General features: G+C 47.4%; 1 pseudogene; it reads right to left on the bottom strand.

Moving 5' to 3' along the window:
• Window positions 1-1877: 1877 nt before the first annotated feature.
• On the bottom strand, window positions 1878-25482 carry LOC131401782 (tubby-related protein 4-like; annotated as a pseudogene).
• Between the last annotated feature and the right edge of the window lie 35466 nt (window positions 25483-60948).

The raw sequence follows: 60948 nt of genomic DNA, 5'->3' as shown, positions 1-60948 counted from the left end.
GCTACAGAAACTCATAAAATAATTATATAATTCTGAATACACTGCTAAATTCTTTCTGGCAGAATTTACCCACCAAAGAATCAGGTTCAATATTTTAAAATATAAAATGGGAAACTCTGGTATTAGCTGGAAGATGGTCTTCACCGTATTTAAAACCTCATCTGTTTCTTGGCAGTCTGGAGAGAAGGGTGAGCGGATACCATCTTGCTCTGGGAAAGGAACAGGCCAGTGTCTTTTAAACCCAAACAGGGAATTAAAAAAAAAATTATTTTGAAAATACTTTTCTGCAGTATCTTCCACTTGTCTGTTTCCAAACAAAATCCAAATTTAGAACCCTAAGCTAGTAGACAGTTCTTGGGCTCCTGCCCTACCTAAACAACATTACAGATGTGAATAACTGAAAAAGAGGAACTGGAGCTTGTTCTCAGAGCTGAATGCCGCCCAAGGCGTCCCCCGAGGAGGGGGAGGTGGCAGAAGATCATCTCAGTGGACTTTTTTTTGGCGCAATTAACAAAGAGTAGTCAACCAACTACCTAAAGTCCCATAATTTAACCACGTTCTCCCAGTGGTTTATTTCCTCAGTAAATGGTGTGTACAGTTACTAAACAACTTTTTTTTTTCCCTAGAGAAGATTGTGAGACTTTTGTCAAAGAGCTGACTGTAACTCTCTCCCTTAATACCCTGGCAAATGCTTAAAATTTTTTTGTGACATTTCTAATCTAGTGGAAACCATTTCTAGTCAATTGCATTTCAATGCGACCAAGAAGAGGAAAGGAGGGCTTTCAATTGGTATCGTCAGCCTTCTCAGAAAGGGTAGAACAGTGTCATCTCACGGGAGAGAAAATGTCCACTGCTGCATTTTCCAGATTAAACAATAAAAGGGGTGGGGGAATAAAGGCTGCTTCTCAGCTGGTGGGCATCCAGAGACTAGCCACCGCGGTAGCTGAGAAAATCGCTACCCCACCACACGCCAGGATCTCTCCACTTCTGTCTCCTACCTTCTCCCGAAGTCAATCATACTGAGTCAGTGAGCCTACGGAATTGTGACATATTATGAAACTAGTGGAGTCTTCAACGTAAACATCCTCCGAAGAGGAGCGCAGCCCTTGTACGATTTCAAGTCACGCTGCGTGAACCGCCCGTGCGTACATGTGCAGGAGTTCCCTCCTCACCTGCCGTCCCTTCCCCTACATCCTCATGAGCGAGGCCTATTTATACCGGGTAATAGCACCCCCATACAAAGCCTACTTTTATTAGTCAAACACAGTGCATTTGCCAAAACACCCTTCATTAATCAAGTCACCTCTGGGGGAGTAACAGAATATGTGTGAACTAAATGTTGTTCCCCCAAGAGAAGCTGTACCTTCAGGATTTTTGGTTGTGTCTTTTAAAAAAGTTTTTTGTTTTTACACTGGTGGTGATGTTGGAGGAGTAATAAAAGCTAGACATTGTGGAGAATGAAAAGCATGCATACTCCTTAGTCTAAAAGAATAGCAGGCCAGAAGGCAGTCCATGTTTCTGCTGAAGGGCCCCTCGTCCCGCAGCTCACACAGGCACACCAGGAGTACATTCCCACAGCAACCACGTTTCCTGAAAGAACACCAGGTGCCTTGCACCCTTTGCTTCCAAATACCACTCTCCTGTGTTTTGTTTTTGTTTAAAAAGAAAGAAGAAAGAAAGACAATAAAGGAGAATAAAAGCCCAAACAAACGACAGCAACTGAAGGTCAGTGCCTTTCCCGGGCCTGACAGACGTTTCCAGTTCTGCTCCTGTCTTCTGGTCCCCAGCCCCTGGGGCCCGGGCGGGCTCCTCGAGCATCTCCATCAGGCCCCTCTGGAAAGGCTCCTCTCCCTCTCCTCCTCCGCACAGCAGTCTCTTCATTTCAGGCGCTGAGTCACGGTGGCCAGGGCGACGGCGAAGGCCTGCACAGCGGAGAAGGGGTACTGGAAGTCCAGGATGTACGCATTGCCGTCGATCCTTCCCAACTGCATCACCTGGGGGGCGAGGGAGGGAAGCAAAGACATTAAAGCACAAACAAGGCGGGACACAGGGCAGCCGGGTCTGGGCAGCACCTGTTGGAGGCAGATAGCACAGCCTGCGAGATGCCAACAAAAGTGACTCTGATCAAGCTTCTCGATCTAACTACAAGTTTGGTGGAAATAAAGGAGTGGAGGAACATGTTAAACAACGCAGTGGGGAGACAATGAGCAGACTTCAGGGCATGGAAAGCTCCACAGGTCAAATGAAGGGGCTTCCCCATCCAGGAAACGGAAAAAGGAAGAACAAGTAGGAAGAAGAATCTACAGGCTAAAAGGGGCTGACGAGAAATATCAACTGCAACTGTCAATGTCACTACTCAGAGAGGGACAGAACGCCACCGCCTCTTTCCCGAGCCTGCTTGCCCTTGTCATTTCAGTACTCATGGGGACCACGTGACACTGTATTATTATACAACATGTTATGTACACTTATTTATTGTCTTTCTTCCATTTTTGTAAACTCCATCAGGATAGGGATTTTCTGTTTTCCTCATCGATCTAATTTCAGCACTTAGAGTAAGGGCTGGCAAACTCTCTGTAAAGGGCCAATAATATTTTAGCCTTTGTAGGTCATACGGTCTTTGTCACAACTGCTTAACTCTGCTGCTGTAGGGCGAAAGCAGCCATAAACTATACTTAAGTGGACGGGCGTGGCTGTGTCCCAATAAAACTTTATTTATAAAAAGCAGCAGCAGCCGGACTGGCCTGTGGGCCACACTCCTGGCTCAGAGGATTGCCAGGCACACAGCAGCTGCTCAGTCAACATTTGTTGAGTGAATTAATGAAAATGAGATTTAAATAGGAGAAGTGAAGGGAATTCCAGGATGGTGGAGGAGGGTAGTTCCAGAACAGTAGCTACACAGCAGGGCTGGGGCAACCATTCCAGGTTGGAGCAGGAAGAACCGACAAATTACCCAATGTGTTTGCACCAAGAGGGGATTTGCATTCTGCCAGGGAATCAGCGAATGACTTAATAATAAATACACAGAGAAATTAGCAAATAAGCAAGCAAACGAAAACTGGGTAATTATTATGTCTGGGGGACAAAAACCACTATCCAATAAAAAAAGAAATGTGATGAAACCATATCACATGGCTCAGCTCTGAACGGTACTTACTGGCATAAGGAGGTGACCAGTGACTACTGATTCAACTGGGAAGGGGGCAGGGAAAGTTCACGTGTGTGTAGTCAGAGAGTGGGGGTGAAGAAAACAAACCCTCACGTTCCTCAGGAAGAAGTCAATACACGATGCTGAAAACTGAAAAATCACCAAATAGTAGACACCCTGCTCTTTACAAATATGGTGGCAAATACCAGAAAAAAGCCAACAGAGGTGGAAGCACGCCCTCTGGGGGAGGCTGAGGTTTGGGAGCGCGCAGGGGCCTGTTAGGGGTCCTCTCGGGTCTTGTAGAAGCATTTGACTTTAAAAAATCAGTGCATGTGTTACTCTGATGAGAAATAAAGACAAGACAGCAAGGGGTACACTGAAAATCACAACTCCACTTGGCCCCGAGAGACACCAGCTGTTTTCCACATTTCCCGTGCGGCCTTTTGAGAAACGCCCCCCCAAGGCCAAGGCACTGATATCCTGCCCCCCCCCCTTAAAGGTCCCCAGAGGCCCATCAGGATGAGACAGCCGCGCCGTGGCCCCGGGCCAGGCTCTCACCTGCCGCCCGTCCAGCTCCATCTGGAAGTTCTTGGCCGACTCCTGGGTCACCCGCCCCCCGAAGTCCAGCTGGCGCCCCTGCGTGGCCTCGTCCACAGCCGCTGCTTGTTGGCCATGACGTGCATGAAGCCCTGGCTGCGCGGCCGGCCGTCCTCCCGCTCGCTGGCCCTGCGGCCCTTGGCCTCCTCCGGCTCGCCGGCCGCGCGCAGGCTGCGCTTGCCCTTCCAGCCCGTCTGGCCGCCCTGGCTCCGGGTCACCAGCTCGTCCCCGCTGACGCCCAGCCCAGGCTGGCTCTCCCAGCTGTCCTGGAACCCGTTCCTCTTGTTCAACTTCTTCCACTTCAGCTGGTCTTTCTGACTCTTCTCTTTCTTCTTCTCCCTCCCCAGGCGGGGGCTGGAGATCAGGGAATTCAAGTCAATCAGAGTCCGAGCGTCCTTCTTCATCTCGCCCTCTGTGGTGGCCTGAACGTTTCCCTCCTCGGCTCGGCTGTCCAGGCGCTTCCGGCTCTTCTTCCCGAATGTCTCCGGCCGCTGGGGGACTGGACTTTCCATCAGGGAGAGGACTTCCTGGAAGTTGTCAGCGGTCTCTACCATCACCTCTGTGCCCAGGTGGCTCTGGAGGTCGGCGGGCGGTGGGGACACGAGGGGCTTCTCCACCACCAAGTGTGCCTTGGGGGGAGCATGCCCTGGGGGTTGTGCACGGGCGGGCACGCGCTGTAGGAACTCCAGGGGTGCAAGGCGATAGGTGGCGGCTGTAAACTCGAGCACGTGAGCTTCCTGGATACATGGGGGGCAGGGGGCAGTAGGAGAGGGGGGGCGGGTAGGCGGGCTGCAGGATCAGGGCGGGCTCCTGTTGTGCAAACTGTGTCTGGGACAGGGTGTCTTTCGGGGAGCAGGGAGCCTGCACTCCCGGCAAAGGGGGGGTGTTATAGCTTCCTGGGTAGGGCACTCCCATCAGATAGCCCGTCTGGAAAGTGGCAGTCGGGCTGGCGGGCGACTTGGGGGAGACGAAGGGCACTCGGGACACGTCCAGGTGCTGGCTCTGACCTGCCATCAGAGGGGACAGTTTCAGGGGGTTGGGCACTGCAGTCTGTGCTGTCCTGTCCTGGGGAACCCAGATGTCCTCCCCCAGCACGGGGTCCCACTGGTAAGGGGGCGGCCGCTTCCCGGCCACCGCAGCCTCGGGCAGCGCGGGGTGCCGCAGGGGCTTCTCGACGGACAGTGCTGGCCCAGCGCCTCGTCCTCGGGGAAGGCCGAGTTGACATAGTGGGCGCGCTCGCGGGCGCCGTCGGGCGGGCTCAGGAGGCTGTAGGAGGACTGCGGGGACAGCGGGGACGTGCCGGCCGCATGCGCCCCCGCCCCCGCGCCCTGCTCGGCGCGCCCGGCCGCGCCCCCGCTGCACTGGCTGCAGCTGTAGAGGGCGGGCGGCGGCCGCGCGGGGAAAGGCGCCGCGCCCTTGGGCTTGGCCGGCGGCTGCGGCGGGGCGCGCGGGGGCTCGGCCAGCTGCGCCGCCCGCAGCGCCGCCTCGCGGTTGTTCCTGCGCAGCGTGGCGTGGATGAGGCTGCTGTCCGGCCTCTGCGCCGCGGCCCGGCCGGGCCCAGCGTCCCGGCGAGGGCGGGATACGGGGGCGGGGCCCCCGGTGGAATGGAGTAGCGCGGCCCCGTCAGGCGGTTCAGGGTCGCGCTGGTGCAGGGCTGGGGGACCTTCTTCTCGGTGGCCGTGAGCCTCAGGGTGGCCGAGCTGCCTGGGCCGGGGAGGGTGTAGGTGTTCCCGGCGCAGAGCATTGGCGTCCGGGCCGGCACACCTCCTCCACGCTGCCGCTGCTGTGGAAGGTGGTGATCCTCTCGTAGCCCAGGGGCGGCTGATGGTGCGCCGCCGTGGGGTACAGCGAGAAGTCGCCCTTCTTCAAGCACACGTCCACCGGGGGCTGTGGGGGCGGCAGCGGGGGCGGCGGCGCTGCCGTGGTGGGGGCGGCGGGGATGGTTCCTGGGTAGGGCGGTGGGGGGCTCATCTTCGCCACCTGGACCTCCTGGAGGGCACTGAACACCACGGCGTCCCCCTCGGCGGCCAGCTGCGGCACCGGCCGCAGGGCCTTGGCTGGCTTCTGCAGGTGCTCGGGGTCTTGGTCTCCGTGGTCCACCACCGACAGCTGGATGGCCCCCTGTGCTGGCGGCGGCAGGGACAGCTGAGGGGGCTTCGGAATGATGCGGCGCATCTCCACGCCTCCGAAGATCACCTGTCCGGGGTTGGAGTAGCGGTCGGAGATTGCGTATGGGTTGGCACTGTCACTTGCGTGCTCAGCTGCCCCCACGGCCGTGGTCTGGTTGGTCAGGACGTCCAGCTGCACGTTCTGATTGGCCAGCAGGGACTGCACCAGTCCTGTGCTCTGCGTGGGGGCCGTAGCTTGAGCTGACCTGTGGATGGGCGCGATGGGGATGTTCACGGTACACGGTGGGTTGTTCTCAGGCACGCCAGATGCTCCCGTCACTGGAAGATTAGAAAAACCAACTGCTTACAAAACAGTGCCATGAAACTGGGTCAGAATAAGCAACTCATCTAGGCCTTTTACGTATAAACTGTAATTCCTACACACAGATGCCTTTGCGTGGGGAAAGCTGGACCCTTCCTTCAAGTTACACAAAGCTTTTCCATGTTTCTGGAAGGACACTGGCAATCGGTGGGCTCTGGAGCTAAGGGCATTGTCAGAGCATTTCAATGAATACTTCTGAACCTTCTGAGTGTGGTGCCACGTGTCTGAATGGTACCATGGCAAATAAATGTTTAAGGACACTTTTTACTCATGATGGTCATAAAACGGCCCATTCTTATGCGAGAGGAGGGCAGTGGTACAGTATGAAACTCCACTGAGGACTCAATGCCTAGGCTTCTGAGTAGGCTTATCCAGGGTTTTGGATTGGTTAGTGTGGGAAGTGTCGTGGGGCAGATGTGTATCTGAAATTTGTACGTAAATTAATTTTCTGTAAATAGAACCATGTCAAATGCAGTAGAGAAACCAATGATAAGAATCCTTTGGCAGATCTGCATATGAGGGGAAGGATCATTTCCTAACTTAACTGCTTTTTAGCATTTCAAACAGTATATAAGTTAGAGCCACACTGATTAAAACCCTGTAAATCCACCCTATTTGCACACAGGAGGAGTTTAATGGAGTGTGCGTTTGAGCAATCATCTGCAGACCACACGCAGGGCCTCAGCGCCACTGTTCAGTACTGCCCTTTCTAAAGAGCCCACAGAGCGCTGGAGGTCTGCTCATCTGGGCCTAAGTGCCACGTGACTATGAGCACGTGCGCAGAAAACAGGCATTAACAGGAAATTGCACAGGCTGGCTGACCTTTCACCAGAACTACAGAGGGAAGCCAGTAGTCCATCAAAAGCTAAGCCCACCCTTCGTGCCTGTGACAGACTCATCCCCCTTCCCTGGGGTCCTCCACTGAAATGTGACTGTCCCCTAGCTGCAAGAATCTAGGTCCTGTCTCAAGTTCTCTATGATTCCTGTTCAGATCCCTCTTCCAGATGCTCTCTCCTCTGTATGGAGTACTGAGGGAAGGCATCTTCCCCGCCAAAGGAGAGTCTCTCTGTTGCGTCACCAGCAGTATGTGTAAGCCCTGAGACAAATCATTCCTCCTTTCTCTGGGAAGCACAAACAGTGACGACAACAGCAGCAACAGCTGAGCACGAGAGAGCTAGATTAGCCACATTCCGGGAGAACGGAGGGCGCTAAGGGGAAAGTGTGAAAGCCACTTCTAAATCCAAGGTTCTGAAATAGCAGGAGAGCTGCTATAAAGCTCATGTGTGAGGTTTCACCAAACTGCAGGTTTATGGGGTTGCAAAACCTCGCCCATTAGTCCAGAACATCTGCTCCACCCATGAGGAGAAAGTATACCTATCAGAGAACCAAAGACGGCTACTGTCAGAAAGTACAGTAGAATAATTTTACACGCAGAAATCTGGCTGAAGGAAGATCAACAACGCCCCCAAGTTCAGAGCCCGAGTTGGGACACGTGTCCCTCCCCATCCCACGGTGAGGTCCAGAGCCCCTCGTTTGAGAATGACAAGATACAGTGGCCGTGTACGGTTCCTCTGGCTCAGAAGCTAGAGGCTTTCAGAACCTTGCTTGGTTCTAAGTAGAGGAGCCTCTATATTTATAAAATTGCAGGTGGACTTTTTTGAGAATAGTTACATATAAATAATTGGTGGACTACTTAGAAATCATTCTAATAATCAAAATAGGATCCCCCCCAGCAGAAAAGACTTAAATTAAGATGCTATGGATCTGAACGTTTGTAAGTTGAGATTTTAAAAACTTATACCAGCTTTGACCTTGAACTCAGACCTGGCCTCTATGCACTGAGACACGCTCTGCACATTAGGAGAGAGACGTTCCGCCCCGGAGGTGGGGCAGGTTTGAGAAACTGGGCTCTGTGGCACCACAGGGAGATGCCATTCTCTAAGCAGGGATTGAGAGGATGAGGGCTAGCCTGGGGTCAGTGAGACTGGGTTTCAGTCCTGACTTGACTGAGTCCTGATGAGTCCTGTTAACTTCCCTATCTGGGCATATGACTAAGAGGACTACCGAGAGGATAAAGTGAGATGGTAGAAGTGCTCTAGGATCATGAGCCATCACGGCCACCTCATCGTCCTTGCTCTGGTAGCTCCCCTCCTCCCCAAACCAGTGACAGTAGGTGACCTTTCTCCAGTGACACGCCACCACACCCACCAACCTTACTGAGGAAGTTGTACCTTTTCCAAACCGAGGCAGCAGGCACGGACTGACATGTTGGCATTCTTGACTACTTACCACTCTGTCCCCGTCACGACCCACTAACAGAGGGCTCGTGACAAACCAGTTGATGTGTGAACACACCTGGTAAATCATCCTCATCTTCACTGAAAACATTCGGGTTGAAGACAGGTAAATTAACATACTCCATGGAAATCTTCTGGACCTCTGGGAGATAGATGGTCATCTGCCGCGGCTGGAGATGCAGGAGGCTGGTTTTATAGATTACTGGTGGGAGGAGGAAAGCACGGTTAATAGAGACAAGCCAGAGGAGAGCCAAGGCATCAACAGTCACGGGAAGAGACGTGGGGTGACCTGTGTGGGCAAAGCCGGAGACTCTGAGAGCAGCTCTCCACCTCCCCTGGTGCACGACTGGCCACCCCGGCCACGGACTGGATTCGGGAACAACAGATTCTCAGTCTAGCCCAGACTATCTTAGTCTGGCTATCTTAGACAAATTCTTTTTTAGAATGAGCTGGGTTATGACAAATGTATTTTTTAAAAATCCCATTTGCAATCACCAGGAGAACTTGGTGGAAACAGTTGTGATAACCAGAGAGCCAAGCGCAGGGGGCAGTCAAGCAGCTACTGGAGGGCAGCTACGCGGTGAGCAGCAATGACACTCGGGCTGTATTCGGGACTGGATTCTGGGCTTCCTGACTTCCAGTTTCATGCTCAGGATAGAGAATCACGGAGAACTTCCACACAGTTTCTTTAAATGCTAAGATTTAATTTCATTAACAGGGACATTTAAGAGAAGGCCTAGACTACAACTAAAATATTTAGAGAAGACAAAACAAGTTAAAAAATAATGAATCTGAATTTAAGTTTCACAATAGGTTAAAATCAGGATGAAACTGTCCCGTCAACTTTCTCTTATGTTTAATACTCTTTGCTGTGAGATATGTAGAGGTTCTTTAATTATTCCTATTCTTATTTTTTATTAAGATGAGCCAAGTTCTACCTGCGAGGCTGTCACCTCACAGCCTGGTGGCTGAGTGGCCAGCATTCCCACAGCTCCAGGCCTTCTGCTCTGAAGCACCGTCGTAAGGCTGCTCCTTGGGCTTGAGTGGGCTGAGACGCCTTTTCCACGCCAGGGGTCGTTACAGGTCTTATTCATGTTTTCCTCTCTCTTGCCCACAAAAGAGAGTTTGAATTTTCTCTCAAAAATTCTGGATGGTTCCATATAGCTTAAGAATTAATGCATTAAAGTGCTATTCTTTGTCGTTCAGATTGACAAAAGGATGCAAAATTAAAAATCTCAGGAGGGATTTAAAAAATAATATCAGTTGCCTCCAGGGAAAAAAACTAGGTGGTTGGGGGTGAGGATAAGAAAGATTTTTACTGTATATTCTTTTAAATCTTTTGAATTTTGAATTTATTCCACATTTTTAAAATTAAGAAATGCAAAAGATTAAAAACACAAAAATTTCATGAGCCTGATCATTCTAATTGAAGGAAACAAATTATTCAATGTAATTATCCAATTATTCAATATAAAATATCCAACAGCACTCACTTTTTGAATCTAACAGAGTGTCAAAGATTATTTAATAGGGTGCCATATGTAACAAACCCTCTAGAATCCCAGAGTTAATTTCTTCTCTCTAGTAGAATCACGTGGAAAATTCTTTTAGCTTGACAAATGAAAACGCTCTTTTTAAAAAGGTCAACGATTAGGACAATGATTTCACCGCAGTCACACACCAAGCTTTTGTCTTGGGCACTGAGATTCCTAATACAGGCCCTCCCATCTTAAGGTCCTCCTTGACTTCTTTATGGATCTACTCAACATCCAAGAACTAAGGGCAGAATGAGAAGACCCATTGAGCAAATGCGCACGTCCATTCCTTTTTTCAACATTTGCTGTAGGCAGATGGCTAAATTCTCAGATTACAGGTGTGGGGTAACCATGCCTCTCACACAGTGGTTATTAGAATCACCATACATATCATGAGGGTGCTGCTGAATTACTGAAGGGCAGGCTTTTGTGGTCATGAGAGGGTTTCCCGGCTGTTGAAAACATAAGAGATTTCTTTCCGTTACGTGAATGGATTGTCTATTGTTATTTCCTAAGTCAGTTTTATGTTTTACTTTTATTCTTTTTTTCCTTTGAGCTGAGAAACCTCAAAATGAAAAATCCAAATGCAGCACCATTTAATGTCTCTGAAGATGCATACACAGCAACAGGTCTTTTTAACATCTGCTTTGCAAGAATTATTTGTTTTAAAGGATCTAACTGTGTCTGAAACAACTCTAATGGGCAGATCCAGAATTTTTCAAAAACTATTTTTGGTAGGTTACACAGACCACATTCAAGATGGGGCCACCAGCCATCGGTGAACCCCACTGGCTAAGCTGGCCTTCTAGAGAGACGTGTGCGTGTTAGATGATCAGGCAACGTAGCAAGGTGGGGGACAACACAGGCCCTTAGCCCACACAGGGATGTGGCCATTAGGATGAAGCTGCTTTGAAAAGGACCTTCTGTCATTTCACTCCTTCACGGTCCCCTAGTAAATACGACACGTCAGTCATTCAAGCAGATACAGAAGAGAAGGCAAATTCTGGGTTCTGCCCAGCCTGGTTCTCCCTGGGTTCCATTTTCCTCGATGTCTCAAACTTCTCATGGAGAGGATATTTATCTGGTACTTAGAAATGAAATCCAAAAAGATTTACCACTAAGAACTGTACAGTCAGCCAACTTCTTCTTAAGGTCTTGAACACTTTCTTCTTGACTCAAACTTCTCATGGAGGGAATATTTATCTGGTACTTAGAAATGAAATCAAAAAAGATTTACCACTAAGGCTGCACAGTCAGCCAACTTCTTCTTAAGGTCTTGAACACTTTCTTCTTGACTTTCTTCAGGAGTTTCTTCTGACTCAAGAACCTAAAGACACTGGTACCAAAATCTGTCCACAGTAAAAGGCCAGAAATCAAAGTAACCAGAAGCCTATAAGAGCTTTGATAGAGATTTCGGCTATTTTGTCATTTTTGTAAGTCAGGGCTTGTATTAAAAAACGAAAACACCACTGGCAAAAAAACAATTTGAGTGATAATTCTAATTTTTGTGAAATCAGAGTGGCTAGAGTCAAACTTTGGAAGTAAAATACATGCTCATCTTTTGGTGTCATAAGAGCTCATTTTCTACATTAGGCCACCAAAGGTTGAAAATGCTTATTCAGCCTGAGTTCCAACCGGGACAGTGGGCAGAGAACAGGATGCAGTTTTTACCTGCACCGAGGTTGGTTGGCAGGAAAGCAGCCAAGCCCATAATCTTAAATTTGGTTCCCCAGATATTAGACGTGACCTGAGCAAGATAGTTGTGCTGTGGGAAAAAAAAGGAGAAAAATCACAATCTATTTCCATATTTTCTATTGATCACTCAAGAAGTAAGGATGTTAACACTTTTTGCTTAAAAAGCCACACGTGGGCACTGCCAGAAATATTCGCTTTCTGTCATTCCACTGTTTTTAAGACCAGAAGCTGCCTACAGCATGTCAGGCGCCCATTTGCAAGTGGTGGCTCAGCGAGGTGTCATTCTCAGGTTGGGAGTGGGGGCGGGTGTGTCCCGGTGTGTCCACATGTGTGTAGGTTAAAAAGGCACAAAAGTGATTTGGGCACTTTTTTCTTTACCTCTCCTTCCTCCCAGTCACTGAACCAGAGAGAGCACCTGGCTCTGAACCCATTTTCATCCTTGATATTTCTCCTGGAAACATCAGCTGCACTGATACCAGTATATCCCAAAACTACCCAATTATCTGTTTCTTATTCAATCAAATTTTTAAAAATTTAAGAATTTATCACTATGCCGAAACCATGCATGAGTGTGTGTGTGTGTGTGTGTGTGTGTGTGTGTGCAAGGGCAATAATAAAGATGAATAAAATACAGCTCCTCAAAGAGCTTAGAACCTAATGGAGGAGAGAAGGCCTGTAATTATTTATATACAAGGAAGTGACTGAGAAATGTCCTGAGGGAGTTACAAACAAGATGCTCTGGGATTACTGTGGCTGAGCCAGGGGAGGAAGCCTTCACGACAGAGGGGAAGTTCTATCTGGAAGCACGTGCGCAGAAAGGAGGGTGAGGAGATGGAGCGGGTTACCCAGGCAGGGCAAAGGCACAAAGGCGGGAAGAGGTGAGTCAACAGTGTGGCTCTGGCACCTGGAGAGGAGGGGGCGTCGAGGAGGACAGGAGGGAAAGACAGGCCAGGCCAGGCAGTGGGGCTGTCACCAGGGATTGGCTCCTGCCGACACTGGAGTCACTGAAGGGTCAGAAGCGGCTTGAGGGAGCAGAGGTGAGAAGTGTGGCTGTGTCTCAACCAGAGCTACCTGTGAGGAGATTCCTGTGGCAACAGGGGGATGCCCGAGGTGGGAAGAAGGCCCCTCGGGATGTGGAGGTGACGGAGCATGGAGGAGGGCAGACAGTCTCTAGTTCTCTACGCCCGTGTCTGCAACTGCGGTGACAGGCACGGAGAGAGGGGACCGAGGGTTCAGCGGCCATCAAGCACACACTGAGGAGGGGAGAGGAGCATTGGATCAGGGGACCACCCGAAAGCCGACACTACCTGAGTGATGTCTTCAAAGGGAAACTCTCTTTGCGTCAGGCTGGGGAAGCCAATGGAGGGCTTGCGCATCGGCAACCGTGGAGACCTGGAGATCTCCTGCACCGCCCAGGACAGCTTGGGGGACTTCCAAGACTCAATGTTGATCCTGCGGAGGCAAGGCCCCGAGGGTCAGGCGCCCCGGTGGGGACGGCGCCTGCACTCCTGGCACTCCCTTCACTGTCCACCAGTCACCGTGGATGTGCCACTCCCAGGGGCAAGGTCCCTTAATTTACCCAGGCCCCGCCCGCCTGCTTCTGCCTTATGAACACGAGGAAAGAAGGACAGAACTGCATATCGAATAATATATATTCAACAATATAGTGAGGTTCAATTGAGTGATTCATTTTTAAAGAACCTCAGAGAATTAACTTTCTACTGAAAACTTTCTACTGACTAATAGTAAGTTTGGAATCGTCCACATGTCTTCTGCCAGGGGTCTGCAAAATTCGTCCTGAGGAAAGTGGCGGGTGGAAGAGGCGTTTCTCACCTAAGTCCAGAATGGCTTTATAGTTCCTAACACAGTGCTGGGATTTCAACAGACTTACCTAGCATCTCCCCCCTGCAATATTGACATCAAATCAGTGGATCTAAGTTTTTCTGTTGCCTTTTGATCCTATGTTATATGTCTGGCCCTCAGTTCCTTTGTTTATAACATGGGGACACACGTGTTTAATGGCAGTCTACCCCAAAGAGAGCGTTATAAAAGTGAATATGGTAAGGTTGATGACATTCCCTGAAAGAAAAGCATTAAGCCTCACAGATACTGCTTGAGAGCTTGATAAGACACCTAGGGCTCCCAAAGTGTGGGAGGACAGGGGGACCGAGCTGGTTAAAGCTCTGAGCGAGGACAACTGGCCTGGCTGCTGCGTAGGGGCACTCAACACTGAGAAAGACGGAAGGAAAGAGGACCAGCTCCAGAGACCGCAACATCCGGGAGCTTTCCAGGGACATTTACAGGTGAAAGATTTGGTTGCTTATGTATTAAATGTCCTCTTCTCCTTAACCAATGGGAAAAGCCAAAACACTGTAGAAGTGTAGAAAAGTTCATAATTTTATTTGCAATTTTAACAAGCCTAGAATAAAGATGAAAAAAATAAATCGAACAGATTGCTGGATATCTGGATATTTATATGGGAAAAAAATGAATGTTTACCCCTAACTCAGACTATACACAAAAATTAATCTGAGGTGTAAAATTAATCCGAGATTTAAGTGTGAAGGCTAAAACTATAAAGCTTGTAGAAGAGAACAGAAGAATGTCTCATGATCTTAGGGTAGACAAAACAGGACAAAAGCATTTCCTAAACAGCACACGAAAAGTGCTAATCATAAAAGAAGAAATTCACATTAGACTATACAGCAATCCATATATCTGCTAAAGGACTCATAGCCAGAATACATGAAAACTCCTACAACTCTAAATAAGAGAAAAACAACTCAATAAAAAATGGGCAAGGGGCTGGTCCAGTGGTGTAGTGGTTAAGTTCACGTGCTCCGCTTTGGTGGCCCGGGGTTCAAAGGTTTGGATCCCAGGTGTGGACCGACACATTGCTTATCAAGCCATGCTGTGGTGGTGTCCCATATGAAGTAGAGGAAGATGGGCATGGATGTTAGCCCAGGGCCAATCTTCCTTAGCAAAAAGAGGAAGATTGGCATCGGATGTTAGCTCAGGGCTGGTCTTCCTCATACACAAAAAAAGGTGCAAAAGACTTGAACAGACACTTCACAAAAGAAGATATCCAAATGGCCAATAAACATAAAAAGCTGCTTAGCATCATCAATCATTGAAGATATTAGGATTAAACTACCATGAGATACCACTATACACCTACCAGAATGGATAAAATTATTTTCAAAAAATGACAATACTCTGTAGGTGAGGATGGAAGCAGCTAGAACTCTCATATACTGCTGGTGGGAATTTAAAATGGTACAACAGGCACCTTGGAATACTGTTTGGCAGTTTCCAATAAAGTTGAACATACGTCTACCCCGTGGCCCTACAACGCACTCCTAAGCATATACCTGAGATAAACGAGTGCATACGTCCATAGAAAGTCTTGTAGAAGAATGTCTACAATGGTTTTATTCATGATAGCCCCAAACTGGAAACTACCAAACATTCAACTGGTAAACGGAATAAACAAATTGTAGTATATTCATTACAATGGAATTCCACAGAGCAAAAAAGAAAAACTGCTGATACACGCAACAACATGAATGAGTCTCACAGTCATTATGTTGATTAAAAAAAGCCAAATAAGAAAATAGGACATGTGGTTTGACACCATTTATATGAAGCTCAAGAGGAAGCAAAACTCATCTATGCTGACAGAAGTTAGAACAGTGATTACTCTAGGGAGTGGGTGTCGAATGGGAAAAAGTACAAGGGAACTTTCCAGGATGATGGAAATATTCTTTATCTTCAACTGGGTGGTGAATACACTGGTTTACCAACTGCACAATGTATTATGTGTTTACAATCTGGGCAGGTACGTATCTGCACGTACATTAGACCTTCATTTCACACAGCATCAAGAATTTTAGAGCTAGAAGGATCTTAGTGAAAATCTGCTCCACCCTTTAACTTCATAGACAAGGAAACTGGTCTCCAGGTCATGGATCAACGTTACATTCTGAGGTTACAGAGCCCTCGGTGGCAGGGTCAGGACGAGCAAGGCAGAGTTTTTTATCTATGACACTGCAGGCCCTTCCATCTGCTTTTAGCTTTTTGCCACTCTTTAGGACAAACCCTTAGGATAGAAATTTTTTGTGTGTGTGAAGAAGATCAGCCCTGAGCTAACATCTGATGCCAATCCTCTTCTTTATTTTTTTGCTGAGGAAGATACCCTGGGCTAACATCTGTGCCCATCTTCCTCTACTTTATATGGGACGCCACCACAGCATGGCTTGACAAGCAGCACATTGGTCTGTGCCCGGGATCCGAACCTGTGAACCCCGGGCTGCCAAAGCAGAGCACATGAACTTAACTGCTATGCCACTGGGCTGGCCCCCCCAAACATTTTTTTTAGAATACTATTTTTTCCAATTACAGCATCAAAGGCATTTAATTCGGCATTCCTTTCAACACACTACATACACTGTAAAACCTCTGTCTTACTGTTCTCAGACCAGAAATAAAAACAAGTAAGCCAGAAAGCTACGGCCGCTCCTGCCACCCACCACCAGTGCTGACCCCTAGAAGTTCTGAGGGTTCAGCAAACTTCTTCCTGGGGATCTTTTGCTGTCCTGAAGGGAAGAGTAAAGGAAAGCTATAATTATCACAGGCAGATCTTCCAGACGACAGACTTGGACTGCCTCTTGCTATGCTCCTCTGGTGTGGGTTAATGGGATTCTGCTGCAGACACAACACAGACACACCTCCAGAGGCTCAAAAAGGGAGGACGCCCCTACAGACCAAGATTACCTTGGGAGTTTGGGTGATTTGCTAGCTCGGGAGATTTCTTGGCAGCCCAGTCGTCACTCAGTTCAATGTCACTGGAGTCTGAGCAGCTGCAGCTGTCGATCATGGTAGAAATCAAGCTGTTTCCATAGATTTCATCTGGTAAGATACCAAGCAGTAGATTTTAGGGAAGTGACATCAGTTAGAACCTCACGACGATCATTACTAGGAACTAAGGACAGCCTGACTCTATAGGCCGCCGTTTGAAGTCTACAGGTTGAAACAGAAAGGAGCAGAGCATTGTCTTCCTTTTACATTTTTATGCCATTATATTTTCTAAGCAAAAGTAGCCCATTACTTCTACGGTTAGCAAATGGGCGTGGAATTTTAATGCCTCTGGAATGTACAACAGTCTGGCACTGCTTACTGTGCCAAACCTGGCAACAAAACGGCGCACTATTGTGCCTCACCACACACCAGGCTCCATCTGGGTTCACACGGGCAGCCTGGGAACCCAGGCCGGGCAAGGGGCTTGCTGACTCACTGACTCCCCCAGAACCTGCTTCTGCCCTGGGACCGGGGAAGGCCCTTGTTGGTTCTGGGCCTGCTCTGGACTCAAGACCTGGCAGAGTCGGGTCCATTTCAGGGACCCCGAGAAGTTAATGTCTGGCGTGTCAGAACCGTCTCCTGGAACCGCCACAAAGATGCTTGTGGGGGGGTAGGGGGTGGCTATCCCACCTGCTAGAGGTGCCTGCCTGCTTCGAGCAACGGCTGGAAGAAGACCTGTGTGGCAGGACTTTCAGTGGGAGCTTTGGGTACTCCTGAGGGTGCCTGCGTGGAAGCCACTCAAAACAACCTTGTCAATTGGCCATTATGTAGAAGATTAGAGGCCCCAAGGCAGAAGACGACAGATACAGCAACGGGGCCATCACAAAACTGCAGAGTAGATGAAGTCCATGTTTAACATCCTCCTCAAAACCCCTTCTCCTTTGCTGCCTTCCTCACACGGCCTCACACCCCCTCACATCCCTTCACCACCCAAACCCTGCTCTGCCCCACCCCAGGTCTGCCCTCACTGGAAGTACCTCATTCTTCAAAATCACTTTGTTTTGCTGACAAAAGCCTCATTCCCTCAAGGCTCCAAGAGCCTTGCCAGGCAATAAAAAAGCTGCATCATTCAATCACAATGAAATAATTTATAGACTATGAGCGATTTTACCATTCAGAAGGGCTGTTTACATTTGAAAGAATGAGTTTGTAATCCAAACTAATCTCTGTTTCTGAACACGTGGAGGCGACATCTGTGTGGAGGTGACATCTGTGAACAGGGCCTCTCTGAGGGCCCTGGAGGCAGAGCAGAACAACTTGGCGTGCTACTTGGAAGGAGACTAGCTGATGCCCGATCGGTGTTACTACATCAGCCTCTTCTTCAGCTACTTCCTGAATCAGAAGGCACGACTCGTGAATCCAGCAAGTTGGAGTGGTGTGCATCTGAGTTCCAGCAAACAAAAAGGCTTAATTCACACGCCCCAAGCAGTGCTTTACATTATTTAACTTAGGAGCCCTAGATCAAAGGAAGTTTGGCCACGATTCCAAAATGCATGTAAGCCCACAGAACGCTTCCCCTGTGTTCACGAGCACAGAGCCAGTTCACCGACCTGAGGAAATTCAGTAATGTATTGTCCACTCAACACCTCAACATTGTCCACGGCAACATCGACTTGCTGATGCCGGGGTTTTGTAATTGCTGGATGTCATACCCTTTGCTTTTTTCCTTTACTCACGTCTTAGTCTGTGTGGGCTGCTATACCAAAATACCACAGACTGGATGGCTTATAAACAATAGAAATTTACATCTCACAGTGGGGAGGCTAGAATTCCGGGATCAGGGTGCCCGCGTGGTGGGGTTCTGGTCACAGCCCTCTTTGGGGTTGCAGACGGCTGACTTCTTGCTGTGTCCTCACATGGCAGAAGGGGCTACTTTCTGGAGCCACTTTTATAAGGCAATAATCTCATGATTATAAAGGCTCCGTCCTCATAACCTAATCACCTCCAAAGGCCCCACCTCCTAATTCCATCACAGTGGGCATCAGGATTACAACATACGAATTTAGGGGGGCATAAGCATTCATAACCACTTTTATTCTATTGTCTGTCTCCCCAACTAGTGGAAGGAGAGTTGCCTGTCTCGCCTCCTGCTGTAACTCTAGAGACCAGAACAACGCAGAGACTCGATAAATACTTCCTGAAAGAAAAACGAGGTCTCTCCCTGCCGCCTGGCTGCACCCCAGACTAACTGCAGCAGGATCTTGGGGGTGGACGTGGGCACTGTCGATTTTTAAGGCTCCCCGGTGATTCCCATGAGCAGCCAGGGCTGAGAACCACTTGCCCAGGAGCAGAAGGACTTCCCCATAGAACGGACTTAAAGGGGGCGGCGTGAGAAGAAGGGAGTTGCTTTCTGAGACAAGCCCCAAGTCCTGCTTGTTCAGTGTTACAGTTACACATTTGGAGGCTCATCACTCTGCTCCCTGTCATCAACAACTAGAAATTCAGTGCAGCACGTCAGAGTAAGACCCAGGGAGCCTGGGGGTGATGGACATCTGTACCTCTTATTTCTAGAGATTCTGTGTCATTAATTTATCATGAAAATTCTGGAAGAAACATACAAGTTGTAGAAAAACGTAAGTTGGGATTCCTCTTTGAGAACAGAAGGCTGAACTGTACTGTTTGGGGCTTCACATCCCAGTTTTGTCAGTTTGCAAGAATATGCTTATTTCATCTGGGTTGAGGCCTTTTCAAAACACACAACCCAAATCAGGTATCTTTTTAGAATTTTAAAAAAATCTTTAAGCACAGTTTCAAAGCTTTTAAATAAAAGTTCTGTCTTAGTCTGCTTGGGCTACCATAACCAAATACCACAGACCAGGTGGCTTAAACAAGAGAAATTTATTTCTCACAGTTTGGGAGGCTGGAAGTTCGAGATCAGGGTGCCAGCATGCCAGATTCTGCTGAGGGCTGTCCTCCTGGCCTGCAGACGGCCACCCTCTCACTGTGTCCTCACGTGGGCTTTCCTCAGCGTGTGTGTGTGTGTGTGTGTGTGCAGAGAGATCTCTCTTCCTCTTCTTACAAAGCCACCAATCCTACTAGATTAGGATCCCACCCTTACAGCTTCATTTAACCATAATCACCCCCTAAAAGCCCTGTCTCCAAATACAGTCACATGAGGGTTAGAGCTTCACCATATGAACTTGTGGGGTGGACACAATTCAGTCCATACATTCCGCCCCTGGTTGCCCCCTCATTCATATCCTTCTCCCACGCAAAATACATTCATTCCATCCCAACACTCCCAAAAGTCTTAACTCACTCCAGCATTAACGCTCATGTCTAAAATCCAGAGTCTCATCTAAATATCACCTCAATCAGAAATGGGTGAGAGCCGAGCTACGACTGACACTGAGGCAAAACTCCCTTCCAGCCGTGAACCTGTGAAACCAGACAAGTTACGTGCTTCCAAAACACACAAGATGGCGGCGGGCCAGGCACAGGGTGACATTCTCATCCCAAAGGGAGACACAGGAGAGAAGGAAGGGCCTCAGGCAAGTCCAAAGCCTAGTAAGGCGAATTTCTAGACCTTAAGGCTTGAGAATAACCCTCTTTGGTTCAATACTCTGCCCTCCAGGCCCACTGGGGTGGCAGTGTCACCCCACAGCTCGAGGTGAGGGTCCCCACGGCTCTGTGGGGCTGGGATCTTGTCCTCAAGGCTCCGAGTGGAGGCTGTCTGGCCTACTAAAATTGAGGCAGTGGCCCTGATGACCTTTGAATCGCCTTTGGGGTCATTTTTCCCTCTTGAAGAATAGTGCATGTTCCTAGCCGACCAGCTCCATCATCCCGTCCTGTCAAATCCAGGAAGTCAACAGCCTTCCTTCGTCTTGGCCCGTATGGACAGGCTGAGAACTTTCCAAATCTCCAAGTTCTGGTTCCTTTTTGCTTAACAATTCCTTCTTCAGTCTGTCTCTCTCCTCTCTCATTTTACTATAAGCAGTTAGGAGGAACCAAGCCAATCCTCCAAAACTGCTTAGAAATCTCTCAAATATCCAATTTCATTTGCTTGCAAGTTTTATCTTCCACAAAACATTAGAACACAGTTCAGCCAAGTTCTGTGCCACTTTACAACAAGGATCGCCTTCCTCCAGTTTCCAATAACATGTTCCTCATTTCTGTCTGATACCTCACCAGACATGGCCCTAATATCCATATTTCTAACGTGTACCTCAAAACCCTTCCAACCTCGACCCATGACCCAGTTCCAAAGCTGCTTCCACATTATAGGTATTTGTTACAGCAGTTCCCCACTTCTTAGTACTAAAATCTGTGTTAGTCAGGGTTCTCCAGAGAAACAGAACCAATAGGAGGCAAATACATATACACACACATACAGAAGAAGAGAGAGAGATCATAAGGAATTGGCTCACGTGATAATAGAGGCTGACAGGCCCCAAGGTCAGAGTGCCAGCCTGGCTGGGGTCTCGGCTTGTGGATGCACACCTTGCTGTGTGCTCACGTGGCCTTTCCTCAGTGTATGCGTGCGTGTCGAGAGAGAGCTCTCCCTCTTGCTTTTCTTATAAGGCCATCAATCCCATCCAACTGAGACCCCACCTTCCTTAAAAGCTCTATCTCCAAATACAGTCACATTGCGGATTGGCATTTTAACATGTGAATTTTGGGGGGGACACAATTCAGTCCATAGCAAGCTCTGACTAAAGATTTCCTTTGGAAAATTTGTGAACTTTTGTTAAAAAAAAAATTATTGGGATTCATGCTATCTATTATACAAACACACACTGGTAATTCTGAGAAACACATTTGTTAAGTTACTTGGGGGACATTTACAACAGAGGATCAAAAACTTCAGAGCATAGCAATCCCCTGGAGCTCCCACTAAGTTGCAGATTTCTAGGCGTCGCCCCCAACATGCTGAACCAATCTAAGGGGCAGGCCTAGGAACCTGGATTCAAGTAAGTCTCCCAGGCGATCTGCGGGAAGGTGGCCCGTGGACCACATCTGAGAAACGATGACATGGAGGACTGAGAGAGTTCATCAGCTTCTCACGATGAGCAAGTCCTGGCTTCTCAAAGTCAGGAACCCTCTCCTCTCTGAACCAGGTTACGTCTACCACTCAGTTGGAAATTAGTCATGTTCTGCCTTGTGACACATCGTCTATTTTTGTCTCGAGGTATTTAAATCTTGACTTTTTTATTGAACTTTTCAAGTGTTAAGTTGTCTTTCACCCAAAAGGGATCATGAACTCCTGAAAGCAGAGATGCCCCAGCACTGCTTCACAACCACCTCGAGGAGACTCGAGGACCATGCACAAGGCAGGCACTCAATACGTCCCGCCTATCTGCTTTGCTTTACAACCTTTTCATTATAAAAACACAACACCTCCTTCCCCACAGGCCTGTTAGGAACCGGGCCAGCCTGTGTTGGGAGGAGCTGACAAATGTGACCACTACGGAGAAGCAGGCTGGGACGCTCAGGTCAGGTCCACGCAAGCAAGGTCTTAGGAGGCTGCAGCCTTGTCCCTATAGCACAGCCCCCGCTGCTTCTGTCCTGTTCTTCAGTGGGAAATTGACGCACAGGAGCGGGGGAACAGAAGCAAGCTCTTCACATAACTTTCCGTCAACACGGAATCCGAGCATAGGTTTTATAAAACTGCATACACGGGAGGAACCTTAGAGACAACGACCCCGCTGAGAACCGGCGATGCACCCTCAGGTTCAGGACCTTTCCCAAGTCCCCCCATCAGTCATCTCTAACCGCCATGGCTCCTGTCTTCTCTCTTCCCCTGAAACTGCAACTTCCTTCTAAGTTCACGTGCACTGCTCTCTGGCTTCTCTCACTTTGCCTTCCTTCCTTCTGAATCTTCCCTCTCCCTCCTTTCCACCTGCCTTCCTACGAGCCTCCAATTCTTCTCGCTCTCCCTGTTCTTGGTACTAGGTCATCACATGACTCAAAAGACGAAATAACTGACTAATATCCAATTTTTAAAGTATAGTTTCACTGCTTTCAATCTTACGCGGTAACACTGACAGCAGAATGTTGCTACAGATGCGGAGCATTCCAATAAAGAAAAGCAGACAGCAAGTGGATCGACTGTAAAATACTGAGGTGGGCAAGTGAGGCCAAGGTTGAAAAAGCCCATTGCACGTGACACTCGGCTAACTGGTGATGCTGCACGGCGCAGCGGCTTCAGGGACAGAATGGGGGCAGAGGCCAGTCTAACGGGCGGGAGAGGGAACAGGAGATGGGAAGTGGAGAGAACAAGTATGAACTAATGAAAACAAATCTAATTCAACCCACGTTGTCCCACGGTCAGGTGCTTGCCAGGCACTGGGGGTACAAAGATGACTCAGTTCCCTCCCTCCGGGCCCTCAGGATTCAGGGACTGTGTGCCCCGAGGGATACCAGCAGCTCAACTGACTGACGGGTGATGGGCACAGAGGGGACAGCTGCTCACTCTGCTCTAGGTGACCGACAAGATTTCACAGGGAGGCGGCGGAACGTTTGAGCCGGCAGGTACTGCTGACAGAGGCCACAGGCCTCGACTGTGACTACAAAGAAAAAGAGCAAAGTCCCTTCCCTGGAGGCTCACACTCTAGGGTCCCAGAGAGAGGTGCGTAGTGAGCCCCCTGAATACGGCAACGGAGTCATGAAGATTGGCATAGGAGAGTCTTTAGAAGGAGGGAGTGACTGTCATGCGAAATCTTTACGGACCAGCAAGAAAGTCTCCTTGGTCATCAGCTAAAAAGCAGCTAAGGGTGGCTTAGCGACAGCAGAAGCAGGATCCCAGCAGGAGGCTGAGGAGCAGGCTGAAGGTCTGAAACGTTTAATCCTATCACTCGCTCTGGGGGGCAGTGACGGCAACTCACTGCTGTTTTGACGGTCTCAACAGCACATTAAGGCCCTCAGTGGATACCTGACAAATAACTGAAAGAGGAGGCTGCCATTCCCAAAAGGCCCGTGCCAGCCTCCCCTTGATGACAGCCGATGTCTCCTCCCCCCACAGCCCCAGCCACACGGAGCCTCAGGAGCGCTCTTAAAAACCCGTGGGAAAGTCCACTTAGGGAATCGGTAACTTCAGCAGGATTTTGGAAGCGGAGTAGCTTCAGGGATGTTCCGCGCTAGCCAAACGTTCACAGATAGGCGTTACCTTTGCGTGTGCAGTCAGGAATACCAGTCCGCACCCCCCGAGAGGGGCCTGCAGTCCCTGGCGAGGCGCCCCCCTGCGTTGCTGTCTGACGGCGGGTCCGTGATGACGAGCTCCGGCGCAGCTGGCTGACGCGCCGCCCCTTGAGGACGCGCACGAGCCCGCCCAGGTGCTCCAGGCAGAGCGTGTGGCACGGGCCGCCCACCTCCGGGCCGCGCTCTGTGCGCTTCACGGTGCGGTGCAGACGCTCGTTGCCGGCCGAGGGGCAGCTGACAAAGTCGCGCATGTTGTCGGGGTCCGGAATCGGGGGCTGGAGGCAGGACGTGGAGAGAAAAGAGCGTGCACATCACTGATTACCCTGGCGGAGCACTGGCTGGCAGCTCGGGGAGGGTTAACTGTGCGGTGCGGAACAATGACTCCCAACTCTGGGCGCACGTCACAACCTCCTGGCAGCTTTCAGAGACCTCAGCCCGGATCCCACCACAGACGATGGAACTGGAATCTTGTGGGGGTGAGCCTGGGCACGTGTATGTTCTAAAAACTCCCCAGGCGATTTTAACGAGCAGCCAGGGTCCAGAATCACTGGTGTGGAACCAAGAGTGTAAAGCAACTTGAAGAAAATATCACAACAGATTCTAAAACTCGGATGTTTTAGGAAAAAATTAACCAAGAAGTCAATCTGATACTTAGAAGCAGAGACAGAAAACAAAAAAGAGAACACAGGAAGCAACCTACGTGCGGAGGGCCAGAGGGAACGGGGAACCCACACTGGAACAGCCACAGGCAGGTCCAGTCCACATACCACCATAGCGACAGACCAGTTCTCAAGCTCCAGTCAGCACAGAGGACGCTGACAGCGAGGGCTGGGTGAGGGTCGCCCCTCCGCACAGTGATGAGGAGAGCAGGCCCCGGGATTGACAGGGTCCCATCCTGACCGTTCCCCTAACGAGCCACAGAGCAAGTCCCTCACTTCTAAGAACGCGTTTCCTGCTTTCTCAAGAGGGGATAACGGCAGCATCTGCCAGGGAGTCAGGACTGAACAAGGCAGACTGATCATCAGGACGACAACGGCAGCCACGCTCGGGATACTGCCTCTGCCATGAGAAAGCTAATGCCTATCACACAAGGTGACTCTCTTGTGGACACTAAGGGTGATGCTAGGGACAGACTGCGCGCGTGGGAGACCGAGGTGGGACTTTGCGGAGCCGCACACCTTCATCTTGCAGAGGAGCAGACGTGACTTCTGTGCTCCTGCTCTGGGACTCTCGCCTGTGTTCCTTGTCTCGGCCCTCCTCTTGGCGAGCCTTCGGGAACAGGCAGCCAGCACGAGTGAGGAAGGAGGAGAAGGTGAGTGGAAGGGCTTCACCTTGATGGTGGGGATGAAGGCAGTGGGGAGGTGGGAGCAGAGGCGGGGGGGCGGGGTCAGCTTGCTGACGTCTTTGTCCTCTCGCAGGGCGCTGGCAATGGCCTGCTGGCACAGCAGCTGCAGGCCGGACACGCGGTGCTCCACACGGACCACGTACAGGGCTGGTCCTGATGCCATCAGCAGCCACGAGTCCCGGTGTCCCCAGCAGATGGAGATGATGGGGCGCTGCCAAGAAGTGAAGGGAGACTACGCTTAAGCTGTCGCTCTTGTAAGCAAAGATCATGCACGCTTGTGTCAAGCCAATTCAAGTGACCTGATAGTTCTTGAGGATATTGGTTTTAAAAAGCACAAGAGAGGATGTTAAATACCATATTACAAAAATTCAGTATTTCCATTGAAAAGCAGTTAGATCCCCAGGCCACAGCACAAAGCACTGGAAAAGTTTTACAAAGTTCTTTTACACGTATTATCTCATTTAATTTGGTGCCATAAAACCTAACTTAGCTCTTATGACGTTTCTCCCAGGAGATGCAATCAGCCTGGGGGACTGTACTGCATATTCCTTACTGAAGCTCTGCTATCTGGAACCCCAAGTAACTGGTGGTAGGTATTCCCATGGCTTGGGGAGGTGGTAAGGAGGCAGACCAGATGGCTCTTCCCTTTTGTCCCGACAGGGAGCATTTTAGAGTCAAACCATCACTGGATTTGGGGTCATGAGCTATGTGACCTGGGAACTATGATGTAACCCTTGGAAGTCTCCTACTTTCTCATGAGCAAAATGGGAGCTGTGAGGACTAAAGGAGATGAAAGACGTCAAGTGCTCTGGGACCTATCACCAGTTATAACCCATAGATATTAAGTCACTGTTATTCTCAGCCATCCTCGAGCTGATGGGGCAGAAAGAAAGTAGAAAGCTATCTGGAAAGGGGAGAGAGGGGAACACAGCCCCTGTGGCAGCTGCTCGAGGGGTCTGTGGCCATCATTTGCTTTGAAAAGGCAGGCTGAAATCCAAATGTGCAAGTTAGAAACTAGTTGCACTGAAAAAAATCCAAAGCTTTAGGGGTGCCATCTATGTAAGATGAGCCAAGGAAGAAAGAGGGAGGTGGAGGGAGTGATGGAGAAGCAGCGAGGGAATTTCTTCACTCCGATCTGGACAGATGGAGTTCTAATTTAATGAGGTCTTGAGGGGTTTCAATGATCAGAAGTGGGGCTATCAGATCTTTTATATGAATGACAGATAGGAACAGAGTTTTCCCAACACTTTAGTGACAAACATCAAGATAAAAGGAACACATGAAGACGCTTGCTTAAAATCGCCTCCAGGGTCGGCTAATCCTGGTTTGAACTTCAAAACACAATGCGGGGCTGAAGATAATTCATCTTCCATTTCCATCACAGTGAGGCCAGGCAGTCACAGCCTCGTGGACGAGGACCACGGAGCCTAGAACTCAAGTCTGGGGGCTTCCGGCGTACTTCCAAGATGGGCCTCCTTCTAAGAGGATCCCACGCGGAGGGTGGACCCCAGAGAGACGCCTGTTAATTTAGAGCAAGGCAGAATCTCTGCTGAAGACAGGGCAGACAGCACATTAAAAATACACACCAAATGTATTTGGTATCATCAACCCCCTTACGTGCAGGTTAGGACTAAAGTTCTATTCCTACCAAAGTCATGCTTAATCTTAAAGATACACGCCACCCGCCACCCCTGAGCCTCCTAAGATAATATGTACAACTTAGAGCTCAAGTCATGAAGGACAGTTTTCACTTAGCACAATCGGACTGGTTGGAACTGGCTGCAGAAATCTCAGACACTGCTTTCTCCCAATTTCCCATTACTTTTGAGCCCATTTATCTGACATGCCAAGGGTTATGATGTACGAATCACATATATATATATTTTTATCCTCCTGTGTCCTCCCTCCTTCTGGTTCTGTTTTTCATAGTAACTATCTCTATGTAACAGTTGATTACAATTTTGGGGAGGATCTTACATACTTATCATAATGACAGTTTTATATATCTCTTACGTCTTTGTACAAAAGAACTTAAACCACTTAGAGTTTCAAACTGGATAAAAATCCTCTCTGTTACATTTACATGTACAATCACTAAGCATCATAACAAAAATAACAATTATGTCTTAAAAGCTTACCTACGTTCCAATAGCACATTGAGTTATCTTGATAAGCACATATATTATCTCATTTAATCTTAACTCTACCACGTAGGCATCACTATTCCTATTTAACATATGAGGAAACTGAGCTAAGAGAAGCTAAGTAACTTGGTTACAGCCAATAAAAAGGAGAGCTGCAATTCTCACCCGTTTCCCTCTCAACCCCACAGCTTATGCTCATCTTACTACAAGGTGCCACCACTCTTTTTTTTTTTTTTTTTGTGAGGGCGATCAGCCCTGAGCTAACATCCATGCTAATCCTCCTCTTTTTGCTGAGGAAGACCCGCTCTGAGCTAACATCTATTGCCAATCCTCCTCCTTTTTGTTTTCTTCCCCAAAGCCCCAGTAGATACTTGTATGTCATAGTTGCACAGCCTTCTAGTTGCTGTATGTGGGACGCGGCCTCAGCATGGCCGGAGAAGCAGTGAGTTGGTGCGCGCCTGGATCCGAACCCCGGGCCGCCAGTAGCGGAGCGAGCGCACTTAACCGCTAAGCCACGGGGCCGGCCCAGTGCCGCCTCTCTTAAGTGTCAGTATAGCGATACAACCACCTGAGAACGCGTAATGGCCCACTACCAAACTTAACTATCTGCCCATCACAGATAATAACGAGCCCAAATTCTCCCCTCTGGTCTCCTCTTAGTTCATTTGCTCAAGGCCATTTTACCCAGAAACAAACCGAACCACATGTCTGTAGAAGAGACACACAGACAAGAGGAGAAACAAGCCGCATAAACAGCCAGCCAAGGGACAAGGACCGGAATGATTCCTCACGGCAGAAAAGGATCCAGAGGTCACGTGGGCCCACAAGCAGGGATAAAGTAGCCAAGGAGTCCTGGTAGAGGAGCACGAAGCAGCAGTGGGACAGCCTGTCTCCGAGGTGAGGAAGGGCCGTGCTACTTCATGCTGGGCCTTGCATCAACGAGAAAACATAACTGCTTGTTGTGTTTGTACTTGTGATGCAGACAGACTCTAATGAAGTAAATTGTTTACTGATTTTGTTTTTATTGTTTTTGTGTCAATAGATTGTCCGAGGATTAAAAAGTAAGCAGCATTGTTTGTTGGAGAGCCCTACAGGAAGTGGGAAAAGCTTAGTCTTACTTTGTGCTGCTTTAGCGTGGCGACAGTCTCTTCTTCGTGTAAGTATGTGGTTGATATATTCAGCTTGATTATTGGGACTTGAAAAAAATATAATAAAGTACTTTTTATCCAGAATGATTCATTTAAGGAAATAGCAGTAACTAAGAATATACTTTTGGTCTTTCTTTTAATCCTCCCTGCTTGATATTTTAATGAATCTCAATATAAACGAATACTCAAGTGGTTGTGCCTTTATTACATTATTAATCTTTGACTATTATCTTTTTGTAAGTTATGTAAGTTGATGATAATTTCTCTATAAATGTCTCTGACAGCATAAGTGTTTCTCTCCTGTCCTAATTTGATGCTACAGATAGGGTGACCAACTTGTCCAGATTTGCCAGGTACTTTCCCAGGTTTAGCCCTGAAAATCTTACAGCCTGGGGGACCTCCCAATCCTGGGCAAATTCGAGTGGTTGCTCACTCTAGCTGCAGAGGATGATGAATGTTTGTTTAATTAGAAATATTATGAATAGAGGTTCTTTCAATTTGAGGGAAGCCAGCGGATGAAAGCTTAAGCGAAAAAGCTGAAGTGCCGTTGTCACGTCGTCGTACGTGCCGCTCAAAGAGTGTTACAAACGATGGCGAGGACTGAGGAGCTTCACGTCATTTCAACAGTCCAAGTACACCACCTTCTGAAAGAAATGGCACTTCATCAACTTGTCAAGGTAGGTTATATTTTTGCCTGGGTCTGTTGGTATGTGTAATAGGAACCTTCATTACTGTTGTTATGAGACCTAATTTGATAAATTTGATGAGCATAATTCATTAGGTACCTCCATCTAATTTCTCTGGAATTATTTTTAGATAACACAAGAGTGGTCAGAAATCCTTGGACTACTTTATTCTTGGCTTGGCTTTTAATTGATTTGGACATTTTGCTAGCTTAAATCATTTTTTGAAGCAGGCAAGGCAAAATAAATGATATTCAGAAATTGATGTTATTTGTAGGCAGGATTGTTAATTATAAGTTAGAATTTTAGAAAACATTGATTTGTATTGTAAGACAAAATCTAGTTAGCCTCATTCATTCTTGATAAGTTTGCATGAACTTCTGAAGCCAGTATCCTGCATGAGGATGAGATATGTTTTAGGTATGATCCTTGAATAGTTCTAATTAGATTTATTTAAGTGAAATATATTAAGAATAACATAAGACTCTTAATTTTTAAAAAATATTTCTCTGGCTTTGACTATATGGAAAAGATTGGTCGTTATTTGCCTAAGACCTAGGAGACATCCTGTACATGTTGCTCTACCTTATTTCTCCGTGCAAATCTCTATCTCCATTGACAACTCCCTGGTCCAAACTACCATCTCTTGTTTAGAGCATGCAATAACTTCTTTTCCTGCTTTCACTCATGCCATTCTTTAACTAATCACTGGCAGGGAGAAAAGAGGTGGCCATGACTGACTTAAGTCTCAACGTATCCACTTCCTAAAATCAAGAATGGAGTCGTCTTCCTCTAAAGCACATGACTATGTGTGGAGGAGGGTGGCTGCTGGAACCCAAGTGTGATTCTGTTAGGAGTGAGGAAGAGGAGATGGAATAGTTACTGGAGAGGTGACCAATAGTGTTGTCTACACTGTTTTGACCCTTAGCCCTTTTGACTTTCTTTCCATTCCTTCAAAGGGTCATGCTGGGACCTCAGCTGCCTCCCTGTCTCCTGCAGGAGACTGTGCAGGGGATGGCTCTCCCTGCACAGAGGCTGGGCCCTCAGCTGCCTCCTGTTCTCCTGCAGGAGCCTGTGCAGGGGATGGCTCTCCCTGCACAGAGGCTGGGCCCTCAGCTGCCTCCTGTTCTCCTGCTGGAGGCTGTGCAGGGGATGGCTCTCCCTGCACAGAGGCTGGGGCCTCAGCTGCCTCCCTGTCTCCTGCAGGAGACTGTGCAAGGGATGGCTCTCCCTGCACGGAGGCTGAGCCCTCTGCTGACTCTCGTTCTCCTGCAGGAGCCAGTGCAGGGGATGGCTCTCCCTGCTTGGAGGCTGAGGCCTCAGCTGCCTCTTGGTTTGTCTTTCCAGCTTTCTACCCTTTCTTGTTTTTGTTTAGGCCGCAGGAAGAGCAACGCGTTTCGTGTGTGGCTTCTGGCTCTGGTGTCCCACTTAGAACAGCAGTCTGTACCCCAAGATTATGCACATATTTACCGAAAGGGCTTTCTTTGATACATCAAATCTAGACTCCATCTGGGATTTTCCTATCAAATTAGAGAAATTCTATTTCAAATAAAAACAGAAAAGGAAAACCTATCAGGCCGTGCGAAAAGAAATGGGCAGAAAACACATGGCCACCTATGGCATGATCTCACTTATAGGAAACATCCTGAACAGATTTAAAAAAAAAAAGGATGGGGCCGGCCCGGTGGCGCAAGCGGTTAAGTGCGCGCGCTCCGCTGCGGCGGCCCGGGGTTCGCTGGTTCGGATCCCGGGCGCGCACCGACGCACTGCTTGGTAAGCCATGCTGTGGCGGCGTCCCATATAAAGTGGAGGAAGATGGGCACGGATGTTAGCCCAGGGCCGTCTTCCTCAGCCAAAAAAAAAAAAAAAGAGGAGAATTGGCGGATGTTAGCTCAGGGCTGATCTCCTCACAAAAAAAAAAAAAAAAAAAAAAAAAAAGGAAACAGTGACAGAAAACAGATTAGGGGTTGCCAGGGCCTGAGGGAGAAAGTGGGAGTGAGTGCTTTTAGAACACGGTGTTCTTTTGGAGAATGAAATATTGTAAACGCATACAGCGGTGATGGCTGCACAGCATTGTGAATGTACTTAATGCTCAGGAAGTGTACAATTTAAAATGTAAAACAGTAAAGTGTTCAAAGACGAAAGTGAAATTTATTTTAAATAATCAAGATATAAACAATAAAAAAAAGCAATGAAAGGAACCATGAAATAGAGAAACACAATTAGGAGGATGGGGAAGGAAATTTGTGGTAAGGGAGCAGGTGGAACAGGTGGGACTGGAGGTGCTAATGAGGGAGGTTCCCGAGCCAGCTCTCCCAGGCCTCAGAATTTGGCATCAGCTGCCTCTCTGTCTCATGCAGGTGCCTGTGCAGGGCTTGACTCTCCCTGCACAGAGGCTGGGCCCTCAGCTGCCTCCTGATCTCCTGCAGGAGCCTGTGCAGGGATGGCTCTCCCTGCACAGAGGCTGTAGCCTCAGCTGCCTCCCTGTCTCCTGCAGGAGCCAGTGCAGGGGATGGCTCTCCCTGCTTGGAGGCTGAGGCCTCAGCTGCCTCTTGGTTTGTCTTTCCAGCTTTCTACCCTTTCTTGTTTTTGTTTAGGCCGCAGGAAGAGCAACGCGTTTCGTGTGTGGCTTCTGGCTCTGGTGTCCCACTTAGAACAGCAGTCTGTACCCCAAGATTATGCACATATTTACCGAAAGGGCTTTCTTTGATACATCAAATCTAGACTCCATCTGGGATTTTCCTATCAAATTAGAGAAATTCTATTTCAAATAAAAACAGAAAAGGAAAACCTATCAGGCCGTGCGAAAAGAAATGGGCAGAAAACACATGGCCACCTATGGCATGATCTCACTTATAGGAAACATACTGAACAGATTTAAAAAAAAAAAGGATGGGGCCGGCCCGGTGGCACAAGCGGTTAAGTGCGCGCGCTCCGCTGCGGCGGCCCGGGGTTCGCTGGTTCGGATCCCGGGCGCGCACCGACGCACTGCTTGGTAAGCCATGCTGTGGCGGCGTCCCATATAAAGTGGAGGAAGATGGGCACGGATGTTAGCCCAGGGCCGTCTTCCTCAGCCAAAAAAAAAAAAAAAGAGGAGAATTGGCGGATGTTAGCTCAGGGCTGATCTCCTCACAAAAAAAAAAAAAAAAAAAAAAAAAGGAAACAGTGACAGAAAACAGATTAGGGGTTGCCAGGGCCTGAGGGAGAAAGTGGGAGTGAGTGCTTTTAGAAGACGGTGTTCTTTTGGAGAATGAAATATTCTAAACACATACAGCGGTGATGGCTGCACAGCATTGTGCATGTACTTAATGCTCATGAAGTGTACAATTTAAAATGAAAAACAGTAAACTGTTAAAAGATGAAAGTGAAATTTATTTTAAATAACCAAGATATAAACAATAAAAAAAAATCAATGAAAGAAACCAAGAAATAGAGAAACACAATTAGGAGGATGGGGAGGGAAATTTGTGGTAAGGGAGTAGGTGGAACAGGTGGGACTGGAGGTGCTAATGAGGGAGGGTCCTGAGCCAGCTCTCCCAGGCCGCAGAGATTAGCCTCAGCTGCCTCCCTGTCTCCTGCAGGCGCCTGTGCAAGGGATGGCTCTCCCTGCACAGAGGCTGGGGCCTCAGCTGCCTCCTGTTCTCCTGCTGGAGGCTGTGCAGGGGATGGCTCTCCCTGCACAGAGGCTGGGCCCTCAGCTGCCTCCTGTTCTCCTGCTGGAGGCTGTGCAGGGGATGGCTCTCCCTGCACAGAGGCTGGGCCCTCAGCTGCCTCCTGTTCTCCTGCTGGAGGCTGTGCAGGGGATGGCTTTCCCTGCACAGAGGCTGGGACCTCAGCTGCCTCCCTGTCTCCTGCAGGAGACTGTGCAGGGGATGGCTTTCCCTGCACGGAGGCTGGGCCCTCAGCTGCCTCCTGTTCTCCTGCCGGAGACAGTGCAGGGGATGGCTCTCCCTGCACAGAGGCTGGGGCCTCAGCTGCCTCCTGTTCTCCTGCAGGAGGCTGTGCAGGGGATGGCTCTCCCTGCACAGAGGCTGGGCCCTCAGCTGCCTCCTGTTCTCCTGCCGGAGACAGTGCAGGGGATGGCTCTCCCTGCACAGAGACTGGGACCTCAGCTGCCTCCTGTTCTCCTGCAGGAGACTGTGCAGGGGATGGCTCTCCCTGCACAGAGGCTGGGCCCTCAGCTGCCTCCTGTTCTCCTGCAGGAGACTGTGCAGGGGATGGCTCTCCCTGCACAGAGGCTGGGCCCTCAGCTGCCTCCTGTTCTCCTGCTGGAGGCTGTGCAGGGGATGGCTCTCCCTGCACAGAGGCTGGGCCCTCAGCTGCCTCCCTGTCTCCTGCAGGAGACTGTGCAGGGGATGGCTCTCCCTGCACAGAGGCTGGGGCCTCAGCTGCCTCCTGGTCTCCTGCCGGAGATAGTGCAGGGGATGGCTCTCCCTGCACGGAGGCTGGGCCCTCAGCTGCCTCCTGTTCTCCTACAGGAGCCTGTGCAGGGGATGGCTCTCCCTGCACAGAGGCTGGGGCCTCAGCTGCCTCCTGTTCTCCTGCTGGAGGCTGTGCAGGGGATGGCTCTCCCTGCACAGAGGCTGGGGCCTCAGCTGCCTCCCTGTCTCCTGCAGGAGACTGTGCAGGGGATGGCTCTCCCTGCACGGAGGCTGGGCCCTCAGCTGCCTCCTGATCTCCTGCAGGAGCCTGTGCAAGGGATGGCTCTCCCTGCACAGAGGCTGGGCCCTCAGCTGCCTCCTGTTCTCCTGCTGGAGGCTGTGCAGGGGATGGCTCTCCCTGCACAGAGGCTGAGGCCTCAGCTGCCTCTTGGAGTCCTGCGGGAGTCTGTGCAGGAGATGTCTGTCCCAGCACGGAGGCAGGGATCTCAGCTGCCTCCTCGTCTCCTGCAGGAGGCTGTGCAGGGGATGGCCCTCCCTGCACAGAGGTTTGGGCCTCTTCTGCCTCCTGGTCTCCTACAGGAGACTGTGCAGGGGATGGCGCTCCCTGCACGGAGGCTGGGGCCTCAGCTGCCTCCTGCGCTGCTGCAGGACATGGTGGGTATGATGGTTCTCCCGGGATTGAAGCTGGGTCTTCTGGTGGCTCTGAGGGTTTTATCACTGTCACTGCAGACCGTCTCCCGTTAGCTGCTGGTCCAGGCCTGTGGGACACCGGCGCCTCCATTGGGGAGATGGATGGAATATCCCCTTCCGCAAGCTCCACGCTGATCTTCTTCGTGGAGCTCTGCAAAGACAGTGACTGGCTCCGTCCCAGAGGCATCAGAGCCCTGCCCAGCTGTCCTTGCTGCTGCTTCTGCCCTCTGGTCCTAATTCTCCCAGATCAGGCACACACCTGTGCCTGCACATTATTCCACCCCTGAGGAAAGACCTACACCTCAGGGGCTTGGGATAAACCTCAGGCAGAAGGGCACCACCCCGCACTCCACATCCCACCCAGCCGGCCTTGACCTGGGCTTTGAACCTGACCGACCCCCCAAGGCTTCTAACACCTCACCGACTGCTCCTGCTCATGGTGGTCTACCCACATGAACCCGCCCTTCCAGGCACACATGGGGAGGGAATGTGGGGCTGCCCAGATGGGCCCACAGTGGTAGCCTGGTTTGGAATGGCCTTCCCTGGGCCTCCCGGTGTTACCTTTCCGTCCCTCTGGGTAAACGACCAGAGCCGTCGGCCGTGAGAGGGGCACCAGCATCTGCATCGGTCTTTGGGGGCTTTCCTGGGGCTCCGGCCCCTGGTCATTGGGAAGCAGCAACTAAACATGTTGCTCCTTCTAGACAAGTGCTAGAGAAGTGAGCTCGCTTGGGGGCTGTGTTTAGGATGTGGGTGCCTAGTTACCAGGGTTCCAAGTTCTATTGGGCTCTGTGAGGTCACTTCCTGGGATCTCCTTACCTAAGCTTCCTCCTCACACAAGACCTTCCTAAGGGCCCCCCGGGCTGCTGACTGCTCACTCTCCATCTCCATACCCTGTCCAGACACAGTCACACTGACACAGTCCACCCCACAGCCTCTGGGGAGGTCTGGACGCAACCAGGGCCCCAGCTTTGAGGACACAGAGTTGAATTCAGTCCCGCTCCTGCTTCTTGCCAGTGATGTCACCCTGGACAACCCTGCGCCTCTCAGGGCCTCCCCTCTCAGGGTCTCTCCTGTGTTCATGTCCCTCTCTGTGTAGTGGGGGTCATTCTAGCATCTACTTCCTAGGGATGTCATCAGGTGTATAGACCTAGAGATCCCTTCAGAGGCTGTGAATCCCGTGGGCTGCTCCCACACGTAGCTCCTGCACAGACTTGGCAGTGCAAGGATTACAGAAAGGGCTGGCTGTGGCAGAGAATACAACGCAAAGAGGCTTGGGTCTGCTGGGCGTCTGGGAGAGGCACTTCCCCTCTTGCCTGTTTCCCAGTGTTCCTAGGGAGGGTTGAAATGAAATGACATTCAGACATCATCTCCTTCTGGCTCGCAACCCTCCAGGGCCTCCTGTTATGTTTAGACTCAGGTCCAAGTGCCTGAGTGGTGGTCATCTCAGCCTATGTGGTGGGCAGCCCCCACAACGGCTCCCAGCGTTCCCACTTCCTAGGCACACATCCTATGTAATCCCCGCTCCTCTATGAGAATGGACTTTGCGGCTGGCTTCTAACCAATAGAATAGGGCCGAGTGATGGGATGTCACTTCCACGGTCAGCTTAATGAAAAGTCTGTGACTTCTGTGTGGTTCTGTCTCTCCTGTGTTCATTCTATCTCTCTGTCTCTGTCTCTCTCTCTCTGTCTTTGTCTCTCTCTGTCTCTGTGTCTCTGGCTGTCTGTATCTCTCTTGGTCTCTCCCTGTCTCTCTGTCTCTCTCTTTGTCTCCCTGTCTCTGTCTGTGTCTACTCTCTTTGTCTCTCCTCCCCATCTTTCTATCTCTGTGTGTCACTGTCTCTCTTTCTCTCCCTCTTTCTGTCTCTCTGATCCACTATTCAGGAGAAGCCATATCAGATATTATGAGCTTCCTTCCCTATGACACCCCCTAGTGCAAAGAACTGGCAGAGGGTCCCGGCCCACAGACAGAAAAGGCCTGAAACCCCCCATCCAAACTGAATCCTACCACTGCCCCGATACTTGTGAATGATCTCCGAGATGGCTCCTGCCTCTATCGAGCTTCAGTTGAGAACACAGCCCCAGCCTCCTGCTAGACCTTGACGGGGAGCCTCCCAGCTGACCTGAGCCTGGACCCTGGTAGAGACACTGTCAGACGCTCAATGATAGGTCTCGTAAGTGCTAAGTGAGGCTAATGCTGTCACCCAGCATAGACAGCTAGTACCTCCTTCCAGGCCTGGGTCTGGCCCTGCCATCCTCTCTCCCTCACTTCTCTCCTCCCCAGCTCACTCTAGCCACACTGGCTCTTTTCTCACCTCCTCTCTCGTCAAATCCTCTTCTGCCTCCAAGTCTCTGTGCCTTTGAGCTTCCCCCCGGCACGCTGTTTGCAGACAGATGCAGGGCTGGCTCCTCTTGTCCTTCTGCTCAGGGCACAAATGTCCCCAGGGGGGCCCTTTACACCCACCTAGGGGCTCCAGGCCTTCCCTCCTCCAGCACCCTGCTTCATTGCCCTGTAGCACCTTCTCTTCTTTTTCACATGGATTTGTTCATGATTTTGTCCTTTCCACCTCCAGGCTGTGAGCTCCTGGAGGACAGAGACCATGTGGGTGCTTTCAGCACTGCCCTCAGGACTAACATGGGCCCTGCTCAGGGTGAGTGCTGGGGCCACAGTAGCTGACAGAATCATGAAAGGATCTCAGGGTCCCCTCCCGCCTCTGAGCAGCTCCCATTGTGGACGTGGATGCCAGTAATCAAAGGTGCCTGTTGCTTTGGACAGGGGAACACCCAGAACGAGCCCTGGGCGTCCCTTCCCTGCTCCACTTGCTGCATTGAGCATGAGTGGACACAGGACACCCCTGGTGGTCAGCCCCAGCCTTGCAGCCCCAGGCAGGAAAGCAGAAAGCAAAACATACACCTTTCTTTGTTTGGGGTTCTCAAGGCAGTGGTTCCACCAGGGCCGAGGAAGCAAAGGAGCAGGACCTGTGGGCTCCAGGAGGGACGTGAGGGACCTCAGAAGCCTCTCTTGCTCCCCGCTTTCCCTCCACTGGCCCTGGCGTGTCCCGTTGACTCACAAGGCCTCCTCGCCCCAGCCAGGGCAATGACTCCACCTCACTTCCAAAGGAGGCCCCCGAGGCTCCGACAAGGATGGCCTTGTCCCTGGTCCCCAGACAAGTCGACCAGTGCTCTGCCATGTTCTGCACTGCCCGGGGCCCCAGTCCCCAAGCTCTCAGGCTGCCTTCTGCTCAGCAAGACCTCGAGGGAATGGAATGCATTTTACAAGGACTCAGAGAACAGTGGGTCATGGATGGAGAACGAAGGTCAATAGACTCTTCTACAAGCCTGTGGGACCCTTAGAGTCACCCCATCTATGCACCCCAATTTACAGAGGCGTAAGATCTAGCCTTCTCTGCTGTATGCCCTCCCCCCTAGGGGGTCACATCCTAGTTCCCGGTGCCCAGAGTGGTGGCCACAGGACGCCAGACCTGGTTCTCTACAGGCTGCTCTAGGGATGGCCCCAAGCCCTGCATCCCCCTGTGTACCTTGGGGACCCCCTGCCCACCAGTCTGGCATCTCTCCCCTTCATGCTATGGGCCTGGGCATGTTGTTAGGGGACCGGATGCCCATGCCCCATGGCAGAGCTGCCTCCAACCTCTTCTTCCTTCCTCCTGTCACCTCCCCAGTGAGCACTTCCCTTCTGAGACCGGGCTGGGCATTCAGAGTGTGTGTGTATGCTTGTGTGTGTGAGTGTGTCCACGTGGGGATGCGTATAGCAAAGGGCCCTACATGGGAGGGCGTTGGCAGGGGTCCCCCAGGGTATTAGGGGCTCTCATTCCCAAAGCAAACCCCTTGGAAGTGCTGAGGCTGGCCTAAGAGCTTGGAATGCTCTCTTCCCCTCTGGACTCTGCCCACCTTGTGACCCCAGGGCCTGTCCCTGCTTCTCCTGGCCTCAGTTTCCCAACTGTCCTGTGAGGGTTGGACACGGAGCAACATCAGCCCCGATGAGCATGGACATGGCCTGGGATCTCCGCCCACATGAGTGTGGCAGGGATCCCCTCACGGTCTCACAGGCCTCTCTCCTGTGCGGCAACCAGGCCTCCTGTCCATGGTCAGGCACACAGAGGGGCCCTGCAGACAGCACTTCTGGGTGACACAGCTCGCAGCACACACGTGTAACACAACGGTCCCTTGACATGGCTGCTTTCGTCTGTCCCCTCCCCAGCCAACTGCTCGGTGACCCTCACATCCCCTACGTCGCAGGAACACGCCACAGAAGCCAGGTGGGCCACACGGTGCACAGTTGGGTAGGTTGGACATCTGGGGACATGAGGGTCACTGAATATACACCGACCTCACTGTCCTGGTCCACAGACTCCATCCCAGGGTCCAGCTCCGTGCATGGCTGGTCCTGCGGACACGAAGACAGTGGTGGACACAGACCCTGGGCAGGGAGAAGGCCAGGCTGCCCTTTTCCCTCCTCCTCTACACCCCCTCCCTACCACATGAGGTCCAGCCAGTCCCTGCCTGCAGCCCTGGCGGGTGTAGGAGGAGCTGAAGGGAGCCCAGCTGGGCAACTATTGGAGGGAGTTACTGTTATTAGGGAGCCCACTGAGTGCTGAGTGATTGCACCCCATTTTACAGATGACCAGTGGTCCCAGCATTCAAGGTCACTCTGCTCTAAGTGACCAAGTCCAGACGTGAACAGGGGACTAGAAATCCTTGATTTTCACCAGTGTTGAGCCCAACATTGACCATCGAGGCCTTGTCCTGCATTGGGTCTCCCCCAGCCAGGCGACCTCCTGAGTCCAAGCACTTTGGGCAGCTTCGTCTCCCTGCTTGAATCCCAACACACTCTCCTGAGGTCAGAGTCACTGACCCCATTTTTCATGGAGGAAACTGAGGCTCCGAGAAGACACCACATGACCTTGCCTGTCACAGGGCTGTGAGGTGACCCAGCTGTGGGTTTGACCCCAGGTCAATCTGACCCTAAAGGCTCTGCTAGCACAGGAGCCTGAGGAGGTGGCCTGTGAGCCCAGCACAGAGGTGAGTCCATCCTGGATGGGGGCTCCGGGGAGGGGCACTGCAGGCTAGGAGCTCTGAAGGGGGCAGGGGCTTGGCAGGGTCCTTGGGGAGGAAGGCTTTAGGGAGGGTGGGGTGCGGTGAGGGGTGCACTCTGGGGACGGTGTCTGGACCAGATCACACAGGGCCGTGACTCAGGCAAGGAGTCGGGCTTCACTACAGGTTGGTTGGACTTGAACGAGCAGTCTCATCAGAGCCTCAGGCGGTTAGATCCTAGATTTGGAGGGAGCTCGGTGGACATCTTATCCACCTCCACTCAAGCCCAGATCCCCAAGAACCAACAGGATGAGAAGGCTGCCTCCATTTCCTCCCATGTACAGTGGGCACTGTGGCGGTCGCCTACCTCCTGCCTGGGCTGGGCCTGCTGCCTGGAGGGCCCAGAGAGGGCTTCTTGTCAAAGTAGCCATTCAGGACAGGTCTGTGCTCAGAGAGCTCTGAGTGATGGGACCAAGGGCACGTCCCACCAGTGGGCTAAACAAGACGCTCCTGTCCACGTTGCTGTTGTTTACTCCAGGTGGACAGGGATGATGCAGCATCGCCCACCGTGTGGATGGAGAGGGCCAGCGAGGAGCTGTGGTTGAAGAGCCTGAGACACGACGCTTGTGTGTGACCAAAGCTGCCATGGGTGTGGTGGAGGCTGATGAGGAAGAAGTGCTGCTGGAGGCCAAGATGAAACCAGAGACCATCGGGGCCCAGGGGGCGGTTGATTTCCATAACTGTGGGGGTGGCATGATCAGCAGAGTCTCTGGACTCGGCAGGACACCCCAGGCCGGCATCCAGCTCCTGGGGTTCTTGGCCCCTTTGTAGGTGTCGCTGGGGAACACTGGTCCCGGGCAAGAAGGGACTGGGAGTGGGCTGTCAGGGAGAATGGGGAGGGCAGCCACCTTCTTTTCCTTGCCATCAGGGGACTCTGGGTCAAAACTCATGTTGCTCTCCTCCACCTTGGAGCTGGAGGAACCAGCCAAGTGCTCGCTGAGCATTGGACAATGTCCCTGCCACTGAGGTCCTGGCCCCACCTGAGGTGTCCCAGCACTTGGAGTGGGAGCCGTGCCTGGTCCTGAAGCCTGTGTTGGGGCCTGTTGGCTTGGAGGCTGGATGGAAGGGCTGCATTTGCAGACGTCACGTCCCCTGGGTGAGTGGGGACTCTGGGACACCTGAAGTCACAGATGCAAGTGACCCGCACCTGGGAAGGTGTGAGGGAGGTGCACAGAGGGCAGTGCCTCAGTGGCAGGCAGGGCTTCATGCCCATGGGCAGCACTCCTTGGCAAAGGTCAGCTAGTCCTTTGGACCCTAGAGGGCAGAAGGCACCTAAGGCTCCCAGTGGTCCACGGGAGGCCAGGACAGCCTGCTGACTGGCAGGCATCAGGCCTGCAGCACGAGAGGTTCAGGGTGAAACTGCTCCTGGGTAGCCTGGGCCAGCTGGTTGGACAGAAAAGATGGCCACCTGGTTTTTGTCACTCTAGTCTGTACGTGCTCATCTCCCCAGCTAGCCAGACCCTGGGGAGGGTGGCCCTGTGGCTAAACAGCACTAGGGACTGAGGAGAAGGTGCCCTTGGCAATATCGAGTCCCTCTTCTTCATGTGAAGCAGGGTTGAGCTGGCTCCATGCCTGACTTCACCCCCTTGGTGACGGCGGGCTTCCTCAGGTCAAAGTCATACTAGGCATCGGGTTCATGGCACTGAACACATTGGCATCCTCAGGGGTCTTCAGCATGGGGGGGAGGGGCCAAAGGAGGGTTGGCTGTGCTCAGGACAGCCACACCAGGGACAGGGAAATGCACAGAGACAGGAAGCAGATCAGTGCTTGTCAGGGGGTGGGGGAGTGGATATGGGGGCATGGCTGCTTCATGGGTACAGGGGTTCTGGTGGGGTGAAGCAATGATCTGGAACTAGATAACGGTGACGGTACACAGCATAGAGGATGTAGTTAATGGCCGGCCCTGAATTGTACAACTTTAAGTGATGAAAACATTAAACTTTATTGAATCTGAATTGGAACACATAAAACATAAGAAATCATAAAACATAGAAAAGGGAAAAGACATCTCTGGGTGGGGGCTGGAGCCGGCCGGGCCTTAGTTGCTGGCGATGTGGGTGGTGCTGCAGCTGCCCTAGTGCCGGAGCCACTGCTGTGGCTGATGCTGGAGATCCCCCCAGCTCTGGCTGTGCAACTGGCTCAGGAGCTGGACCGGAGCTGGGGCTAGAGCTGGGTCTGTCTCAGGCGATGGTGCCTGACCTGCTTCTAGAATTGGCTCCGGTCCTGAGACTGACTCTAGCTCTGCCTTATTGACAGATTTGGTGCGGGAGCTAGCGATGGGAATGGCTGCGGCTCTGGAGCTGGTCGAGTGTGGGAGCTGGAGGAGCTCTAGTTCTGGAGCTGGCTGCAACTGAGCTCTGGAGCTGCTGCCAGAGCTCTCACTAGTCCACAGCTGGAGCAGGATCTGCTTCTATGTGGCTCTAACTTTGTAGGTTGAGGTAACTCTGGCTCTGCTGCTGGTGACCGAGCCTTCTCTAGCTACACAGCTGGTAAACAACGTGTCCTGACCTTTAGATGGTGTCAGTGACATCACCAACCCATCATGAGCTGTCCATCAGATGGTGGGAGCACTCCAGCAAATAGCATCTATTACATTAGTGTTATTTCATCTCAGTTCCAGTTACATATTTATTTTAAATATACTTAGAAGGAGACTAGGATAACAGAAACCATTTACTCTTTGCTGAGATTTAACAGAGCACACCTTATTGATGTCGTTTTTTAAGAAATATTACACAGTGGAAGACACCATTCTCCTTCCTCTCTCTTTCCTCCCCAAAGGTAACTACTGTCTTGAAGTTAATATATGTATTCTATACACATTTTCTCTTGCAAAAAACAGTTGTCCCCAATTTGCTGAGATTTTTTTATGTGTCTATCAAAGATATGCTTCTGAGCAGATGCTGTTAAAAACTCTGTCCTTTCAAAGTAAAGATGACAAGTCAACCATTAGTTGAGAAACTACCTGCTTTTTAGACATCATTTTTAAAAGAGAGGTTTGAAAATATCTCCATCATGTTACCATTGATCCTCCCTATTTGGAAGAGTTACATTCTATTAATTTTTAGCAAACACTGCATGAGCCAGACTGAACCAGGGCTCCTAGGGGAAGGACAAGGTTAGGTTTCTGCAGTCTTTGGTCGTGACATGTTTGGGAACCTGTCAACGCATAGCCTTGTTTTATGGTTGTCTCTTTTGAAAAGACCTTATTTAGTATAGACTGTAGACACATTATTTGAACTCCCAACCAATATCACTATCCATAACCCATGCCTGGAGGAAGCTCATCTAACGCAAGTGTTTTCCACATATGGCCCATCACAGGCTTCCTGTGCTTAGGAACACTACACAGCACTTCAGCACTATGTTTGCGGATCATTACAAAGAGGAAAAACAGCAGCAAGAAGCAAAAAAGTTGAAAAACGTACCATTTAATAGACCAGGAAAAGGACACTTGTTGACCTGAGAGCTGAAACAAGAGTGTCACCTTGTTCTACCTCAGCTGGGACTGTGCGCCTCAGGCAACTCCCACTTTCTGCCACTCTGCACCCGTCCAGGAATTACCAGGGAAAACACAGTGTGTGTTGGGTTTGGATTCACCTGTAAATGTTAGTGACTAGGTGAATTCACGAATATCAAATTACTGAATAAGGAGGATTGACTCTGTTCTGTTGCCAAAAACAATGAGTGTGTGAAACTCATACTTCAGAACTTCAACATGGAAGGCTTTCTCATCTGCTTTAAAATCTACATGAAGAGTTTCATGGTTTTGAGCCATTTGTTAAAAATGTCAAAAACATCTTCTGATTGGTTTAAAAGAACAACTGATTGACCTCAGGAATGGCTGTGTGTACTCACCATCTCTGATTTCTCTCATTCTCTCTTGAACCCATTCCAATGAACCCCCACCACCCCACTACAACTCTTTTTTCCACGGTCACAAGTGACCACCACATTGCTAAGTCCTACAGTCATTTGTCAGTCTGTGATTTACTTGATCTACCAGCACTTGACATAACTATTCACTATGTATGTTAATAAAGTCTGGTAATAGCCAATACATTATTTTGGGACAATCAGATATTCATTTGACAAAATAGTAATAAATATTCTATTTGGTCTCACACCACTCCTTAAAAATCAACTCCAAATCTGAATATAATAAACAATAAAAGTTGAATGAATATTAAAAGTATTAGATTGTTTTAAAAAGATTATAGAACATCTTTATATCTTGGATAATAGACAGTCTTACTAAACGAGACTCAGAAAGCAGAACTCTAGTCGACAAGATTCATAAAACTGACTACAGCAAAATACAACTTTGTAAGACCAAAGGCATCGTAAATTAAGTAAAAAAAACAGAAGAAAACACTCCAACATGTAATCAAGGGTTTCTCTGCAGACTATGTGAAGAACTCCTGTAAACTAATGAGAGACAAACCATCCAGTGGAAGTGTGGCAAAGGATACGAACAGCCAAACAATTCTCAGTGGAGGAAATAGGAAATGCCAGTAACCAAGAAGTGTTCAACCTTCCCAGAGATGACAGAAATACAAAATAAGTCAACAAAGAGACATGCCTTAGATATCAGATTGACAAACATTTACGAAGTTTGTTTCAGGTGTTGGTTACATGGAAAAATGAATCCACTCATACAGTACTGAAGCACAACTTTTGGAGAACAAATTGAAAATACCTGTTGAATTTCTCAAATGAGCATTTTCTATGACTCAGCAGTTCTGTTTATTAGTATCTGCCCAGGAGAGACCTTCACACAGATGCAAAAAGAAACATGTATAAGAATGTTCTTCATAATATTGTAATAGCAAAAAATGGGGACAACCCAAACGTGCACCAAAAGAAGAATGGTTCAACAAGACGTAGTTTATTCGTAGTAACATGTCAGAGTGACAAAGAATGGAGTAGATCCAAGCAAATTGTTACAGAAGTATCTCCCATATAGTTTTGGGTGAAAAGAGGAGGCTGCAGAATGAGGTGCCTATTATACCATTTTCTTTAAACACACAAAACAAAAAGAAAAGAATATTTTTTCTACAGCGACAGATATATGTGGGGCTGTGGTTAAAGGAGCCTTTAGCTTGATCCATATATAACTTTTAATTAATTAATGTTTTACAAAGGTACTGCTTCATATATTATTTGTATAATGAAAAATTAAAATACATAAGACTAATTAAGTTCATTCTTTCCTACTAGAGAATTTCAGCTACCCCAAAGTAACTAAGAAATCAGAACGTCCACAGGAAAATGTCAGCATAGGTGAGGGACAATTGAGCTTGGCTAACATGAGCAGACATTTTTCATACATTAGGGGAGATGATATTTTGCTGTAGGACCATCTTTGCCGTGCAAACCTTGGGACAAAAGTGCAAGTATTTGCCAGGATACAGCCAAGATAGAAAACCAACCAGGTCTTGAAAATGAAATAGAAAAGCCCAGTTATCACTCTAAATCTACCTCTTCATTGGCCAAAACCAGGTTTGAAGCTGTTTTAGCCTGTTTATCCATGAACAAGAGCCACAAAATTGACGGGCCAGCATCACCACCTCATGGCTCTGCTTCTCATCGCAGGGTCCATCACCATACCCTTTGGCCCCCAAATCTCAAACCAAGAGTTCTGTCTTTTGGATATCCCTTCAAAGTTAAATGTTTTAGAAATACAAGAGACCCAAGTAGGGTTATGGATTTTTTAATTTTGACAAGTCAAGATTTTTTAAGAGACTACTGTCTATCATCATTGCCAGTTTGCAAAAGAACAGCTATTTAAAACCAAGAAATCAGAAAGGCCATAAACTCATATCAGAAGACAGTCCTGCTTATCAAAGAACAGTTGCAAGTGGTATACACATTTCATAAATACGTAAATATCCCATAACTATATTAATAATTGTGATCATTAGTTAGGCTGTTAAATAGGTCAACTTGACCAGGTCATGAGGTGCCCAGATAGCTGGCTAAACGTTATTTCTGAGGGTGTTTGTAAAAGTGTTTCCGGAAGAGATTAGCAGTTGAACTAGTGGGCTGAGTAAAGCAGATTGCCCTCCCTGTTGTGTGTGGGCCTCATCCAACCCACTGAGGGCCTGAATAGAACAAAAATGCCGAGGAAAGTTGAATTCTCTGTCTGTCTCTCTCTCTCTCTGCCTGAAGGTTTGAGCTGGGACATCAGTCTTCTCCCGCCCTTGAACTGGAACTTATACCATTGTTGTTCCTGATTCTCAGGCCTGTGGACTCAGACTGGAACTACACCGCCAGCCTTCCTGAGTCTCCAGCTTGCAGACGGAAGATCATGGCACTCCTATGTCTCCTAGTGGTTCTGTTTCTCTGGAGAACGCTGATTAACACAATCATATTTACATACTTCTCCTTTATCAATCTGTGTCTCAGCTTTATCAATAAAGGCAGAGCTGGAGACAAGGTCTTGTACATAGATACTTAATTTGGGAGGTACCAGGAGTGAGAGAGCAGGGAGAGGTCATGAGTAATACTGTCCTTCTCATGGAGAGGCAGCCTTCCTTTGATCCTCATTGGTCAGACTGGCCAGACGGCTCTGTCAGGTTCCAGGCACCCCCAGGAAACCACTGCTTGTCTGTCCTCACTCCTCCTTGTACATGGCCTGAAAATTGGCTCAGAGAACTTATGCAATTCACCAGAGATATATTCAAGTTGGCCTGGCAGAAGAGGCATTGAAAAACAGGCTGACACATGTTCTGGTTCCTTTCACATCAGATTTTATTCTTCCCTTTACTCACTTATTCTTTCAATAAAAAATGTATCAATATCTACCATGTCTTAATAATGATAGCAACATTTATTGAGCGCTTACTATATGCCTGGTACTGTTACTGCTTTATAGGTATTATTTCATTTAATCCTCACAATAGTGTTATGAGGTAAGTGCTTTTAGTATCCCCCATTTTACAGATGAAGAACAAAACACAGAGAAGTTAAATAATGTGCTTGAGGCCACACAGTCAAGAAATCGTGGTGCTCAAATATGACTCGGGAGTTTGGGCTCCTTCCTAACTGCCAGATGTCAACTGTGTTTCAGCTGCTCTGCTTCCAGGTTTCAGGCTCGTGATGGGGCATAGAGAGAAAGAGAATGCACAGCGGGAGACAGGTGGGTGCCATCCCAACCCAACACAGTAAGTCGGATGGAAGTGGGCACCCAGGTGCCATCGGAGCATGGAGGGGTACTCTCACCCCAGATGTTGGGGCCACTGAGCTAACTCTTGAATGACAGAAAGTGGAGATGGGGCGATGTAAGTTGGGGAGGAGTCCAGGCAGCAGAAATAACAGAAGAATACCACTGGGAACACCACAGAAGTGTAATGGTTTCAAATTTCAGTGCACACGCTCAGGTGGCAAACCATGCCATTGCCTTTTTCCTTTGGGACCTTAAAGTCTATTAGGATCCCCCATTCTCTAGGTGTCAGAAATAATCTCCTTCAATTCAGAGGCTGAGTCCACCCTGGCCCTGGGACCGTGTCCTCAACTGGGGGCTTCTGTGGAGCCATGGTATGTATCTGCATGGAGGACAAAGGTGGAGAAACCATCGTTACTCATCATCAGTCCACATGTTTCTGCTGACACTGCCCACAAGGGGTCCTTGACACAGAAACCGACTTGCTTAGTAAGTCTGTCTTATCTCCTGCTTCCTTGACCTTCTGCCTTCCTTCAGTGATGGCTCTCTCTCTGCTCTTCTTCACTGACAAGCTTCTCCAAAGACTCTCATCACCATGTCTACACTTCTTCCCCTCCCAGTCTTCATTCACTATTCAACACACAGTGATGTGTATTCTGTTCCTACAACACACCCAAAATCTTCTGCTAAGATCGCCACTGGGCTCCACGTTGCTAAATCCAATAGATGCTCTTCTCTTCATCTTAGCTGATTTCCTGGCTATATTCAACTTTCATGACCCGACACTTTCCTACTTTTCTTTCTACAACGTTGACCACCTCCAAAAGTCATCCCTGATTTTTCTCTCATCTCCTTGATTTTACCTCTCCCCAAACATTTAATCTATCAACAAGTTCTATCAATTGTATTGTCAAAAATTACACATCAAGTCTATCCACTTCTCTGCAGTTCCGCTGCTAACACAGTGGCACATGCTACAATTCTCTCTCCCCTGGATGAGTGAAACAGCCTCTTCACTCATCTCTCTGCTTCCACACTTGCCTCCAACAATCCAGTCTCCGCACAGTAGACGTGGCATCCTCAGTTCTGTGCAACATCTCATCATGTCTGGCTCCAAGAAAATTCAGTTCTGTTTTTCTTATGAAAATCTTTGGTTTTGTAAGATATCCTTGATGTTTTCTGGCATATAGTTTTATTTATCTTCATTTTTACTGTCAAAAGACACATATAATCACACACACACACAGAAACTCTCATTAAGGGCCTATTACTTGTAAATCATTAGCTTGATATAGTGAGACATAAAAAGTAACCTCATTCTTTTAAAAAGTAACTTGATAACAGGGACTCTGGCTTAAGGAGCTCATGAATTGGTTGGAGAAAAAAATAAAACAATGAAAATGTAAGCAAAGAGAAAAAGGTGTAAACAACAGTCCACCATAAAATATCATCACAAGATGGCACAAGATTAGTTGCCAAATTAAATATGAACAAATTATTTGCTACAGAAATTCACAGGAAGGAAAATACTGGAAGCTGGACTGGAAAGAAAAAACTTCAGGGAAGACAGAAAATAAATTTGAATTGGCCCCTGAAGAATGAGTAGGATTTATAAAAGCACAAAGAATTAAAAAGTCATAAAAGCTCAAGTAAACTAGTTTTGCTAAAGAAGAAAGTATGGTTTACTGGGTCATCAGAAAGAAGGCTCACAACAGAATGAGGTCACTCAGCGAGGACCACGAATGCCAGGGTGAGAAGTCTGACTGATTTTATAGGCAATGAGAGCCACTTACGCATTCGATGTAGGGCTTCCCATGATCAATGTGGTACTTTAGGAAGATTATTCTGGCATGGTGTGAGACTGAAGGATGAGAGGAAGCTGTCACTAATCCACTCAGCCTCCCTATAGGGAGCTCTCATTTTTTTTTACATAAGCTTTGTGAACAGTTATCCTCCAACAACAGTTTCTGGATGAGCATCTCCAGGATGGTCATGGCTGCACATATCTTGTTTAATTGGAAGAGACCACAGATAACTAAATCACAGGCTGACACATTTATGATGAGACTGAAGAAGACAAGTCTTTACTCAGCCTGTGTCCACTGGGAAAGCAGGAGGTGCCCTCCACTCTGCTCCCTCCTCCCTTACATCCAGACAAAACACCAGCATCTCCAGGCCACCTCCCTTTGTTCCAGTCAGGTTCATCTGATGCTGTTCCTTACCTTCTCCTTATATCTGACGTCACTGCTCATGCTATTAGGTCCTAAGACTTTGGGACTTCAGCTCCTTTGGCCTTGCCTTTCTTTGGCTATGACAGCAATGGTCATCTCTTTACAGCTGAGACAAAGACCAATTATTTGCATCTTGGTCTCTCCTCTTTACCTTTTAGGGTTTCATCCTCTGGGGCAGATGCTACAGAAAGAAGAACGCCAAAATGCTTTTGCTATGTGATGACAATAAGTTATTTCTACTCTTCAAAGCCCTGTAGATCTATGGGCAGGTCTGTGCATTCCGTAGAACAATATCTTGAGAATGAAGCTCAAAATGCACTCACTCCCATTCTGTGCCAGGCATAAAATATACCCGCCAGCAGAAAACTAGGGGATTGCAACTCCAACACTTCAGTCTCAGACTTACCTTTAGTTTATTAAACACTTTAAAGGATATAACAGTTAATGACGTATCTTCCTGCTCAAATATTATCAATATCTCCTAATATTTCCAAATAAAATCCTTTGGGAGGAAAGAAACTAATACTTTAGGGGATGTCTTAAGTACCAGGCCCTCTTCTAAGCAGTTTTCATACATTATTTATTTCATCTTCTAAACAACACTTTTAGGTGGGTACTATCCCCGTTTTACTGAGGAGGAAACTAATGTTGAAGAAGGTTAAGTAATTTGGCCAAAGTAACACAGAATGTAAGGAGTGGATTCAACCTAGCCCCATCTTCACTGTACCACCAGGCCCACTCTGCCTTCACATGGCATTCAGGCTCCGAAGAGTGTGGCCCCAAACTGCCTCTCCAATCTAGTACACATTTTCCCATCTTTTATTTTGTTATATATAAATCACAGTTGTTTGTCCAATCTAATTTCATGATTTCAAAAACATAACATCATAGAAAACCAACCAGCAGCAGTTGCTAAGCTGAAATACACATACTTTACAACCTAGCAATTCTACTCCTAGGTAAATACCAAGAGAAACATGCACATATGTTCATCAAAGACAGGTACAGTACTCAGAGCAGCACTACTCACACGAGTCAAAAACAAAAACATGGGCATAACCCAAATATCTATCTACAACATAAGGGACAGATATTTCTACAAGGAAAATATAAATAGCAAAGAGAACAAACCGTAGCCATACACACGTATGAATCTCACAAACATAATGCTGTGTGAAAGAAACCAGGCACGAAAAAGTATATGCTCTATGATTCCATTTATATGAAGTTCAGAAACAGGCAAAACTTATCTGTCCCACTGGAAGCTGGGACAGAGGTCATCTGCCCCCAGGTGGAGGGGAGCAGATATGACTGAAGAGAGATGACGCCTCAGCACAAATCAAGGTGGTTGCACCAAACTATATTAGAGTCATCGTAGTCTTCACAGGCATGACCTCACGCTGGGGAAAAAAAAAAAAAAAGCCAGTTTTACTAAAGAACATTCTTTTTTTTGTTGTGAGGAAGATCAGCCCCGGGGCTAACATCCGTGCCCATCTTCCTCTACTTTATATGGGATGCTGCCACAGCATGGCTCGACAAGCAGTGCGTCGGTGCGTGCCAGGATCCAAACTGGCGAACCCCGGGCCGCCGCAGCGGAGCGCGCTCACTTAACCGCTATGCTACGGGGCCGGCCCGTATGTTATTAACTTTATTAAATCTTGACCTTGAATATACCTCTTTTTAATATTTTGATATAATACGTAGTATGTGATGAAATGGGAAGTAGGCGGGAAGCACTTCTGTTACGCACTGAAGGACAATGGCTGTCTTGAGGAGAAGCACTTGTGTGACAATCTGAGCTGACCTAGCCACTCTTGATAGAACGTCATTTTTACTTAAAAGAACGACTGACAAACTGAGGTTATTCAGTTTTGGGTATTTGGCACACATTTTCTCAAAAATTACCTCCAAGAGCCTATCACTTCAAGGAAAACAACTGACAGTATTTGTTGACAATGACAAAATTCAAGCTCTCAGCCAAAATTATGGAAAACTTACACTTGATACAAAGAGCTTGACAGCTTTCCACTATGTAAGACTTTTCTGATAGGTCGGGGGTAGTGTTAAGCACTGTATGGTATTCTGTTTTGTTTTGTTTTCGTATAATGAAATGTGTCAACACTTGGAAGATCTGCAGAACTCAATGAGCAGAGGTCTAGAATAGTAAATCCTTAGAGACGGAACAGTGGTTGCTTGGGGCTGGGTCAAGTGATGGAGCAGGAATGGGGAGAGATGCTAATGTGCTCGGGGTTTCATTTTGCGGTGTTGAAAATGTTCTAAAATTAGACTGTAGTGATGGTTATAAAACTGTAAATATACTGAAAACTACTGCACTGTGTACTTTAAGTGGGTGAATCGTATGGTATGTGACATATATCTCAAAAAAGTTATAAAATAAAAACTCTACCACCGTAATAACATTGTAACATCTGGAGTTTATTTTAAAAAAAACAGGTTGTCAACCCAAAGGCCATGGTTTGCTGACCCCTGTTTTATTGTACAATGTACCATCATCTTTGAGTTTATCATTCTAGGACATCTCTGGTGTCCAGTATTTCAAAGTCTATCTTTAATCTACTATTTTTTTATTCTCCCAACATGCCCTCCTTTTATCTGTGCATCAAAAAAATGTTCTTTAAAGTGAGAATTGCCTCTATTAGTAAAACAAGCTTACTTCTAACCAACACTCCACAATCAACACACACAACAACAACAATAAAAGATATCGGCTGAGGCTACAGTCAACTGAAGACTTGATTGAGGCTGAAGGATCTGCTTCTAAAATCACTCATGTGGCTGTTGGCACGAGGCCTCGGTTCTTCACCTCAAGGATTTCTCCATCTGTTGCCTGAGTTTCCTCATGACATGTCAGCTGACTTCCTCCTGAGCAAGAAATCCAAGAGAGAGCAAGGAAGACACCTCAGTGCCTTTTCTGACCCAGTTTCTGAAATGTACAACATCACTTTCACTTTCTCCTATTTGTTAGGAGTGAGTAGTCGTCAAGTTTTGCCCACACTCAAGGAGAGGGGAATTAGGCTCCACCTTTTGAAGGGAAGAATATCAAAGAATTTGTGGACATATCTTAAAACCACCATAGCCACCTTGGCAGTATACAAACAGGCTCTCATCTCCTCTGTGGGAAGGCAGAGAAACTGGGGACCAGGCCCAAGACTCAATGGTCAGAACAGCCAAACTCCAAAGAAGGATAAATTCCCAACAAAGGTAGGTCTGCTGTACCAAGGTCAGGGCCCGGTTGGGAAAAAGATGGATGGAGTTATCTAGATTGATGTCCCTGAAGATCCTGAATCCCCAGATTCCCCTGAACCCTCTGAGCCTCCAAAGGTAGCCCACTCCTTTCCATTATGCACTAACCTCCTGTCTCCCACTTGCTTGGAGATGATGCAGAGGCTGCTTCCCCACAAGACAATGTTCACCCACCCACCTCCATCTCAGTGGGGTGTGGATATTCAGGATCTGCCCTTCCTGGCCACCAGGACTTTAATCCCTACAACTGTGATTTAATCTCAAAATTAGGATTAAGTCACAACATAACCCAGCTGCTGACACATTGAGGCTGACAAGGGAGCAAAGGGACTATGCCCCAGGGAGCTACAAAACCTACCCAGCATGGACCAGCATAAGTCAGGAGAGCGTGTGTGAGACTGGAGTCTAGGGTGCTTGATCAAGAGGACCGGAACATAAGTTGAATAAGGGAGAGTCGATCCATTTGCAAGCTCTTTCCTAGGATCCAGGATTCAACACTTACTCATCAAGAAAATGAATAGGCAAGCTACAGATTGGGGAAAATATTCTCAACACATGTATCTGACAAGAGACTTGTGTCAAGAATATATAAAGAACTTCTACAACTCAATAATAAACAGACAATCCAACTTTTTTAAAAGGACAAAAAACTTGAGTAGACAGTGAACAAAGAAGAAATGGCCAGTGAACACATGAAAAAGTTCTCAACATCATAAGTCATCAGTAAAATGCAAATTAACCCCATGAGATACTTCCACACACCCATTAGGATGGTTAAAATAAAAAAGACCGACAACACCAAGTGTTGGTGAAGATGAGAAACAACTGGAACTCTCATATTTTGGTGTGTAAAATGGTACAATCACTTTAAAAAACTGTTAGGCAGTTTCTTAACTGAAACCCAGCAATTCCACTCCTAGGTATACATCCAAGAGCAACAAAAATTTAGGTCCACAAAAAGCCTTGTACAAGAATGCTTGTAGGAGTTTCATTCACAATAGTGCCAAAATTGAAAACAGCTCAGGCGTCCATCAATAGAAGAGATAAACTGTGGTATGGTCATATAACAGAAAACTACTTTGCAATAAAATGGATTGAATTATTAATAATCATAATTTGCCTTTTTATTCATATATCACATAGTGATTAAATCTCAACCTCTTTGAATCCATTCCCTCATCCATAAAATGCAGCACCTTCCTTGCTCACTCTACAGGACTGTCATGAGGACCAAATTGGTTAAAGTTGGTGAAAGCTCTTGAACTATGTGCTTCACCTTGGAAATATGGTACAGTGGTATAGTCCTAGTTCTAGAATGCTTTAGACTTGCAGTCAAGGAGTTGTTATTTGTGCACTTATCTTACAGTCACATGTCATCATGCCTTGAGGGCAGTAACTTTTACAATTGGCTTTCTTTCACTGGTATTTTGCCTTATTTAAAAAAATATCTTCCCAACAATTTATCACAAATGGTCAAGCAGATTGCACACTAAACACCCAAATACCCACCACCCACATTCTACAATTGCTAACATTTTGCTATATTGCTTTCATCACTTATTTATGCAGATATCCTTCCATCAATCACTGCATGATGGGTCAGTTTATTTTTTATGGTATTTCCTTCTCTTCTCCCTTCTTGACCACATCCTTGATTCTTACCTCTTTGAAGCGTTTCTTTGGCAAACCTGCCTGAAAGTAAGATTTCCACTCTCTGGGAAATACAGTCATTTTACACCGATTATGTCTGCCATGTGTGGTTACTATTTCATGTACTTACATCTTATTTCTCCACATCAGTGGTTCTGAACCAGGGGTGATTTGTACCCGCCAGGGGACATTTGGTAATATCTGGTGATATTTTGGTTTGTCATGATGTCAGGGTGAGGTTCTGGCATCTGGATACCAGGTTTGCTGCTAATCATTTTATAATAGACAAGGCAGTCCCCACAACAAAGAATGAACCAGCCCCAAATATCAATATTGCCAAAGTCAAGAAACCATGCACTAGATAAGTTATAAGTCCTCCAGCTTAGCAGCTGAGGGTGCCCATTGAAATACAAACCTGGAAAATACCCAAAAAGAATGTTCAACATGTGGTTAGACTGAGAGTGACCAGTCGCAATCTTTCCACCCATGATTTCATTATTCTAGGACACAAGTTACTTTATTCAATAACACTCTGTAGAAACTTCATGACTCCTGGCCTGTGTAGGTTCTGAAAGGGTTTTATTTTCATTGTGGTCCATGAATTTTTTTTGCAGAGACAACCCATTTGAAACACATTCATCCAAGCAGATGCCTTGTGAGGAAGAGTGACTGGTGTGGGCTTACCCATAAACTGTGTCTCTACCCTCCGTTTCCGCTCTGTGGTTTGTTTCTGAGCTGCACCGTATGCTGCTGATTGAACACCCTGAAGACGCAGAGTTAGCACCACAGCCGTTTCTTCTTTGTTTCCGGCAGTTCCATAGGCAGTAACATTTGCGAGGAGATCAAAAGAATTAGCTATCCCCTGCCATAAAATATAGAAAATGTCACTAAGGAAAATGGAAAGAGATGCCTGAAACTGAATATTCTGTGCCCAAGACCTTTCTCTAGAGATTTGGAACTAAAGAAACACCTTCCTTGGGGATGCTTGTCTTCCTACATATCGAGATGATGGGTGCATTGCAACAGAATGCTTGGGAAATCAACGCAATTGCTCAAACCTAGTAGGAAGTAACTGTTCTCCTGTTATCGGGTCGCTTCTTGAAAAACTATGGATGAATACAGCTCTGCTTTCCTGTCCCACATTCTGTCCTTTCTGTCATTATTTTTCATGTATGTGTTGCTTTTCTTGTTCACGTTCTCCCTGTTCTGCTGTCTGCTATTCTCTTACCGTAAATATTCATTGTTAACCAATTGAGTAAAACAACAACTATATTAAAAAATAGTAAAATGAATAGAGTTAATCAATATGGTAAAAGAATCTGGTGAAATATCAGAGACTTCATGTATTGGGTCAGAAAAGAACATCTGTTTTCACCTGTTTACCTACTGAATTAAGCCAAATACATATACGTCTGTGGGCTTCTAGACTGAGGAACTTTTAGGGGGTGGGTGGAAGGAGAGAGAAGCATAGGATCCTTAGTGCAGACTCACAGGCCCTCTTTTGGAAATAGTTTTAACTATTAAAATCTCTCCGAACCTCCCGTTCTCCTAGTGATTTGGATACTTATTCTGTATGTGCTCCCTTCTCCTTCGAAAATGAACTAGGATTCCAGTGATCTGGCCTGCCAGCCAGATGATTGAGAGGAAACCCTGGGAGCCATTTGTGATGGTTCTCAACCACCCTTGTATATTAGAATCATTTGACAAGTTAAACTATATAGACAATAGGGCTCTAACCTCAGAGATTCTGATTCATCAGAGACCCAGGTATAAGTACATTTTGTACAGCCTTCCAAGTGTTTCTAATGTATGGTCAAGTTTGAGAATCACCAAGCATGAAAAGATATTAAAATATTAGAAAGGATTTCAAACCTTTAAAGAGAGTGTTGCATTCCCATTTCCACACCTATTTGAGAGCCTCACTAAGTCAGAGCAAATCCATTTATTGTTATTCTGATAATTTGTGAAAGTCAGCTAGTAAAACACACACTAGAATGGCAATTTGGACATTTTCTTTATACCACAGAGATCTGGGCTTCATAGAAATATGTGTATTTAACTTGGGAAGCCAAGACTTTGAGTGGCTGATAGTTCATGTGACCATGATGTTGACTTAAAGCTAATTATGCATTTATAGATGGTGAGTACAATTTGCCAGTAGTTTTCTCAGAACAAGTCAATATGTAAAAATCAAAATCGGTTATAAGAGATTTAGTATCTGAATAGACTACTTGAGGGATATTTTCTGGCATTCAACACATTTAGTATTAAAGAAAGGCATGCTCAACTGAGATTCAGAAAAAAAGGAAAATTTTTAATGCCATGACCTATGAGTTATTAAAAGATATAAAGCTGCATTAACTAAAAATGTTGTTCCTGTTAGGGAAATAAGAAAATAGGTGAAACGAAGAGAGCAGAGAGTGTAAGAACTAAATTCATATGTGTGGGATGCCCAGCTCCAGGGCTGCAATAGGGCTAATGGTCACTTCCCCAGCCAATTCACAAAAAAATTGCAAAATAGTACACAGAATTTCTATGCACACCGCACCATGTTTTAGTTATCACATTGCATTTTGAAAAGTAGCATTTTAAATTAGCGGGTATCTAACGAATAAATAGAGCTGGTACATTTAAGTTCGTATTTGGAAAAATATCTACCACACAACATATTGAAAAATGTTGCGAGAGTCTTAAGTATATTCTATGTCTGCCCCTTCTCATGCCCAGTCCACAAGATGATGATGGTATGAAACTCACCTGGACTTCACAGTCTCTGGAAAATTTATTTTTGCCAAGTTGAGAAGAATTAGGGTTGATTTCCAAGAATGAAAAATAGAAGAGAAGCTGGAGAGAGTTACTTCCTCAAGGTCAGGAACTATTTGACCTTACAAGATGAAAAAACGTCTCCCCATTTTTCTTCTCACATTCCTGTAGCATCAAGTATCTAAACGTGAGACAGGATCAAGTTTTCAAAAAAACAAACAAATGTTTTGGAGACCCAGGGAAACAGAGTAGCATTAATGAAGAATGTTTACCTTCAAATGTTCCTGAATATTTCTCTCAAACTCCTTATACCATCTCTATAGACTATTCCCTATACTAGCCATGGTCCCTGTTTTATTATATAAAACAGTGTAACCTATCACCAGCATTGGTGGGCAATAATTCTTGACATGATTTTTATGGCGTGTCCCCTGCCACCTTTTTTGACTACTGCTGTAGGTTGGGCTAAGGCAGTGGTTCTCAAACTCTGGTGTGCATCAGCACTGCCTGGAGGGCTTGTTCAAACACGCTGCTGGGTCCCATCCCCACAGATTTCAATTCAGTAGGTCTGGGCTGGGGCCTGAAAATTTGCATTCCTGACAAATTCCCAAACATTCCACTCTCCTGGCTGACACAGATGCTTCTGCTTCTGAAGCAAAGACAACTCTTACCCAACTTCATTAGTCTCTTCTCCTACCTGAAAGTGAAAATATCCAGTTATCAACTTGCACTCATTTCCTGACAGGACCATTTACAGAAGAAACCCTTGCTTCCTTAGCTTTCCTCAAAGCCACGTGGCATAAGGCCAGACACTTCAATAAGCCCCTTCTAGCATCTTCTTACTGAGACACCGAAGCTTCCCAATGGGAGGTACACTTTGCTGCAGCACATTAATAAACCTAACACTTTGAACGTCATATGCATTCCTGGTGGTCCGCAGGCACTGGGCTTTATCAATACTTACCCGTGCGTTCTTCCTCTTCATGTGTGAAGTTTGACTTTCCCTTACTTGGAGCCAAACCAGGTTGAGGGGTACGAAGGTAGCTTCCAATTGGATAGGTCCAATAATTTTGGGGTGGTCAGTCAGTGGCATTCATCCTCATCTGTGGAATGGAGCAAACAGTTCATAATCAAACCAGCTGAATGTATACGCTCCACCTATCCATTGGCAGTGGTGCCCAAGACGTTTCTGTGGACTGACAGCATCAGAAATATTTAGAGATAATTGTTGAAAATATAAATCCCAAAGTAAATCTCAGACCCAGTAAAACGAATTTCAGAGAAGTTGGGACTCAGAATCTGATGTTTTCAGAAAAACCCTGGGTGATTTCATTCAGCATACAGGTTTGGGAGCCACTGATAAGGACAGCTGGACTGAAGAGATAAGAGATTTTCCTAAGATATTAAGAGCTTAAAAATTATCTGAGTGTATGTTCTTTGGGAGAATTCTTAGCAGTAACAGCCTGCTGTGCACAGAGGCAATAATTCCCCAGTATCATAGAGATAATCAAAATGGGAATAGAAGACTAACCTGTTCATACAATGTCCACATCTAGGACAGGGACTGGATAAATGGGAAAAGTCAACTGTTATGCTGTTACGATTCCCATTTGTTTCCTGGGTTTTAATTTGATAATGTGCACAGCCTTCTCTATCTGCTTAGTAACGTTTCCAACTATGGATGGCCTTAGGCTTTGATTGAAAACCCTGGTCTATTAGGCTGTTATTGCAGAATGAGTTAAGACTCTAAGGTGTGGACTACTTTCAACATTCACTGTTATTTTTTTAAAGCAACCAATAAAAGAGAAAAATCAATTGTAGGCCTGGTGTCACATTTCGGTTCTATGACCTGTTTTCTTCCTGGCATCTTTGCTCACTTCAGTAGGTTTTCTCTAGAATTTCAGGTCATGTTCTAAGGAACTGGTTCAATTTCGCCGCAACTAACTCTGTTCTGATTTTTGAAGGCTGTTACTCTATTTGGACTTACCGTTGCAATCTTCTGTGCCGTTTGTAAAATTCTCCCTTCCAGGACATGATATAAATCCTGTGTCAGTGGTAGATCCATAACCCTTTGTGATGTTATTGCACGTTGCATTTGGGGGACAAGTAGTGGAGACATTTTCACAGTCACAACAACCGTTAGAGTGGAGGAGAGGATAGGAACTCTCTTTAGACCCTGGGCTGCATCAAGTCAACATGAGTCTTGGTTACTTGAATCCTTTTATGTGCTGAGTGTGACACTCGGCAAGTGGTACTCACTTTGTAAACATTTGTTCAATGGATGATCAATGAACATGATTGGTGTTGCCAGCTTATGTTATTAGAAAAAAAAATTTTTTTTTCGGCAGGGACTCAAACTCTTTTGGAAAACATTGGAGCAATCCTCTTGAACTGTCCTACTCAAGGTGTGGTCTCTGGACCAGCAGCATCAGCATCACCCGGGAGCTTGTTAAAAATGCAAATTTCCTGGCTCCACCTCAGCCCTACTGAATCTAAGTCTGGGTCCTGGGCTAGGAATCTGTTTGAACAAGCTCCCCAGGGGATGACGATGATGCTCAGGCTTGAGAACCTCTGCATCTCAGCTGCTTCTAGAATAAAAGAGTTCTCTGATGAAAACCCTAAGAATTTTTAATAAGACTTGATTTAAAATTTCTTGACCTTTATTTCATTCTTTTACATCAACTCAGTGAGGTGTCGTGAGTCACCCTGTCACAATTTAAAGCCATGGTTTCCCATCAGCCAAAATTCCCAGGATTATATTGGACTTCTTAAACCTCAGATTGTTTCCAACACCAGTTCTATTTCTAGTTCTTCCTTCTTTATCACCTCACCAAACCTATGACTCATTTTCTCTCTCCTCATGAAGCTTTCTCTCTAATCCCCTCCATCTCCTCTCCTTTTCCCAAGATCCAAGTCCCTTTCATATCTTCTTATCCATTGTCCTATCTCACACCCTTTCTCCATGATGTCTGGAAGCAGATGGCTATGATTCAGGGGGCAGATTTATTTGTATAAGATTTAATTTTTAAATTACTTTTAATTTCATTAGTTGTGATATTGAAACTTTTGTATTTAATCCAAATGAGATAAAATTATAAAGAAAGAGATTCATCCTCTAACATATGATAAAGTAAATAAAAATTTTTAAAAATGTGTGCCAAAACATGCATCTAAATTGTTCACCTGGGAGATTATGTACTCATTTGAATAAAATCAATCCATATAATATCTTTTAATTCTTTTCTCTTCCTTTTTATTTTTCTGGTCTTCTTCCTTTTTTCCTCCCTCGTCACACCTATACATTTTGTCCTTGGACTTTATTACTGAGAAAGACAAGAAAATTCACTTCATTTTCACTTTTTCTTCCAAATAGTATTTTTGAAAAGAAATAAAAGACATACCATCTTCAACTGAAGAAGAAACAACACTTTGAATACCATTTTGTATGATTTCTGACATTTCACTTTGACCAACCACCTGGGGAAAGGATGAAATGATCTGAATCCATTGAGCCCCTATGTAAGCCCTGAGTCCTGAACTCACTAATGCATTGCTTCTGCAGACCTCTGAAGAAGTGTTCTTCATTGCTGGTGTGCAATAGAGAAGTCATCTTATTTCCAACATTATGATCAGTGTTTGAGTCGGAGGAAATAGAAACAACACTTATTGTGCACTTATTCTGGCGAGTACAGAAATAGGCAGTTTACTGGGGTTATCTTACTTAATCATTGAAGCAGGCCTCTTCATACAGTAACTCTTAAAGCCATTTTAGTGACCAGGAAAATGAGGTTCAAAGAAGGGAAGTCACTTGACCCTGGTCTCCCAGCTGGTAGACTGCAGGACGGATAGAGTCTGGCATACTAGGGAAAAACCTTCATGGAGGCTATTACGGCACCATGTTTCAATGTGCACGCGCATGATTGTGGACACACAACGGCAGTTGTAATGGGGTCTCATTTTAGGTTTTCCCAGGAGAAACTACTGATGGGTAATTCTGGTCTTTAGATTCCATGTAATTTTCAAATTATGTACAAATATTTTGCACCCTCTTATCTTCCTTAACAGCTATAAATTCATATCCTTTCTGAATCTAAATCAGCTTCCATTTTAGCGAGTAATGGAATACTCAAATGCAAATATCGTAGATTTACTTTCCAATGAAATCCTATACATGCTCATTTGATTAAGGTGTTATTTTTAGGGAAAAAAAGAAGTATATTCAAGTAGACAAAAGAGCCATATATATTCTGCAAAATATTGCAAAAATGTTACCTATTGTAGCTGCCCCTCTATGGCCACAGGAAGTGAGGAAACAGTGAGATTCCTCTCTTCTGGTTATAAAGAGTGAGTATCAGAAGCATTTGAAGGGTCATGATTTTTACATAATGGAAACAATGGACAAAATGCCATTTTGCGTTATTTTGTAATAAAGTTATTTATTAATAAAGGAGTGAAGCAATGTGCCTTCTCTCATTTTGCCATTATTATCTAGTTAAATGAAGCTTTGATTACAATAACGCCTATCACTACTAAGCATTTATCACACATAAGGCATCCCACAAAATGACATTCAGATGTTCTATTTATTTTATTGCATTTCCTCAAAATAGCCATAGCA

This window comes from Diceros bicornis, assembly GCF_020826845.1.
Source record: "Diceros bicornis minor isolate mBicDic1 chromosome 16 unlocalized genomic scaffold, mDicBic1.mat.cur SUPER_16_unloc_1, whole genome shotgun sequence".
Lineage (NCBI taxonomy): Eukaryota > Metazoa > Chordata > Mammalia > Perissodactyla > Rhinocerotidae > Diceros > Diceros bicornis.
This window is presented reverse-complemented; position numbering and strand designations above follow the sequence as displayed.